This window comes from Beta vulgaris, chromosome 6 (genome assembly GCF_026745355.1).
Source record: "Beta vulgaris subsp. vulgaris cultivar EL10 chromosome 6, EL10.2, whole genome shotgun sequence".
NCBI lineage: Eukaryota > Viridiplantae > Streptophyta > Magnoliopsida > Caryophyllales > Amaranthaceae > Beta > Beta vulgaris.
The window spans coordinates 3,707,593-3,778,510 of NC_079207.1; the positions used below are offsets into that span (position 1 = coordinate 3,707,593).

General features: G+C 34.3%; 8 protein-coding genes and 1 pseudogene across 11 annotated transcripts in view; 7 read left to right on the plus strand and 2 right to left on the minus strand.

Annotated features, from left to right (window-relative positions):
• Positions 1-5,718: 5,718 nt before the first annotated feature.
• Positions 5,719-7,056, plus strand: LOC104895065 (heavy metal-associated isoprenylated plant protein 2). The gene is made up of 2 exons (XM_010681470.4): positions 5,719-6,131; positions 6,639-7,056. The coding sequence occupies exons 1-2, from the start codon at positions 6,047-6,049 to the stop codon at positions 6,923-6,925; spliced, it is 372 nt and encodes a 123-aa protein (XP_010679772.2). The 5' UTR covers positions 5,719-6,046; the 3' UTR covers positions 6,926-7,056.
• Positions 7,057-9,782: 2,726 nt separating this feature from the next.
• On the plus strand, positions 9,783-16,875 carry LOC104895066 (toMV susceptible protein tm-1(GCR26)). 2 transcript variants are annotated; one of them, XM_010681473.4, is made up of 9 exons: positions 9,783-10,132; positions 11,820-12,473; positions 12,784-12,990; positions 13,375-13,590; positions 13,708-13,930; positions 14,113-14,360; positions 14,758-14,936; positions 15,221-15,474; positions 16,305-16,875. In XM_010681473.4, the coding sequence occupies exons 1-9, from the start codon at positions 9,854-9,856 to the stop codon at positions 16,454-16,456; spliced, it is 2,412 nt and encodes an 803-aa protein (XP_010679775.2). In that variant the 5' UTR covers positions 9,783-9,853; the 3' UTR covers positions 16,457-16,875. The 2 variants fall into 2 exon arrangements, with proteins under 2 accessions (XP_010679775.2, XP_019105617.2); XM_019250072.3 differs by having other exon boundaries at positions 9,924-10,132; positions 11,809-12,473.
• Positions 16,876-17,024: 149 nt separating this feature from the next.
• On the plus strand, positions 17,025-19,629 carry LOC104895299 (protein HYPER-SENSITIVITY-RELATED 4-like; annotated as a pseudogene).
• A 1,389-nt stretch (positions 19,630-21,018) lies between these two features.
• Positions 21,019-26,623, minus strand: LOC104895067 (AAA-ATPase At3g50940). Its single transcript, XM_010681474.3, has 3 exons — positions 26,459-26,623; positions 22,610-23,662; positions 21,019-21,544 (listed from the first exon to the last, which is right to left on the minus strand). The coding sequence occupies exons 1-3, from the start codon at positions 26,621-26,623 to the stop codon at positions 21,146-21,148; spliced, it is 1,617 nt and encodes a 538-aa protein (XP_010679776.3). The 3' UTR covers positions 21,019-21,145.
• Positions 26,624-28,295: 1,672 nt separating this feature from the next.
• On the plus strand, positions 28,296-32,321 carry LOC104895300 (AAA-ATPase At3g50940). The gene is given in 3 exon segments (XM_048637833.2): positions 28,296-28,950; positions 28,952-29,417; positions 31,409-32,321. Coding segments are annotated over 3 exon segments (1,512 nt in total). The 5' UTR covers positions 28,296-28,405; the 3' UTR covers positions 31,910-32,321.
• Positions 32,322-38,147: 5,826 nt separating this feature from the next.
• LOC104895068 (AAA-ATPase At3g50940) lies at positions 38,148-43,303 on the plus strand. 2 transcript variants are annotated; one of them, XM_010681475.4, is made up of 3 exons: positions 38,148-39,394; positions 41,509-41,553; positions 42,638-43,303. In XM_010681475.4, the coding sequence occupies exons 1-3, from the start codon at positions 38,360-38,362 to the stop codon at positions 43,055-43,057; spliced, it is 1,500 nt and encodes a 499-aa protein (XP_010679777.1). In that variant the 5' UTR covers positions 38,148-38,359; the 3' UTR covers positions 43,058-43,303. The 2 variants fall into 2 exon arrangements, with proteins under 2 accessions (XP_010679777.1, XP_010679778.1); XM_010681476.4 differs by lacking the exon at positions 41,509-41,553 and having other exon boundaries at positions 38,151-39,394.
• A 10,366-nt stretch (positions 43,304-53,669) lies between these two features.
• LOC104895069 (AAA-ATPase At3g50940) lies at positions 53,670-56,840 on the plus strand. 2 transcript variants are annotated; one of them, XM_010681477.4, is made up of 3 exons: positions 53,670-53,842; positions 55,067-56,151; positions 56,252-56,840. In XM_010681477.4, the coding sequence occupies exons 2-3, from the start codon at positions 55,069-55,071 to the stop codon at positions 56,708-56,710; spliced, it is 1,542 nt and encodes a 513-aa protein (XP_010679779.1). In that variant the 5' UTR covers positions 53,670-53,842; positions 55,067-55,068; the 3' UTR covers positions 56,711-56,840. The 2 variants fall into 2 exon arrangements, with proteins under 2 accessions (XP_010679779.1, XP_048493760.1); XM_048637803.2 differs by lacking the exon at positions 53,670-53,842 and adding an exon at positions 53,939-54,014.
• A 2,482-nt stretch (positions 56,841-59,322) lies between these two features.
• LOC104895070 (phosphatidylinositol/phosphatidylcholine transfer protein SFH12) lies at positions 59,323-65,208 on the plus strand. Its single transcript, XM_057395381.1, has 13 exons — positions 59,323-59,463; positions 59,838-59,965; positions 60,901-61,150; positions 61,718-61,817; positions 61,922-62,188; positions 62,330-62,407; positions 62,533-62,688; positions 62,806-62,901; positions 62,978-63,070; positions 63,155-63,223; positions 63,579-63,687; positions 63,980-64,356; positions 64,611-65,208. The coding sequence occupies exons 2-13, from the start codon at positions 59,938-59,940 to the stop codon at positions 64,695-64,697; spliced, it is 1,710 nt and encodes a 569-aa protein (XP_057251364.1). The 5' UTR covers positions 59,323-59,463; positions 59,838-59,937; the 3' UTR covers positions 64,698-65,208.
• A 526-nt stretch (positions 65,209-65,734) lies between these two features.
• Positions 65,735-70,918, minus strand: part of LOC104895071 (bifunctional nuclease 2) — a 6,149-nt gene continuing 965 nt past the window's right edge. Inside the window, exons 2-10 of the mRNA XM_010681481.4 lie at positions 69,112-69,282; positions 68,984-69,033; positions 68,789-68,845; positions 68,604-68,669; positions 68,442-68,516; positions 67,962-68,080; positions 67,184-67,275; positions 66,213-66,284; positions 65,735-66,059 (exon numbers count right to left, since the gene is read on the minus strand). Coding sequence (XP_010679783.1) covers positions 66,229-66,284; positions 67,184-67,275; positions 67,962-68,080; positions 68,442-68,516; positions 68,604-68,669; positions 68,789-68,845; positions 68,984-69,033; positions 69,112-69,282 — 686 coding nt within the window. The 3' untranslated portion in view covers positions 65,735-66,059; positions 66,213-66,228. The remainder of the gene's footprint in view (positions 66,060-66,212; positions 66,285-67,183; positions 67,276-67,961; positions 68,081-68,441; positions 68,517-68,603; positions 68,670-68,788; positions 68,846-68,983; positions 69,034-69,111; positions 69,283-70,918) is intronic.

Consider the following 70,918-nt stretch of genomic DNA (forward strand, 5'->3'; position numbering starts at 1 on the left):
TTGATGATGATTATATAATAACAATAGTATATAAGAAGTAAATTAATATTACTATTTTAGTAATTAAATTTAATAATATAATAATATTTAGTAATAAAAATAATGATTGGGTTGGACCGCGCAAAATTATCATAAATCGTTTTGACGCGATTTGATTGATTTATGGGCTAAAAAACATGGGTTTATTTGTGCTTTTGACCTAAATCATGTTTCTTCTAATATTAATAATAATAATAATATAATAATAATAATAATAATAATAATAATGAGTTCAGCTATAATAAACAAAATAATATATATATATATATATATAATAATAGTAATAATACTTAATAATTATGATACAAAAATAAATAATAATAATAATAAGAGTAATTAGTAAAATAAATTAAACCAACATAATAATAATATTTAACAAAATGGTTCTAAAAGAATGGAGGCGAACTGAACTGAATTGAACCGAACTGAGGTGAAAATAAGTTTGGGGGAACAGACCCTTACAGTAATTGTGAATTGGACTTGTGGATCGTCCTTATGGTTATGACTAAGTGTTACTTGAACTTATGGATCATCACATCAATGTATTTGAACTTATTTGATATGATTTAAACTCAATTAAACTAATTTGGTCCTAAAAACTAGTAAAAATTAGGTGCATGAGGATTGAGGAGTATTAGTAAACTCAATTAAACTAGTAAAAATTTATAAGCTCACTCTAGTCCTATATTTCAATTGTTGAATAGAAGTAAAATCATAAAAATAAAACTAAAAGAGTGTCAACAAATAGAAAAGTCAACTGAAAGGTAGTTAATTTTAAAAGCCATATCTCATACTTCCTCCGTTTCGTTTTAAATACAATATATGGGTATTATTTGCAAGATAAAAAATATTCACTTGTTGCATTTTAAACGAAATGGAGGAAGTAATAAAATTAAAAGTGTATATCAAATTAAAAAGTTTGATTAGTTAGCTTAGCGCTTAGCTATGGTCCCATTTGGCATTACTATCCGTTTTTAGTTTTTGATTTTATGATTATAAGGAGTATACTAAACTTAAAATTAGTTATACTTATAATAAATATCAAATTTGAAATATGACAACAGATAACTGAAAATTACTTTTTCAAGTTTTCATATTTTTAGTTTTGGTTTTCAATAAAAACTGAAAACTAGAAATAAAAAAGGACAACGAATGAGCCCCAATATGTTAAGATGTTAACTTAGTTGAATAAAAGTATAACTTTAACGGTCCGTTTGGTTAGTGGTTATAAATGATGGTAATGGTAAAATAATTTGGTGTAAATTTGTAACTAAGTTCTCATGTCAATGACCATGGTAATGAAACTTCATCATAAATTTCTATTACCAATCAATACTACATTCTCAAGTAGTAATGACTAGTAATGAGATTTTAGGAAGTAAATGGATGTTCTGGGATCAAGTAGCAATACCATGACTAATGATGTGAGATTTCTTTTAGAAATTTATACTTAATACATTAACATTACCATCATTTATGACATCTAATCAAACGGACCGTAAATAATTTGTTAATAGTTTCTTTTTATGTTTCTTTAACTAAGTAATATGCTGCTAAAACTCACATTATTATCACATTAGTAAGTCATTATCACATCAAAAGGTAAAGGACTGTATGTTTTTGTACCCAAAGAAAGGACTTTTGTATTTAGTATTTACTTAGTATTTACTTGGAGAATTATTTGGGCTTGGGCTTGGGATTGGGCTTGACGAGATTTGGTTACACTGCTCTCCCTCGTAAATTATGCTCCACCCTTCATAAACTCGATCGTTTAATTGGGCCGGACTCATTTGGTCTACTTAATCGAACCTTTCGATACGTTTTCAATTCCCATATACTTTCATGAATTTTCTATTATTATTTTAACACCAAAATATTTGGAAAAATTGAAAATCTATAATTTTTTGTAATTAGTACCATTCTTTTCCAAATATGTCAAACAAATTCTTTTGGTGATTGTAATACCAACTTTTTTATTGCTTGTGACGGGTAAAATGACTTATAATTATCAATATGCCTTATATCGTAAAAGAAAATAAAGCATCGTCTTGTTAGAATGATTCAGAGGAGACTCTATAATGGTCATAAGACAATTAATTTATGTGATAAAATTAAATAGAATTAAACTGATAGATGTTTTGGTTTACAATGATAGATGTATAAGTTAAAAATGATATTATGTTATGAGTTTAACTGATATATAGATGTTTGGATCATACAGACATGTCTGATTTAAACTGATAGGTGTATGTATTAGACTCAAATTGATAGATATTATATTTAAACTAATACCTGTCTCAAACATGTCTTAAAATGAGACCATCTAATTACACAGAGTTCTCTAACGGAAAAAAAAACCTAACCATATGTCAATGAGTAAAGTATTTCTAGGACTAATAATGTTAATCCCAATTGATATGTCAATATAGTATCTATGGTAGGTCTTGACCCCTTCAATACTTCAATTATGACCTGAAAATCATAATTCATGACAAAGAAGCTTTACCACTTGATACGTCTAAGATTGATTTTGTTTTTTTTATAAACTCCTACACCTATCCATAGGCCAAAGACTTTGTCAATATGACAACTATAATAGTCGTCGGTAAGAAATAACGTACGTATTTATAGTTTCTACATCATGCATGCATATAGATTTCGCCCTTGATCCCTACGTCTCAACTACAAACCAATAAACAATTCCATTATAGCTTTCGAACATACCTACTTCACACTACTATTCCTAGTAGAGAAGTATTCCCTCCGTCCCAAAATATAAAAATACCGTCGCAAAAATGTCCGCGTCCATCCGACAATATCTTCAGTGGTCGCGACCACAAAAGATGCTGGGGGGCTAGTTGTATGGGTATAACCCAAGTTCATTAGCGGCCTTCTCATCTATGGCCGCGAATAAGATTATGAACGCGAGTACGATAAAACCATTAAAAGCACCGTTCGAGCCAGTTCATCCCCTAGGACCGACAGTGTTGGCGGACGCCTAACCAGACAAAATAGAGGGAATCTTCCCACCTGTCAAATGCGTCATAGCCCTACACGTGTCAAAGGATTATACGTCCTGTCAGAGGAATAGTACTTCTATAAATACCCCAATGGTACTATTCTGCAGGTACATTCTCTTACATACTAAAAATAGCTTATCTCTCTCTCTCTTGTTTCTCTCTCTATATCCTAGTGGTCCAAATATCTGACTTGAGCGTCGGAGGGGGTTTCCTCAGAACCACCCCGAGCGAGGGTAGTTTACGTTTGCATCCTGTGCAGCTTTCCAGCAAGGACGTGAGCTCTCGAGACTTGGCGGACTCTTGCGAGGACGCTAACTGTTTCAAACCGAAACAGTTTCCATTTCATTTTGTACTGTCTCCAAGACATACCTTTGACCTACGATATATTATATTTCTTATTAGTAAAAAAATAAAAAAGTTGATATTACGAATTTATACATTGAGACGGATCTAACAAAACCCCTCATGAATATGTTTTTCTGTATACATTAGTAAGAATATTTGGTCAAAGTTTTTAGAATTTGACTCCCAAATTAAAAATGGGAACTATATTTTGAGACGGAGGGAGTAAACTACAATATGAGAGATTAGTTAAGCAAATGACTTATTAATATCACAGTTTTCTTGCTATTACTTGTGTTCATCCTTAACAAACACGTAAAGTTTTTTTTTTTTTTCCTAATAATCGCTATCGTAAGTAGTCACAACCTTATTTTTTGCTCACCGGTTTGGTAGTCTGTAGATTTGACCAATTTTTTTAATTACACAATTAGGATAATAGCAATAGCTTAGTCCTCACTATGAAAGGAACTCTATAATCATACATTGATCAAATTGACACCCCAAATTTTAATAATACATCTACGGACTACTATTAAATAGATAGACCTAAAATGTTATTGATGAAGATATTGTAAATCATTTATACAAATGTGTTAAAATACATTTTTAAGAAAGCATACGTATATGTCACGTGGTGTCTGCTCAAACTTATGATGCAAGTGCTTTATGTCAATGTGATATACACTATCTCTGTTTTTTTGTAGTTACAACGATTAGGCATAAAGTGTGAGTAGAAAATGTTTAATCGTTGCAACTAAAAAAAACAGAGGTAGTATATATGAGAAGTTCACATTGATATAAAGTACTTTAACTTTATTGGCAAACTGCATGTTATATCGAACACTTACTTTTTAAATGAAAAGTGAGAATTTAGCCATCAACACACTTTAACTTTAGTGAAAGTATTGGGTCAGACCGTCTGACCCAAACATTTGGTCAGACGGGCTGGCCCAAGTTCATTATAGAGCAACCGATATAAGATGCGTTATTTCTTCTCCATCACAACTTAACACCTTCAGCTACCTCCCTCTCCTTAACGACCTACGATCCACACCTTCTGCAACTGGTCGGTGTCGTCAAAGTTCATCAAATTCTCTTAGCACGAGAAAAAGCATCTAACAGAAAATGTCGTCGAGAAGGGAGGAGAAGATAAAAATCTTCAGCATCAATAATGAACTTTGATTTTTACAGAAAATGTCCTCCCTTCTCGAATATAATAAAACTTTGATTCTAACAGAAAATGTCGTCGACGACGACTAATGACCTTCAGCATCAATAATGAACTAAGAGGTTGCAGTAGCCTTGCTATTGTAGTAGGTTTTGGAGGAGGATGGGGAGGGGTATGGTTGTGGAGCTCCAACGAAGATGGACATGGAGGAGAGTTTAGTGTTGAATCTCCGATCAAGACTACCTGAAAAACACAAATCCAGAGACACAAGGAATGAAGAAGAAGGAGAGAGTGAGAGAAAGCAGAGGTTAGTGTTTTCTTTCAGTTGGACTTTGTTTTCTTTTAGTTGGACTTTGTTTTCTTTCAGTTGGACTTTGTGTTTCTTTCAGTTGGACTTTGTTTTGTTTCAGTTGGACTTTCTTTTCTTTCAGTTAGACTTTCTTTTCTTTCAGTTGGACCAACTGAAAGAAATAATGGGTCAACTGAAAGAAATAATGAACTAACTGAAACAAAATGAAGACTACATGAAGAAAAATGTAGACTACCTGAAAAAAAATAAAGACCAACTGAAACCCAAGTAAGTCTAACTGAAGCACAAAATCCACTGAAAAACAAAGAAGACTAACTGAAAACAAAATGAAGACTACCTGAAAAAAAATTGGAACCACCTGAAAAAAAATGAAGACTACCTGAAAAAAAATTGGAACCACCTGAAAGTCGTCCGACCAAGATTATGGTCGGACGAGTCCGACACAATACGTTCTCTTAACTTTATTGTCTAATATTTCAAATAAAATATGATAAGGTCTTATAATAATTATACTTAACTAAAAAGACTTAAATAAATATTTACATTTCTAGCTCTCTTATTATGTTAGTAACAAGAGGCTATTAATGACATATTTTTTTACCTTAATTCCTTTTAAATTATTATTTTCAAACTCAAACTTTCGAAAAAATTTCTTACGGGACAAATTATACAAAAAGTAGCAAAATAAATTATAAAGATTATGAATTATAACACATTTGTTTAAAATACTACGTATAAAATATAAAAATTTATCGATAGCCATTGTGATTGTTTTTTTCGTTGATGGTATTTGACTTGCCAACTATAATATTTCATATAGGAATTAGTAGAGATATCTGTAATTATAATGTAAACATACTAAATTTAAATCTTAAATCCGCCCTATTGTAATAGTACGGACATTAATTATTAGCTAATAAATAAGAATCCCAAATCTCTAGTAGAAGATTGTGTTAGAGACAGATGACTAAGAAAAAAAAAAAAAAAGAAAGACGACTTGCAAGTTGCAAATAAAAAAGACTTTGGAAGTTGTTACTTGTTAGTTGGGGCTTTGACTATAAAAATATAAATGACAAGATAGACTATTTAAAGTTGAGCTAAGTAAGATCTGTTATCAGTCAATATATAGTTTGGGAGAACATTATATTGAAGGAAGTGTTTCAAAAAATGGTGCAAAAAACAGTGTTGAAGGTGGATGTATCTTGTGAAAGGTGCAAGCAAGAGGTTTTCGAAGTAGTGTCCAAGGTAGAAGGTACCAATACTTGCCTTTTACTAAATAATATTTTTGTTGTATCTTTTTGTTTTTTTCCGACAATTAATAAAAGTAGTATTTATGAAATTAATTCACTGTTCAGTTACTCTATTTCGTCATTTTTGTGGTACTAATCGAGACCATTTTATCTAAGGTAAATCGTATTGATAATTATTTTTCAATTTTAACCAGTTTTTCCATTGATTTATTTCAAAATTCGTAAGTTTTTTTAGTTTTTAGCTTGAAATGAGCTATTCCTTGAGTTCCAAATTGTCGGATAGTAAACACCTCTAATAATCTTTCTAAGACTATCCAAACATTTATTAAATTTGTTTACTAGAAGAAAAAAGGAAGAAAGAATCCTTCTAATTCACTTCCCTTTTCATTCTCCATTGCATATCCAAAGAAGAAAATATAAATCTCTTTGGTATAAAATTTGTTCTAATCACTTGTCTGTGTGTTTTTTTTAAAAAAATTAGTCCTAATCACAATTATCATGTGTATTAGGAGTGAACAAGATCGAAGCTGACATAGAGAAAGGAACAATAGCAGTAATAGGAGATGCAGACCCATATGCTATCATTACACGTCTAAGAAAAGCAGGCAAATCGGCCCAGTTTGTGACTGTTGGGCCTCCTCCAAAGCCTGAAGAGAAGAAGCCCGATCCGAAATGCCCATATCCATACCCATACTCGTACTCATACCCATATCCGAATGGTTTTTGTGATGGCAGGCCCATAGCTATGATGAGTTTGGATTATCAAGATCCACCTCCACTTTGTTCTATTATGTGACCTCAATTATTTTCTGTCATATACTTTGCATATTAATATATTATGATTACTTTTTTGTAAAATTGTTTCAATTGATAAATTTTAGCAAAATGTATATGTACATACTTGTTAATGAAAGTTTGTTTGAAGTACTGGTTTTGTGAATTCTAAGAGTATTGATGGGTGCCCCGCTAAGAAATTTTCCATGTAGTAATCATACATTTTCCATCATATATTCATATGTATTCCAAAGTTTAGGACCACATTTTCCGAGCAATATAAATAATTATTGTCATAACATTTTTTTGGTTGTCATAAAATCAAGATAAATTAAGGGTATATATGTTGACGTGATAATTTATGATTGAATTTGGCTTTTCTATTACTAGACTAATATGAAACTAGTTATTACTTATTAGGTCCGGGTTATACCCCGGATAAGAAAAAAATTGCATTTATTAATATAATACTTTATGATAATGACACTAAATACAACTTAGCCTAGTGGTTAAGACTTTAGTATATGTATTTGAGGTCTCGGGATCAAATCCTATCCGACACAATTTCTAACTTTTTTTATTGTACATGGATTACATGAACTAAAACGCTCTAGAAAGAGCGTCACATGGCACCATTTCTTATTTATACACGCCTTTTAATATATTTGTATAAAGTTATAGACAAATATATTAGAACATTAACACATGATATATAAGTATATTACTAACGTAGAACCGATGTTCAATTTATATGCTTCTTCAGTTCCTCCTATGACCAAGTTTTGTACACAAGACCAAAACTCCACGCACCATGCCCAAGTAATTGGCATATGTTAACCTATTAGACTACTAGTCTTACACACGTTTTGCGTGCGAAAACATATAAAATTGTTCCTACATATTCCCTCCGGTTCTTAAAGATCTTCCTACAAAATCCTATCCGACACAATTTCTAACTTTTTTTATTGTACATGGATTACATGAACTAAAACGCTCTAGAAAGAGCGTCACATGGCACCATTTCTTATTTATACACGCCTTTTAATATATTTGTATAAAGTTATAGACAAATATATTAGAACATTAACACATGATATATAAGTATATTACTAACGTAGAACCGATGTTCAATTTATATGCTTCTTCAGTTCCTCCTATGACCAAGTTTTGTACACAAGACCAAAACTCCACGCACCATGCCCAAATAATTGGCATATGTTAACCTATTAGACTACTAGTCTTACACACGTTTTACGTGCGAAAACATATAAAATTGTTCCTACATATTCCCTCCGGTTCTTAAAGATCTTCCTTGTTAGGCTCCGTTTGGTAGGGTGTAAAATATTTTCCCAGAAAACTGTTTTCCTCTATTTTCAGTTTTACATTGTTTGGTTGGCAAAAGAGTGTAAAACCATTTTCCCTTGGGGTAAAATTACTCTCCCAAGGATGGAAAACCATTTTCCTTTCAAAATGAAGGGAAAACTATTTTCCTTCTTTCTCTTGTACACTCCTCTTACTACCTCCTTACTTTCCCTTTCATTTTCCTTTCATTTCATCATTTTTTTACATCAAACCAAACAACGGAAAACTAAATTTGGAATTGTGTTTTCCATTGTAAATTGTTTTCCATGAAAATCATTTTACACTGAAAATATTTTACGCCCTACCAAACGGAGCCTTACTGTTTCTACAAATACCAAGGAGAATCCATTTGTGTGAGGTGTGGGGTGGGTAAAGTAGGAGAGAGAAAAAGGTTAAATAAATAAACAAATAAAAAGAGGTTAAAGTAGGAGAGAGAAATGGACTAAAATTGAATTAATAATGTAATAGTGGACCATATAATAGGGACATGAGAGGGTAGAAAGGGGAAAACCAATTCCAAATAAGGAATAAAGTAAAAGAGGGAATATCTTTTGGAAACACACTTAAATGGAAAGAGGGCAGATTTTTAGGAAACGGAGGGAGTAATAGATATAAAGCTATTTTTTTTACAAAGAATATAGATACATATACGTCTGACTTGTAATGGGTCTTTGGGTGAGGAATCTGTACGAGGGCAATCCAGAGAAATTCTTCTTACCATTTTTTTTTTAAATTGATATAATTCCAAAATTAAAAAAATACCCGAGACATCGTCTAAATTCCAAAATTATAATTACATCCGTTTCAGAACATATATAAACATTTGTTTTTTCTAAACTCCAACCGTTTCTTCAAACATTAATATCTCTCATTACGTCTAAATAAAAAAAATGATAAAAAATATTAAAATCCTAACATTGAAGAATTTAACCAGTTTAACATAATTGTCAGAAAAAATCGTCAAAATTAATTGATAAATAATGCGTAAATAAGAAATATTGCCTATATTGTGAATTTGTCACACGAAGTATAGTGTGATTTATGTGAATATATCATATATGAAACAGAGCTGGCCATGGGCCGTGCTGGGCCTGACCACGGGCCAGGCCCGCGGGCTGAAGTGGAATACGGGCCGGGCCAGGCCCGTGGCCCATGAAACTCGTGCCGTGCCGGGCCGGGCTGAAATTATGGAAACTTGTCCATGGCCCGGCCCGCGCCCACGGGCCTGGCGGGCCGGGCTCGTGCTCACGCGGGCTTGGTCCAAAAATCACAGTTTTTGAAAAAAAAAAAATTTGCAAGGCCCACGGGCTCGTGCCGGGCCCGGGCCGGAATCTAAAATCCCCAACGTGCAAGGCCCACGGCCCATGTTAGGCTAGCGGGCCGGGCCGGGCCCATAGCGGGCTCGGGCCGGGCCGGGCCGAAAACGGGCCGGGCTCGGGCAGCCCACGGGCCAGCCCGGCCCATGGCCACCTTTAAATGAAACGTGGCTCGCTGTCCTGGACATCCAACCAATTAGCAACTGAACAGTTAATACTGAACACGACCTGGGAAATCCTGGAATGATCTTCAAATCCAAAATAATAATTGAATGGAATCCCAAATCAAAGAAATCCCTTCAAGTGCTAAAAAGTTGAAAGAAGCAATCAGAGCTCTTCTTAATCAAAATTATGGAGTAGAAGAAGATGAAGAAAATGGAGAGAGATTGAGTTCTGAAAAGAAAGTGAGAGAAAACAAAAAAATGGTGAAACACAAAAATCAAATCTTTTGTGTTGGCACTGCTGATACAAAGCTTCAAGAGCTTCTCTTCTTATGTCAATCTCTTCGCTCCCATTTCAATTCCTTTTCTCCCAATTCCTCGCAATCTCAAGTATGTTTTTTTTTTTTTTTTTTTTTTTTTTCCTTTTTTCAGCAATGTGAAGTAATGGAGTATTATATAAATGATGGTTGTTATTTTATTTTATGTTAGTTTTATTAGATTAATTGATTTTGTGGTAGATTGACATTCATTTTTTGAGTAATTTCGGTGGATTAGACATGTTTGGTATAAATTAGGTTTAACTATTTGAAGATTGTGATGTTACATTATCTTGAAAGACATAATTTTGGGTAAGAGAAAAATCAAGAAGTTTTAACATTTAAGCTAGTTGCAACCAATTGAGCTTTGCCCAATTCATCGGTTGGAGGGATGTAAAATTGTTTATACAATGGCCAAACTTATACTCCCCCGGTTTCCGAAAGTTCTTCCTACTTTAACCAATTCTCACAAAGAGATTGGAACAACAAAAGAAAATGGAGGGACTACCATTTTATACTATCCTCTGTTTTTTAGTTGATCCGTTTCCCTTGGACACACATGCCAATGCACTATTTTAAACCTATATCTCTAATTATCAATAAGCAAAAATTACAAAAAAGTTGATAGTATGAATATATATAGTGAGACGAATCTAATAAGGTCCCACCTGACTATATTTTTTCCAAAGTATAAAATCAGAAAAGATAGTCAAAGTTATACATGTGAATAGTGTCAAAAGTCAAAATGAGTTATCGAGAAAAACGGAAGAAGTACAATTTTAACGATTTTTTTATAGAATATTTATCATTTGTTATGCAAATTTTATAGTTTTGTATACAACATTACTATTTATGGAGAACAACATAAATTTTTAGCTCTTTTAATTTTTTTTGAAGAAAAACTTCTATTTACAAAAATGTCATGGGAGGACCATCGTTGTTTCCAATCTGGGAGGATTTAGACATTTTTCCGGTTTATAGTACTTCAAGCTAGTGGAATTAGCTCACTTTTAAGTGAGTGGTTGCCAGCCCCGTAGGGTAAAGTTTTGTGAAGGTAGTACCTAGATCGAATTTCGTCTACAACACTGACTTTTTTGGAATCTCTTTACACCAAAGAAAAATTCATTTATGTTAAATGGAAAGTTTTGCGGCACACCATGTCAAATAATTCTTAGTAATGTGGCTGAAATAACATGCTAATCACTGTAAGACTTCATCTGTTCACCTGCAAATTCTTGTTGGAATCAATGTCAAAATACTTTTTGTTGTGAATCAGCCTTGGTAGCCTTAAACTGAACCGATGCTTAGCTTTATGAGGTGAAAGACCTAATTTGTAAGTCATTATATGGATATGTCACTAGTCACTAGAGTTCAAGTATATTTTGGATATTAATGAAGCTAAGGCTTTTGAAGAACTGGATTGTAAGAGATATTAGCAGCGATAGTTCCTCTTGTAATTATGAGCTCAATTATACGTGCTATTGGTAGAACTTTCAGAAAATGGCCTTATTTTCACCTTGAACTGAAATGTTCGTAGACTGTATGATATTTTTCAATCTGTATTATCCTCTCTGTCCTAAACAAAATATTATATTCCTTGATTTTTTATCAACCAGGTTCTTATGTAAGAAATGGGAGTGAATGGTTTGGTTGATCCACAAATTTCCATATTTGATTGCTCACATCGCTAAAAGAGAAATATGATTTAAATTGGTTATAAAATCATTTCCTAATACTAGTTCATGTAAGCTTCAATTCAGGTTCAGGTTACTCTAGTTGATGTCTCTACGGGTCAAGACGTGATCCACAGTTTGGAGGACTTCCACTTTGTTCCTAGAAAGGATGTGTTATCTTCCTATCTTGGTCATGGAAAGCAAGATTATTTGCTTCCAGAAGATAGAGGCAGAGCGGTTTCGATAATGAGTAAAGCTCTTGAGCATTTTATAAAGAAAGCTTATGACGATCATGTAGTTGTGGGAGCTATTGGTCTTGGAGGCAGCGGAGGAACCTCTTTATTATCCTCCGCTTTTAAAATTCTTCCATTTGGGGTGCCAAAATTCATTGTTTCTACTGTGGCTAGCGGTCAAACTCAGCCTTACGTTGGCACATCAGATTTGGTATTGATTCCATCAGTCGTTGATATATGTGGAATCAATCGTGTGAGCAGAGTCGTCTTATCGAATGCTGGAGCTGCATTCGCAGGAATGGTTCTTGGAAGCCTAGAGCGATCATTGAACTCTGCTAGTGTTGAGGAAAAACCTACTCTTGGCATTACTATGTTTGGTGTCACAACTCAATGTGTGGATGATGTTAAGAATAGGTTGCTTGAGCAAGGTTATGAATCTTTGGTGTTCCATGCCACTGGGGTAGGGGGCCGTGCGATGGAGGATCTCGTCAAGGGTGGTCTAATACAGGTATTATAATCTTACTGTACAATTTTAAAATAATATGTTTGTTGCAAAGATATCCTAATCGTGTCTCTTTTGCTATATATTTTGTTCATTCAAGTGTACTGTTGATACAAACTATGATCCAGGTTTTAGGTATAAGTGACTTATGTGCACTATTGTTTGTTGGCAAGCGGAGGCCATTAGATTAATCCATCTTCGTCCATTATTTACATGTCATTTTTACTTTGGTTGCAAGATCAAACAATTTCATTATCAAGTCAACCTTTTCTTAGCTGGAAAGACGGCTAATTTGGTTTCATTTTTCACTTGCCAGGGTGTGTTGGATATCACGACAACCGAAGTTGCCGATTATGTGGTCGGAGGTGTCATGGCTTGTGACAGTTCTCGCTTTGATGCTATAATAGAGAAGAAGGTACCCTTTGTCCTAAGTGTTGGAGCCTTGGATATGGTAAATTTTGGAGCAAAAGACAGTATACCTTCCAAGTTTCAGGATAGAAAGATTCATGTACACAATGACCAGGTGATCCTCAAACTTTTCAGGTTTTGTGCGACAGTGATCAACCAGAAGGTCCTATCATATGACCCATTTATTTTATAGCATAGGTGTTCCTCCAAAACAACATACACAAATGAAAAAAAGAAAAAGAAAAAGAACCATGTCTTTCAGAATCTTTTAATCTTTAGGCGTAAGTTGTGTACATATATACCTCCTAAACCCTACTTCAGCGGATTAGGATTGGGTTTTTGGTGTAATACAACTGTGTTCTGCAGTTGCGCACACTTGATGCTCATCTTTACTTGTTCAGTTGTTTGTCTGGTGCTGAATCTCTTACCATTCGATTGTTCTTTTTATAGGACATTCAAGGCTTAAACACAAGTAACATTATACTCTAATCATGCACAGGTGTCACTTATGCGGACGACACGGGATGAGAACAAGAAGTTTGCTGAGTTTATTGCCCACAAACTGAACAAAGCATCATCAAAGGTTCACGTCTGCTTGCCAGAAAAAGGTATCTCTGCTCTGGATGCACCAGATAAACCTTTTCATGACCCTGAAGCAACTGGCACCCTACTAAGTGAACTTCAGAGGTTGATTCAAACAAATGAAGATCGGAAGGTTCAGTAGTTGAACAACTTATCTCATGGTTCTTATATTGTTGGAACTTGTGAATTTTAATTAAACCTGTATTCCAAGTAACTTTTTAATGGAATTTTAATTTCTTTTAAACAATAGGTAACAGTTTATCCTCATCATATCAATGATCCTGAGTTTGCAAAAGCACTAGTTGATGCTTTTTTAGAGATCAGCAACAAGGTTATACCAGATCCAAGCAGTGAGAAACTTTTGGCTACTGAACGCAATCAAGATCTTCATGTAGATTTCAAACCCGAAGCAAAGTCATCTAGGAATCTATCCATGCATTATAGCCTGAGTGAATTCCCCGATGCAAACAAAGGTTTCTTTTCGTCAATCTTTACCTAATGTGTTATCAATTGTTGAGTTCAAGTAGGAATAGTTGGATTTTTTTGTTTCTTTTATATTGGAATGCTCCATGATTCACTTCATTATAGAATGCTTATTAATTCCGTGGAATAGATTTGCACTTAGAATAGCATTAACTGCTGCACTCCTTGCTAGAGACACTGCGGCAAAGGCTTACTACTCTGCAGAAGCTCAATGATCAAATAAGCAAAGGAATTCCAGTAATAGGGGCTGGTGCTGGGACAGGGATATCAGCTAAGTTTGAGGAAGCAGGAGGTGTTGATTTGATTGTCATATACAACTCTGGAAGATTTCGGATGGCTGGAAGGGGCTCTTTAGCTGGGCTATTGCCTTTTGCTGATGCAAATGCAGTAGTTCTTGAAATGGCTAATGAAGTTTTACCAGTAAGTCTCAGACATCGATTGGAGATCCCCCTCGTCCCATTCTCTTTGGCCTAAATTTTACTGAACTTATTGCTATGAACTTATGAAAACATGTTGAAACTTATTATATTGAAACTTATTGGAACTTATATTAACTTATATTTATAGGTGAAGAGAACACATCCTTAGATGGTTGTTCGTCTAGACTGGTGTAATGATTTGTGGGTGAACCATGATAAGACTGCTCTAGGAAAATTGAGATCAGTCTTTGGAGTCTTTATTAAAGGGGAAGAGATCTATAGTCATTATTAAATACTCCTATGCTACTGTTAGATGCCTCTACATTCTTATTGCCATATTCTAAACTTTAACTACTTGCAATATCCTTTAAAGAAAGCTGAAAGAAGACACTATACAGGTGGTGAAAAATGTACCAGTTCTTGCTGGAGTATGTGGCACTGACCCTTTCCGCAGGATGGACTACTTTCTGAAGCAGTTAGAGGCAATTGGATTCTATGGGGTGCAGAATTTTCCAACTGTTGGTCTCTTCGATGGTAATTTCAGGAAGAATTTGGAGGAAACAGGAATGGGATATGGGTAAGTGCACACTTTTTCTTGTTCGTTTGTTATGTTCCTTGGATCCTTCATTTCATTTCAGAACCCCGTATCAAATCCTCGAGAGTCCTATATATGGACACTTCATTTTGGCCTTGAAACATGGAAACTTTCATAAAATAGCCGAATTGGATATTTGGACACATAATCATGTCTGACACAAGTACCCAAGTCTGAGTAGGGTAGTCTGTATGACCTCTCCTTGTGTATATATCTTTGTGCCCACTAATTAGAGGTTCTCTTTTCCTCTTACTATACATAATCAGCTTGGAAATCGAGATGATTGGGAAGGCACACAAAATGGGACTTTTGACAACTCCATATGCTTTCAATGAAGATGAAGCCATAGGAATGGCTAAAGCTGGTGCTGATATTATAGTGGCCCATATGGGACTTACAACTTCAGGGTCAATAGGTGCAACAACTGCTGTTTCACTGGATGAAAGTTTGATGCGTGTTCAAGCTATTGCAGATGCTGCACACAAGATCAGGCCAGATGTTATTGTGCTCTGTCATGGAGGTACATTATGATAACCTTCTGAGGAATATTAACTTTGTGCTTTACCTTTTACTGCTACGTGCTTATGATAATTGGGTCACTAAAATAGTGTGGGGTGAACTGCTCTTTTGACCATAAGTAGTATTATAGTTGAAGGCTGAAGCATCAGGGTAATAGCTTATTATGAAGAACAAATAGAATAAGTGCAAATTGATCTGTCAAGCTAATGTTTGAATGATATTGATTATGAATATTCATCTTTTGGCCGCATCTGTCTATGGTCATAGACTGATAGTTTACTGTTCTGAAACTGTTCTTGCCCTAACTTTTAAAGGAAATAGATAGTAGTAAAAATCTTGCATTTAGTTGTAAAATCTGCTTGGACTATGCCTCAAAGATCCTGTGGAAGTTGATACATTGCTAATTGTTTTATTGGGGATTTTCCAGAAGCAGCCTCTGTATATCTGTAAGGGCAAAGCTGATAAATTGTCAAGAATCTAGATTCTAGATTTTAGAATTGTTTTGCATTCAAGTTCCTCTGAAAAGGATTTTGTAGTTTGTCTTGTAAGCTACTTTGCTACTTGGATTCTTCCATTTATCTCAAGTGCTTTTGTTGGGCACTCGGCTCATTGACACTCTAACCTAGCTATGGACAGTTCATCTTAGGCCTAAATCATGGAATTTCTTCATAAAATAGTCGAGTCTATTTAAACATGTATCCGTAGCCACGAGTATCCGTGTCCAAGTAACACAGATTTAAAGAGTTTATTATCTTGAAAGAAAGACTTACACATTCTAATGAGGCTATGAGAAGACCAAGCTAGCTAACACAAGCATTTTAAACATTGCAGGTCCCATATCTGGCCCCAAAGAAGCAGAATTCATACTGAAGAGAACCAAGGGAGTTCACGGTTTTTATGGGGCATCTAGCATGGAAAGATTACCCGTTGAGCAGGCTATAACGAGCACAGTTCAACAATATAAGTTAATTTCGCTCAACTGAAATCAACTTGTGTTTCAGAATTGTTTCCTTCTATATGCTCTCCATCACGATTGACGACTCCAACGATTTATACTAACAGCATCATCGATTTCCGTACAATGCCAATTATTGCAGCCAGATGAGCGTGAAGTGTGGAAGTGGAAAACAAATGTTAGGCAACTAGAGAAAATACTTGCGTTATACAAAGGAATGCTAGAGAAATTTCATGCTCTGTACAAGTTGAACAGTTATGAGGTTTTTGGACATTGGACTAAATTCCACCTCAAATGAACTTTTCTTGGGATACATCATACATACTTACATTTTGGGTCTTTAGGCGTGTCTTTAGTCATCGTGGACCACTCAAGTCATAAAAGTCGACGATTTGGGATTTGAGTATTCTTCAGGGGACCAGTGATTATGTATCAGCTTGTTTTTAAGTCATGAAACTTCAATCAAGACTTGAATAATCAGGTCCATTCAACGAAACATGTATAGGTCTAAACCTCGTCATCTTCGTAGAATCTTCTTCATAAAAACAATATGCATGAATTTTGATAATACAATGGAGTAGTACTATAAAATTTCTGCTCAAGCTCACACAATCATATACAAATACATACACTGATACACATATATAATTAACACTGATCACCCTTCTAATCAAGCTCACTTAGCTTTAAAGAGCTATTACCACTTTAACGGCCATAGAGTCGAAGAAGATGGTGGCAGCAAAATCATTCCTCTCGACACTAGGCTCGGTGGCGGCGGCGGCAATGGTAGCGCGCTCCATCTACAACTACTTCCCTTACGAAGTTCGTGACTATCTCTTCTCCTCCCTTCACACCTACTTCACTCGTACATTGCCATCGGATATGACCATGATCATCGAGGAGTTCGACGACGGCCCCAATCACTTCGGCACTAACGAAGTGTTCGAGGCCGCCGAACTCTACATTGGGGCTTGCACCAGCATCACCTCCTCCTCATCCACGAGACCCACCCGGCTCAAGGTCCATAAGCCCGGACCCGGACCTAAGAAAAAAATCCTGGTGAATGTTAGACAAAAACGAAGAGATAGTAGATGAATTCCAAGGGATAAAATTTCGGTGGATGTTACACTGCCAACACGTAAAATCCAGGAACTACGTAAACGATAGAGACATGAATGCTACTTTGAGGTCAGAAGTTCGATCCTTTCACTTAACATTTCACAAGAAGTATAAAAACATTGTAATAGAAAACTACTTCCCACATATCTTAAAAGAGGTCGAGTTTCTCAAAGAAGAGATAAATACAGTGAAGCTATTTTCACTAGATCCAGAAGAGTTAGAAGAGAGTCCTTGGTGTGCATGGAGATCAATTAGTCTAAACCACCCGGCTACCTTCGAGACGGTTGCGATGGATTCTAGGTTAAAAGATATGATACTAGAGGATCTAGGGATGTTTGTAACGAGGAAGGATTATTATCGACGTGTAGGGAAAGCGTGGAAGAGAGGTTACTTGCTTTATGGGCCTCCAGGGACAGGAAAATCGAGCTTGATTGCGGCTATGGCGAATTACTTGAAGTTTAATGTATATGATTTGCAGTTGGATGGGTTGAAGTTTGATTGGGAGCTTCGGTCAGCTTTGTTGGGGATGGGGAACAAGTCAATTGTGGTGGTGGAGGATATTGACTGTTCTATCCAGTTCAACAATAGGGATGATGATACTAGTGATGATGATGTCAATGCCAATGCCAATACCAATACCGATACCGACGCCGACGGTGGTCCTCCGATAAGGTACCATAAAAATAAGGTTAGTGGTTCTGGCCTGGTTCCTCCCTTGATTGTGCTAAGCCCTTTTTTCTTCTTATATACTTTCGCTATTTTTTAATTTATTAGCTGTCACGGTTTGATTTTTACTGTATTTGTTAACATATAAATTTGACCATAAAATAGTTAGTTACTCCTTTTTTCCCTCTTATATATCGTCATGATTGTTTTTTCATCATCAATCCAATTAAATATATTAAAACTAATTTAGATAAACATATATAAGAAGTATAAAAATATCCACTAGTACTGCCTAATCTATAATAATTAGTTAGATTTATACTAGCTAGGTTTACTATATAGAATCTTTTTTACACATATGATATAACGAAAATGATATTAATTTCAATCAATTGTATTTGTTTATTAGAAGGTAACACTATCTGGAATACTGAACTTCATTGATGGATTATGGTCAAGTTGTGGTGATGAGTGAATCATAATATTTACCACAAACCACAAAGACAAGTTAGACCCTGCATTGCTACGTCCAGGACGTATGGACTTGCACATTCATATGTCTTATTGCACCCCTTGTGGCTTCAAAGTCCTTGCTAAGAACTACCTCGACGTAAGTCATCATGAAATCTTCTTGATTGTTGAGAGCTTGATCGAGGAAGCCCAAGTCACTCCGGCAGAAGTTGCTGAACAATTGATGAGGCATGACGAGGCTGATCTTGCACTTCATGCTCTAGTTGAGTTTCTCAAGTTGAAGATAGTAGAAAATGCAAAAGAAAAGGCCAAGAAATTGGAGGATAGTTCCGAGTCCGAATTCGAAGATTCTGAATCCAAAGATAATTAGAATGATGATGGAACTCATGAGAATAAAGGAAGATATAGAAGATTGCAACGACGGAAAGGAGTTATAGACTTTTAGTTGTCTCGTATGAGCCCCAAAGGGAAGTATGTAGATATATATCACCAGCTACTCCCATTTGTATTTTGTCCAAAAAAAAAAGCTATTTGTAACTTAGGCTTAGAAAATGTGTCATGCATGCTAGAAGCCCTTTTATGAGGGAGTTGCTGCCTAACCGGAGCCTCTTATTTTTGTAAAAAAAATCCTTGGATACCAAGAAGCCAAAGGAAAGGCCCGAAGGGCATTTTGTAAATATGTCATCCACAAAACCCATTTGTATGTTGTAAAAAAAAAATACCATTGTCCTTATCTTGGGCTTGGAAAATGTGACATGTATGCTAAAATCTATTTTATGAAGACGTTGATGTAAGGTGTGTTGAAGATGAATCATGAAGCGAGTAGTTAAAGGAATGAGGTATTGATGTGCCACGTGTGTGTGTGGTGACATGACGCACCAAGCAAGAAGTAGAGTGCAAACCAAAAGCCACAGGTAGGTCGTGGTGTTGCTAGCAAAGCCACGGGCAAGTCGTGGTGCTCAGTGACTATGCATTTAATGGGGGCTTTGTACAACTCAAGGCCACGAGCACGGCTTGGCTCAAGAGGAAGACTACGACCTGGCTGTGGTGTTCTCTGACTACAAGAATTAACTTGTTTTCCTACTCGGATTATACAATTTCCTATTACATTAGGTTTTCGTTTTACGCCTAGTATAAATATGATTGGGGTAGTATATTCATAAGCCCAGACTCATCATTATGCTTATCTTTAGATTCATATGAAACAGATAAATGGCAGAATGTTCACCAGTGAACATTCACTTTTTTGTTTTCTGAAAATCATCTCTGGTAGCCCTTAACTGTTTTTTTTTTCTCTTTGGTAGCTTTTCTTATGGGTTAATATCATTGGCAACCCTAAGTTAATGCACCTTTTAATTTCGTCGGCTTAATTGCAATTCAACCGTTAAATTGCTGTTAGTGAGTGGTTATCCTAACCCTAAACCCTAAACCTAACCCTCTCCCACCACCACCCCCTCCCCCGGCCACCCCAACAGCCCCTCTCCCACCATTGCCCAGCAGCTCCCCTCCCCAACCCCGCGCAGCCCCAACCCCTCCCCCACCCTAGCACTCGCATAGTTTTCCCCACCCCTGCAGCACCCTATTGATTTCCCTATCCCTCTCCCCACCATCGTCGATTTTCGCACCCTCCCCCACCCCAGTCAATTTTCCCACCCAAACCCCCCACCCCCGTCGATATTCATGAAGTGGAACAACCCAGAAGCCCACGCGAGCCTAGAAAGCGACGGGGTGGGGGGTTTGGGTGCGAAAATCGACTGGGGTGGGGGAGGGTGCGAAAATCGACGGGGCTGCTGGAACGGGGTGGTGGAAACATGGGTCAAACTAATGGGTGGGTAACTCACTAACATTTTTAACTGTATATAAACGTTTTTCATTAAATAATCCTATTTTACTAACATTTTACTTAATTTAGGGCTACCAGGGACATTAACTCATAAAAAAAGCTACCAAAGAGAAAAAAAAAAGAGTTAAGAGCTACCATAAAGTATCTCCCTTTGCTTTTTTTTTACCTATTTTAATTTTTTTATGTTCCCTGCTAAAAATTGTAGTGCATCTATACCATATTTTGTACATTCCGAAAAAAATAGTTGTGCATGCGTAGTGGTTTTGTATTACATGCATGCATAGTTTTCTTGTACATCTAAAGATTATATTTGTACTTGGTGTATTTATATTTTTATTTTGTACATCCAAAAATTAAGTTTTCCAATACATCCAAAAATTATGTCAGTACATCCAAAATCTATTTTGTACATCCAAAAACTATATTTATCCATTCATTATGCATTGTTTTTGCATCTTACATCCATTAGTTTATTGTACATTAAAAAAAAATGTTTGCACATTCGTAATTTTGTTGTTGAACATCCAAAAATATATGTTTGTACAAGCATCCATTTTTAAGTACATGACAGCAATGTTCATTTGTGATTATTTAGCCGGCTTCTATTCGAATGAATTTTTATTCAGACTCATCCTCTAATTTCTTAGCCTTTTCTCTTGCATTATTTACTTCTTTCTTTTGCATGATAAATTTAATTAATCCTTTTAGCTTAGGATCAACAGCGTTGTGCTTCATCAATTGTTGGGCAACTTCTGCTGGAGTGACATTGGTTTCCCTGATCAAGTTCTCAACATCCGAGAAGAGTTCATGATGATTTATGCCGAGGTAGTTCTTAGCAAGGACTTTGAAGCCACAAGGAGTGCAGTAAGACATGTGACTGTGTAGGTCCATGCGTCCTGGACGTAGTAAGGCTGGGTCTAACTTGTCTTTGTGGTTTGTGGTAAATATAAAGATTCGCTCGTCCCCACAACTTGACCATAAACCATCGATGAAGTTGAGTAATCCAGACAGTGTTACCTGATATGGAAAAATATACATTCATCATCATCATGTCAATATACATGTTATATATACTCTCAATATACGAGTTACTTTGAAGTCACACGTTCGAACCCCACTACTTACTACCTACCAATAATATTGGTCTAGTGGGGTCCTTGTTACCAAAGGTTTCCCAGTGGTGATCCAAAAAAAAAAACTCCTGTTGGGCACTGAAATTTACCGATACAATAGTATACCAAAATTTTTAAAAATCCACAATCATAAATAACCCTCTAAAAGTAGCGTAACTTCTATAACTGAATTCTTTGTAAAATCTAATTATCTTTGGTAAACCTATGACTTGTTGCGTGCTTTAAAAGGTGTAAGAAAACTCATGTTTTTCAAATTCACAAATTTAGTTATATTATAGATATCATCGGTAATCGAATTAATGTATTAACAATTCTATGATAAGAATATTCAACTTACAATTGATTTTCTTTTCTCTCTATAGTCAGACTTAAAGAAGTATTTTTTAGATTTTTTCTTACAAAACAATACTTTTTGGATTTTTAGTCTAAGAAATTGTGTTTATTTTCTCTTAATCTAAGTAAGAGAAAGAGGGAAGGTTAAATAGATGAGCGTTGCACATATGCACCTTATACTTTTCTATTTAATTTTTGTTTTTTTTTTCTCCTAAAAAGTACTCAATTTTTTTAAAAAATTGGCGAGGCATGTTGACCCCCTGTGCAACCTCTGTCCCTTATTGTTTGCCTATAATTTGCGTTAAAGCGGTCTACAACACATAACTTTAGTAATTAATATCTTTAATTTTCTACACGTAATAATTATAAAAAAATTGATATTCTAAAAGTACATATGAAGACGTATATAATAAGATTTCACATGACTATGTTTTTTTTCCTTATGCAAAAATAACAAAATACAGTCAAAGGCGAGTATGTGAATAGTAAAACCGTATCATTTATCTTGAAATGGAAGAAGTCTCTATTAAAAGACGAGGGAGTAAAAATCAATTGTTGTTGGAAGGAGTTATAGCCTAAAAATAAGGCGAGCACAATTAAGAGTAAAAACACTAACCTTTTTTATCGGACCACCATCACCATCACCATCACCAACACCATCATCATCCGTGTCGTTGAACTCTATACAACAGTCGATATCCTCCACCACCGTTATTGACTTATTTGCCGTGCTCAACAACGCTTTCCGGAGGTCGAAATCATACTTGATCCCGTTCAACTGCAAATCATATACATCAAAATTCAAGTAATTCGCCATTGCTGCAATCAAGCTAGACTTCCCCGTTCCTGGAGGCCCATAAAGCAAGTAGCCCCTCTTCCATGCTTTGCCGACACACCGATAAAACTCCTTTCTTCTTAAGAACTTCTCTAGATCCTCTAAGATCATCTCTTTTAACCCGGAATCCATCGCAAGTGTCTCGAAGGTGGCCGGGTGATTTAAACTAATAGACTCCCACACTTCCGGCAAGTCGCAGTACGATAAGTTTTCTGGATTATTTATCGTACAAAGCTTGATTGTTTTTGTCTCTTGTTTGTGAAGCTCCAACTCCTTTATAATATGTGGGAGATACTTTTCTATTACAATGTCTATATATTTCTTGTTAAATGTTAAGTGGAAGAAATATGCGTGGCTACGAGAGGTCATTCGCTTAAATCTATATCTAAAACCCCTCAAGAAGCTCTCATCAACGTGTTGATAGTGTAACATCCACCGAAATTCTATCCCTTGGAATTCGTCGACAAACTCTTCATTTTGATGAACGCTGAGCAAAAGTTGTTTGTCGGGCTTACGGACCTTGAGGCGGGTTGGTATTGTGGACGAAGAGGAGGTGATTTTGGTGCGGGCTCCGATGTAGAGTTGTGCGGCCTCGAAGATTTCATTCGTCTTAGGGCCAACGATGTCCTCGATGATCATTGTGATCTCCAAGGAGAATCTACGGCTGAAAATGGAGTGAAGGTAGGATAAAAGATAGTCACGGATTTCGTAGGGGAGGAAGTCGTCGATAATGGACCGCATCACCACTGCCGCCGCCGCCACTGCGCCTATTGTTGAGAGGACGGATTTTGTTTCCACCATTTTGTTGGACTGTATGGCTGTTAAAGTAGTTAACTAGAAATTAAAACATGTAAGGTGAGCTTTGCTTGATTAGAACTTGGAAGGGTGATTAATTATGTGTGAGTGTTTGTACAGTGTTTGATCGCGAGGTGATGAGAATCTGATTGTGTGAATTTGAGAACTATTTATAAAACTAGTCCCCTATGAAGATTAATGCATTACATGAGAAAATTCTCCGAAGATGACGTTTAGGAAATGATGATCTTCTAATTGGTAAAATTTCGAATATATACTTCATATTAGTGCTCAAGTTTTATTTACGTTGCCTATACTAGAAAACCGAGGCACAGAATCGTCCTTGACCTTGTCTATCAAACAATTACTGCCACGGTTCCACCTGACCTGGACGAGAGGCATGAGATTTGTGAAAGACGAAACCCTAGCCCCCCTTGTTAGATTTGTGAGAGAGAAGAGGAAATGAGATAACTTCGATGGTTTTGTTGGGGTTAGGAGCGCAAGCGGAGGCAAATTTAGAGATTGAGAAAATTGGATAAAAGATGGACAAGAAAATAGAAATAAATAACACACAATTTAACGTGGGAAAAATCCTCAAACGATGTAAACAACCCACCAACGACGAGCAATTATTATCCAATATATGAAAAAGGGTACGAGAGTACAATCCCGAAGGGTAAAAAGATAATGGTATGACTTTCTAAATTATATTGGATCTAATTCTCATAGAGAACATATAAACTCACTAATGAGCTATAAATTGCATTCTCTCTATGAGCTTATAGTATGTGTTTGATGTGTATTTTTTGTGTGTGTGGTACTCTTGGTACACTTGCTTGGTACACTTGGTACACTTGGTATAAATGTAAGTCTATGCTAAGTGGGAAATTTATAGTACAAGCAAGCTTGGAGGCCAAGCATATTAGTACAAGCCTTGGAGCCCAAGGATATTATGACCCTTGGAGGCCAAGGATAATCTTTCAAAGACTTGGAGGCCAAGTATATGGTATGTGTGAACACAATTTGAGGCTTACAAAGCAAGCTTGAATTGATTAATGTGGGATTTGTGACACAAGAAATCCAACAGGTTTGAGTCTTTAAAAGCCGAACCATGCTTAACTAGTCCGGGCATGGGAGACCACCACGACCACCAGTTCAGTTGAGTTTAACTATGGTGAACCGGATCAGTTGAGTGTGTTATTATTTGACGATTTTTCCACTAGTGTAAAGATTTAATAGTTGGAATTAGAGTATGCATGGTTATATCTAACAGATGTAGCTTGCTTGTAGATCATGAAATTATTTAAATAAGATCACGAGATCAAAACTTCTTACGCTAATTAATCTTTTACTCATTTTAGGGAGGAATGTCATGTTAATGACAAAGTGGTATATTACGTCAGCAACTTATGAGGTGAGGTGATATGTGTTGGCCTACAATGATTACCCACTCGTTTAATAATACATATAGCATAGATGCATCATAATTTTAATGGTTCTTAGAGCAACTTCAATGGTTAGCTAAAACAATACTTGGCTAAAGATGCAACATCATTTTCCTTAGCTAACTCTATCTTTAGCCAACTTCCCCTTTAGTGGTTTAGCTAAACTATTTTGTTGCTTAGGTAGGTCCCACAATCACTTTTTCCTTTTTTTAATACATAAAATATCACTTATTGAGAAGCTATTTGTGGGGTGGACCCAACATTTTGGCTAAGCCAATTTGCTCTATAGAGCCAATTTGCTTAGTAAAGCAAAACTCCAATTTGTACTCCAATGGTTAAGCAACTAGCTAAGTATTTTGCAAAATTGCTAGCAAGTCCTTTTTTTGCACCATTGGAGTTGCTCTTAGTGTTGCTCGATCTTATTTAATATTGATAAGCGTTATTCCCCTTGTTCTATTTGTTTTTCTTCCTTTTAAGAATAGCTAAAATTTCTACAGTGAAATGTCGATCACTGTTAATCACCACTATCATGAAGTGTAGACCATTGATTTTGTGTATCCAAATGATACTTGTAGGAGATTCATTAATATTTAAGATTCTATTTATATCTTCAAATATAATAATATATACTTATTCAATAAAACACCTTCTTCAACATACCATTATTATTTACTTTTTTATTTTTCTATCCCTTAGATTAAAGTATAGGATTGAATTAATATCGTAAGGTTGAAATGGCATATATAACATCAAAGGCGTATAATTTGCTAATACTGGTGATAAGGGTGGTCGATACTCACCGAAGACCCATAGCTAAAATAGATCACACCTAGGAAAAAAGCTAAAAGGAACGGAGGGTATATTAGATTTATAATGAAGTTAATACCGATTATTAATAAAGTAACTAATATATATTTTAAATTTGATACCACTAATGAATCATCATACTAAATCCCTCCTTTTTTATACTTCATGTGTTGTGAAATAAATGAAACGCTTATTTCAGAAAGCTCTCATATAAAAGAGAGAAGTGTTTCATTTCTTTCACAACAGAGGAAGTATTTAAAATTCCTCCTTTTCAAGACATTGAGAGGATACACATGTATGTATTATAAGTTTGTAATAATATCATAATTTGCTGAAGGACTTATTAGCTAAACTTCTATTCATCGTCCTGAAGTCTTAGAATCTCCCCAACTATCATGTAAAAATGTACCATGCATTATTCCCTTGGCTGCTTTTACAACTCTCTCTACACCACCACCTAAAATTACTAACTATCAATCGCTACCTCCAATCCACCGATGATCACCACCGATGACAACAATGTCTTCCGACGAATTTTTTTCTGGCAAGGTAAAAAAAATTTAAACGGTTTCCATGGGCTAACGTGTGGCCTGGACGTTGCATCCAAAACTTCTTGGACAAACGTTGTGTCCATGGACACAACGTGTGTCATGGAAGTTGAGTCCATGGACACAACGTTTGTCCAAGAAGTTGTGTCCATAGACACAACATCCAGGACACAATGTTCAAGCCACAAGTTGTGCTCCATTGACATAGAGCACAACGTCCAGGCCACACGTTGTGTCCCATGGAATTCATTAGAAAAATTTACCTCGGCGGAATTTTGTGTTCGTCGGTGGTCATGGCGAATATAAGAGAAAATATGAATTAGATGAGGAGTTAAGTTGCAGCAAAAAATCAAAAAAAATATCATAAGGATATAATAGTACTTTTAGAGAGATGTTGACACGATTTTAAGTAATTGGGGCGATGTTTAACAATTTCCATCATAATCATATAAACCACGAATAATTTACTTAACCTTAGGGACATTAATTACAAATTACTTTATAGCTATTAGCTAGAATATGTTGAGTATTTCCCTTCAAAAAAAGAATATTTTGGAGTATTGCTTCAAAATAGGAGCGTTTAGTGATTAGTCAAAATCAGTTACTAGTGTTTAGTAAAATGTAGGCTTATAGTAAAGTGTTAGTGGGTTGTTAGTTAAATGTTAGTGATTAGGTATTCTAGCCAGATACGTGGGATGTTACTCCTCTTTCTTAGCATTTAGTTATGTTTTTTTTGTATTTAAAGGATTGATTTACTTTGTTTTGATTAGTGGAAAAAACAATTTGCAATATCATTTCTTCCACCACCGTTTTTTTTTTTTTTTTATCTCCTCTTTATATATTCCATAGAATAGTTATTAGGTGAAAAGTTACGTGCCTTTTTTTTGGGCTAAGGCTCAGGTGCCTTATACAGCTGTACACTACTACTACTACTACACATGTTACATGTATATGAACGTATGTGGTTATCAAAGTTTAATAATCAACTTTCAGGTCCACTGAAAGAATACTCAAAGCACAAAGCCCAAATGGTCAACATTTATGACTTTATTGGGTCCTCGATGACCTTTAAACACACGCCTAAAGGCCAAACATGTAAGTTAAGAAAAGTTCAATTCACGTAAAATTTTGGTCCACCAAAGTCCAAAAACCTCGTCTTAACTATTCAAACTTGTACATAGCGGAATCCTAGCTGGTCACCCAAATGCAGAGGGACCCCACTTGAACTCAAGTCGGAAACAAGGGATGGCTAGATACGGTTCAACCAAGCAAGACCCAATTGCTAGCTTTAAATGGGATGGGTCGCTTGATAGAGAGAGTCAATGATTCTATGCCTTGGCTTCCAAGTATAGGAAAAAATAATACTCTCTCCCTTTTAGAAAAATATGAACAACGCCTGAGACACGTAGTTTAAGGTGATAATTATAGTGTGGTTATTATCAAATATTACTTTTATTAAAAAGTAAATGTGATAGGATTTAGTAAGATATTTTGTACTAAATGAGATATAAAGTTAGGTAGTTTTTTATTGACAAAGTTAGAGTGTGGACCACAAGTTTGGTTGAAAGAAAGATACTATAATAGTAATAGAGTCATGCCAAAAATAAAAATGTTATTCAAACTAATTCAAAAAAATATTTATAATACTATTTAAGAATGGAAGGAGTAGTTTCATCTGACGTGCTTCTTTTTTTTTTTTTTTTTTTGTTTCTTTTACAATTCTACCGATTAGGCGGTGTACCATCATTCCTAAACCTCATATTCCTAGAATGTTCATCATAAATACGCATGAATCTTCAAATTCAGATACATGGGATAGGTACTATATATAGTGCTCAAACTCACACAATAAAATTCCCATCACCCCACGATCAAACACTATAAAACACATAACTAAACATTTTACCACCCTACTTTCTTTTTAAGGGGCACCCTTCTAATAAAACTCACTCTATATATAGATCACTTAACTACGTACTTCAATGGCCATGCAGTCGCAGAAAATAGAGGCCGTAAAATCACTCCTCTCGACAATGGGCTCAGTGGCAGCAGCAGCGATGGTAGCGCGCTCCATTGTGAACGACTTCCTCCCTCACGAAATTCACGAGTATATTTTCTCCTCCATACACTCCATCTTCGGCCGTCGATTCTCCTCGGAGATCACCATGATCATCGAGGAGTTCAGCGGCCTCGAAACCAACCTAATCTTCGAAGCCGCCGAACTCTACATTGGAGCTCGCACCGTCATCAACTCATCCTCTTCCAAGTCCACGTTACCCACCCGCCTCAAGGTCTATATGCCCGAATCAGAAAAACAAATCATGATCAACGTTGATCGAAACGAAGAGATAATTGACGAATTCCAAGGGATGCAATTCCGGTGGATGTTACACTGCGATCACATGGAATCCGAGAACTGCGACAACCCTAGAGATATGAATGCGACCTTGAGGGCAGAGGTTCAATCCTTCCACTTAACATTTAACAAGAAATATTTAGACATTGTAATATCAAAGTATATAACATATTATAAAAGAGATGGAGGATCTCAAACAACAGAGAAAAACAATAAAGATTTTCTCAATGGACGGATATAGAAGAAGCTGCTGGGAGTCTGTTAGTCTAAACCACCCGGCTACCTTCGAGACATTGGCGATGGATTCCGGGTTGAAAGATATGATCATAGAGGATCTAGGGAGGTTTTTAAGGAGGAAGGAGTATTTTCGGCGTGTCGGAAAGGCATGGAAGAGGGGTTACTTGCTTTATGGACCTCCAGGGACTGGGAAATCAAGCTTAATAGCAGCAATGGCGAATTACTTGAATTTTGATATATATGATTTGCAGTTGAGTGGGATGAAGTCTGATACCGAACTGCGGGAAGCTTTGTTGGGGACGGCGAATAAGTCAATAGTTGTGGCGGAAGATATTGATTGTTCTGTAGAGTTCAAGGATAGGGAGGATGATGGTAAGGCTGTAGGGTACTCGGAAAAACAGGTTAGTGCTTACGCTATTCTCTCCTTATTGTTTTCTAGTTAATTTCTTTGCTACTTTATGTTTGACAATTGCGATATATGCGTTTAATTGTGTCTCTAAGAAAGGAATGTTTTTCTTCCTATTAGAAGTATATATTGATAAATTGTTATGGTCGACTAAAGTTGATGAATCTTGACTAAATAAATGGAGCAAACAATCAACGAGAAACTAAGAGTCTGTTCGGTATTATTGTGGTTTCCTGTTTTTTGGTTTTTTGATTTTCAAAGTCATATGATATATGTCCTATAATGGATAAAAAATTAGTCAAAATTATTGGGAACATGATGATTTTGAAAACTGACAACTAAAAAGTGAAAACTATTTTTTTTTTGGTTTTCTGCTTTTGGTTTTTAGTTTTCAAAAAAATTGAAAACATAAAACAAAAAACGATAACGAACGGGCCCTAGTGGTTATCGAGGGAAATTATCTTTAGCCATTATGGGGTTATATACTCATTTGATCTAAATGAATTTGAAATTATTGTTTATAGAGATTTTCGAAAATAATTCACTTAAGAGTTCGGTTTACCAAATGGCATCAATACAAGTATACGACTCGTAATTTACTCAAGAGTATCCAGGCCATTTGTTCTATAATACATTTTTTACACTCTTACTAAAATTAGTCAAGGACATACCGTACGTCAGTATTGATTTTGGTCAAAAATATTTGTGTTGGAACACAAGGTGACACTCAAGAAGGGGGGGTTGAATTGAGTGACGAAATTTGATCGATTTTCGCAAAACTTTTGTTATCGCACAGTGCCAGACACTGTGTAAAACACTCGAAAATTTATGTTTTGAGTTTTTGCGAAAATTAAAACTAAAACTATATTAATCAATACTCAAACTCAAGATATAACGTGGTTCAATCTCACCTCTGAGATCTACATCCACAAGAAACAAAAACTCTTTTATTTCTTTAAATCCTAAAATATCAACCTCTTGATACAATAAGATTTCCCTCACTACTAACTCTAGTAGCGACCCCCAACACTTAACTCTAAGTGTTGACACTCTCTATAATGGTGAAATTACAGAAAGAAAACGACCCTCAATTGTGTGCTTCTTAGTCAAGCAATTTAGAGGACAATTACACTCGTATATTCGTTACTTGAATCTGACTCAAACAGTGCTATACTCTGTGCGAAGGAAATAGTTTTCAGCTCTTAATATCTCCGATTTTTCTCTCTGAAAACGTGAGATCTAAAAGTGAATTATAAATCCCTTTTATAAGACTTGGTTTGGACGAAAATCCTTCAAAAATATCTTTATCTTTTAATCCTTATTTTAAGGGATAAAACTCTCTTTTTAGAAAAACAAACTTTATCTTTTTCTATCTTTATCTTTAATCTCAAAAAGATAAGTTTTTCTTATTAGATTTTCTTTTCAACTAAAATTCTGTTTTTATCAAAAAATATTTTCCAAATCCTTTTTGAAAACCAAATTACGTTGTTTACTAAAATTCTTTTCTAAAACTTGTTTTCATAAATTATTTTCATAAAACACGTTTGTAAAAATATTTTTCTAAAACCACGTTTTTATAAAATTCTTTTTCTAAAACATTTTTTATGAAAATCTTTTATCTTATTTTATAAACTAATTCCCTTTTTATATAGACATATAATATTAATACAATTATTTATTTTCTTAACTCTAAGAAAATAATAATTATACTAATTTTATATTTCTATATTTAGCACATAGTATATCACCTAATTCAAGCCTATTACATTTTTACACAAAGTAACTATTCTAAGGAACATATAAACTTGACTTCAATCTTGATTCTTCTTTTCTTCAAAGTCTTCATTTATTAATTCCTTTCTTCATGCATCTGTTTCAACTGTTACATACTTTCATACTAAAATATATTATATTAATTTTCATCATCAAAACATAATATGTGCATAAACCATAACATGTACATGCACAACAATTTGTTTTTAACAGGTAACATTGTCTGGACTGCTGAACTTTATTGACGGATTATGGTCAAGTTGCGGGGAGGAGCGAATAATAATATTTACCACAAACCACAAAGACAAGCTAGACCCAGCATTACTACGTCCAGGACGCATGGACCTGCACATTCACATGTCTTACTGCACTTCTTGTGGTTTCAAAGTTCTAGCTAAGAACTACCTAGGCATACAACATCACGAACTCTTCTTGGATGTTGAGAGCTTGATCGAGGAAGCTGAAGTCACTCCAGCAGAAGTTGCCGAGCAATTGATGAGGCACGATGATGTTAGTTATGCACTTAAAGAATTAGTTGAGTTTCTCAAGTTGAAGATAGTTAAGAATGCCGAAGAAAAGGTTAGAAAGTTGGAGGATAAGTCCGAGTCTGAACATGAACCCGAACATGAAAGCAATGCTGCTTATCAAGATCAGGATGATGATGAAAATACCAATGTAAATGAGTTAGTCGAAAAACAAGAAGATAAAAATTGAGAGCAATAAAATCAAATGTATTGTATATATATGAATTTGGAATTATAATGAGAGAGGGGAAAGAATGACATATGTCATTTCAAATTGTAAAGTACATCGAAAGTCTTTAAATAGGCTAAAGCATCCAACAACACTAGTTTAATAACAAGGAACATGACTAGATAGTGAAGGACATAACGTCATAACTCAGTACTATTTTCAGAGATAAGAAACTAATTAACACGTGTTTTTTTAAAATTTAAAATCCACTTTGTAACTTAATGCTAACAATTAGGAACTAATTAACTACAATAATATTTGAAGCATCTTCCAACATATTGTATGGTTAGTAACTCAAATCACATAATTAAAAGTCAACTTCGTATACAACATACTGAATCCAATCCCTATACTATGATGTGTATAACTTTTTTTATAGTTGTGTGAAATACGACATATCTCACTATTTTGCTCATGATTTTTGTAAAAAAAATGATAATGAAATAATTTCAAATGGATTGGGAACTAGAATTCTAGAGGTTTCCAACGATATATTACATGTGCCAAAGAAAGTTCCTGATCAAAAGTTAAAAGCTGGGATATGTGTCATTATGACACGATTGTGTTGCCTTGATTTCTTCGAGGAAGTTGCATGTTAATGTACTAGCAGGTCAGCACGAGCGGTTGTCTCATTATTAACACAACTATGTTGGTTTGCTCTATAAAACTACTTATTTTGTCGATTTTGTTATTTTAGGAAACTATAAGTGCTCTTTATTTTAATTAATTTATTCGTTTTATGACAGACTTAAATTTTTTCTAACAATTTTTAGAGTTTTTTTAGTGAGAAGTTGGAGAGAGAATATAATATTTTCTTTGTTTTCAAGACTCTATATTTCTTCTATTAATTCAAGTATTTCTTTTTTTTTTCCTTTGTTTTCTATTATGAAGTTTAATCTTTCTTCTATTATTTATTATTATCCAATTATGCTTGAGTAGTTTTTAATTAATGATTAGGTTGAAACCCTAATATGAATTAATATATGATTATTTCTTTAAATTTCTAAATTAATTATTTAACAATTCTTGCTTAAATAATTGATTGTGCATATTCCAATATATACTATATCATGGACAATATGAGTTGGATTTTTTTTTTTGACATCAAAACAATGTACAAAGCAATTAATCTAAATGTAATTGATCCACATGACATCAATGAGCTAAAATATGAGCCTGTTGGATCGATCTCATTCTTGCTGACTTTCATTAGACGACACCAGTTTAACGTCTTCGTTGCTCCTTGAATGGCATCTAATGTATGATGGATTGGGATGTCAGCTTTTTTCCTAGAGTAGTCCAAATACCTTACCAGTAATAGTGAATCTGTAGTGAGTAAAATATTAGAATATCCATTCTCCCGAGCCCAATTAAGGGCATGAAGGCAAGCTGCATCTTCGGTATATAGAGGGAGGAAGCATAGAATGATGTTCCTTGTTGTTGTAGGCATTGCATTTGTTGGTTTACGACCACCCAAGCGGCTCCGCCGAGACCTGTAGCCACGTCCCAAGAGCCATCAAGTTGAATTATGATGACCGGAGTACCCTGCTCTCTTTAATTTGTTCTAGGTTAGTGAGAATGAAACCCGAGGGGAGGGGGAAGGTAGTATGGGTCTGGCGCTAGGGGGGTTGGTTGAGGCACAACATGCATTGTTGTACCTTTGGCGGTGTTGCAAGTCACTTTCTCGCATATGAGCAGTTAGCGTTGGTAAGGTAGCTTGAATCTGCCTGAAGATTTGATCATTCCTCGTCTTCCAAATGGCCCAGAGAGTACCAATAAACAAAGGCAATTTGGTGCCATGAAAACCATCATCCTTTATAAATTTTTCGATCCAATATTCAAGCCAAGAAGAAAATGAGAGTAGAGGTGTATATTTTGTTCATTTTGTTCGAACTTCTCGTTCGAACATACAAAATAAATATATTTAAACATACAACTATCTCATTTTGTTCGAAAAGATTGTGTCAATGAATTGTCATCTGGTCCTCTCTCTCCTGATTTCTGCAAAGAAGCAGACAATCTTAAGTCACTCATAATCAAAGAATTTTCATGTAAATGGAGCTCTTATCACCGGCTAAAATGGCAATTTAGTACAAATTGCGAAGCAGGCGATTGATGATGCGTGTAAATTGAGGAAAATTTTGTATACTGGAGATAAAATGAGAAATTTTGATGTAATTGGTGGTGTTTTGGGTTCGAGAAGTGGTGAGATGAAGTTTTTTTGTGCGAACTTGGGGGATTTGAAGAATGTTGAGGATGTAGAGGGTATTTGTATGAGGAGAAACCAGAGGATTATAACCGGGAGAGAGAGGGGGGGACTTAATGACGGTTGTGAATGATTTGAGTTCGTGGTAGGGTTTGAAAAGTAAGTGGGCCTTAATGAACATGAAATGTTATGTGCGTCGCATGGAACATAAGGTCCAACGCACATCGTATTCAAAGCGGGACTCATGTTATGTGCGTCGCATGGACCCTAAGGTCCGACATACATCGTATTACAAAAACTAAGCCCTAAATCATGATTTGCATCGAACATTGATTGGTGTCCGACGCATATGAATTTTTTGTGTCGAATGTGGGATACATCCGACGCATATAAATCATGATTTGCGCCGGACGCCTTGAATTTCCAACGCCAATGATGCGCTCCTACAATTCTTCATCGTTTTACCTGTTGTGTTACGCAATTCAGGAGACGCAAATAAACTTTTTTTTACTAGTGTTATCGTGTTGGATTCGAGTTAGAAAGCTCAACCCTAACCTAACCTGTTTAATAAATGGGTCGTGCCAAGTCAAATCGCTATCTTAAATGGGTTCAAAAATTTGTGTCAGTCGAATTCAGATCGAGTTAGCAAATTGTTTAATTTTTATCACCTCTAGGTTCAACATTGGTTATAATAAGTACATGCGAAGCGAGGCAAGGGATCAGGTGGTGGTGCAATAGTGGTGTTGAAAGTTGTGTTTATAGGTGGATAGTCACGAAAAGAGAATCCAAGTTGAGGTAAAGAAAGCTAAGGAACTTATACTTCATATATTCTAAAATAAATAAAACGCTTCTTGATGAGTGATATTTATATCACTCTAAACCTCTTATTTATCCCTATATTTAACCTTTATTGTGTATTTTACCCTCTTTTATTTTTGTTTGTTTTGCTTAAAATGCACCTTTTTTTGTTTTACTAGTTCTTTTTAGATATGTCTTTGTTTTACTTTTCAAGTTATTTTTTACATTATTTTCTTGATTCTTTAATTTATAGGTCCAATTAAAATATACTTTTAATTTCATCTATAAAAGCCAAAGGAATGCACAAATGTGGAGTAAACCATGAATGATGAAGGGACGGAGGGAAATGGAAGTTGAAGAAGCAAGGTTCACAAGATGGTCCACTTTGAACGACCATATCTTCCATACTACAAATCATTTTTCAGTGATTCAAATTGGAGAGTAAAATTTGGCTCGTTATCTTTTCAAAGATAGGTCACATGCTTGATTTGCATTAAAAACAAGAAAGTTATGATCATTTGAAGTTGAGCTGTTTGTGCAGTTTTCTTAGGAGCGCCCGCTCCTTGTTTTTGGAGCTCCCGCTCCCAAGTCGCTATCTGATCGCTCCAACTTTCTGTTTTGCCCAGTTACCATAGGAGCGCCCGCTCCTTTCAAATTTTCCGGACAACTCTGTTTTTTTCGCGACTCTTTAATGATGTAATAATTGGACCTATAAATAGGAATCATCCCTATTCATGAAGGGGAACCTAATTTTGAAGGAGGATTAGCCTCCATTAGTCTTAGATTAGGATTTTAAGTGAGAGAAATCTCAAAACCTAGAGAGAGAAAAGGGAGAAAACTCAAAGAGAGGTTGAAGATTGTAGATTCAAGGGTGACACTTGTATTGGAACTTTCAACCATTAATCAATGAGCATTTCTTACTCTATCTCCTCTTTTGTTGTTTTATTTTAATTGTTTTTCTTAGATTAGTTGTTCATGATTAGTTTAATTATTTATGATTTATTATATTTAGTTTAATGTTAGATTAATGATTATTATCATGTTATTAAAGTTTAATTTCTCTAAAGTCCTCATTTTTGTATTTATGGAGTAGTTTGTTGGTTAGGGTTTGGGTGAAAACCCAACCATGATTGAATTGGGCATTTGAGATTGGATTTAGAGATTTGTGATTAAATATTGCTTGTTTAGCTCTTCTAATCTATGTTGCATTCTCTTTGAACTTGAATGTCGTATTAGATGGAGTTGATTGATTTAGGTTGGCATGAGAGTGTGACCTATTGATTTCTATTATTGACTTGGGTTACTTTGAACCTCGGGATATGTTAGTAATGGATGAGAGTCCTTATTTGATGTCTTTGAGGATTTCTCCGCCTATGAGAGTAGGATGAAGTTGTGTGTTGGTCAATAGCTAATTCAAGTAGTGTTCATGTATTATCTCTATGTTTGATATTCTTATGCCTATTTCATGATTAGTTGGTGTTTAACCCATCTCCTAACTTTAGTTATCTTTGATATTTAGCTTTTTCGTAGTTCTTAGTTGGTTATTGACAATTTCCACTTGATTCCGGCCTACCTTATTGTTTTATCAATACATTTTGGTGTTCCTTAGTCCCTATGAATTTCGGCCCTTACTTACCACTTTACCTAGTTTAGTGATTTAGTTAGGTTTTGTTTGACTTTAGGAGATTAGTAACGACCTAGTTTTTCCTCTATTACTTCTCTCTTTTATGTAAGAGTTTTTGAGAAAAGAATTTTACTTATTTTAGAATAATAGAGGAAGTATTAGAATATATAATAGTTATGTGAGCTGGAATGCTTTTGCAATCTGGAATATGTAATAAGCTTCTGGATGTGCACATGTAACTTCTTTTTTTCTTATGAAAAATTAAGGAGAAAACATTAAGAGCAATCCTTACTACATACTCTCAAGTATCGCAATTGAGAGGATTGTACCTTATAACCTTAAGATTACAAAGTGAATTTCCATTTGTCAACCAATTATACTAACATAGGGTGGTGTATAGTGATTTTATATAGTCATAGCTACATCTTCATTATGTTAATTGAGTGGCCTATTAGTCAGTTACCACTCATTGTATTAGGCCGGTGTATGTGTATCACAACTCCACGCCATCCCCTGCTTTCCAAAAGTTGCCCCTTTTATTCTTCTCAAAACTCCACACTTTCCGACTTCTTCACGAATCACAAGGTGCCAATAATTTGGGCAGTTTCTCGGAAGCTTAAGAACATGCATGGTACCAAATGCTAAGTAACAAACAATCTCTTCAAGTTGAAAAAAAAAACATATACTAACAAAATTAGGGAAGTAGGTACACAGCTGAACATTTGGACCTTATGATTTTGTTAGTATTTGCAGGCCAGACCTTAAGAAAAGTGGGCTTTTCTTTTCTCTCAATAATCCATAATAAGTTTGTATGACTTGTTGTGGTATATTTACCATTCCATGTCATTGTCCACCAAGTTTGGTGTACATAAGATGTGTTCTTTTTAAAACCTACATGTAATTATAAAGTGTCTTCTAACTGTGTCTACCAAGTTTCATAAATTTTCTTTGTCTTTGTATTCTGATATATTTGTGAAAAAATGACTCTAAAAGCATGAAAATAACCTAATGGCTTTGTCATTTTCTTTGACTTATTCTGCAAGGTATGATTATATTTACTTAATTAGAATAATCTTTTTATGTTCATAACGATAAGATCGATATTGTTAAATTATATATTCCTTGTTCTCCAAGCAGTAAACTTTTGTCAAAAGTTAATCAACTACCACAATGATAGGTGGTTGTTGATACACGTATAATAATGTGTAGTATGATGCTTTCTCAATGTAAAGTACTTTACATTCATCATATGGTGGCATTAACATCACAAATTATGTACTAATCCCTCTATATTTTTAATACTTCTTCCGTTTTTTTAGATGTTACACTTTCTATTTTGGGAAATTTTAAATTAGATGTTACACTTTTATTTTGGGTAATAACTTCTCTCTATCTCTCTCCTATCACATGTTCACATGGGGTCCTTTTGTTTTTCATTCTCTCTATCTCTCTCCTCTTCAAAAATTACCTAGGAGTCCGTGATTTGAAAAGTGTAACATCTAATAAAAAACGGAGGAAGTATAATATTTCGGCCCTATTAATTAGTCAATTTGTTTTCCATCACTTGCATCATTATTGCATGGATGATGACTCTAATGTGGTGCATGCTATTGTATAAATCAATTTTTTTTTTCTTTTCCCTCAAAACTTTCCCTTACTTTTTAATCCACCATAAATAGTAAGCAAACCCTACCAAATATGACATCTTTTAGTCCTAATTGAACCCAAAAACTTGTTGTACCTTAAAAACAAAACTAAACAAAATTCAAGCCATCAACAAACCATGTATTTCTCCAAATCACATATGCCAACAGCAACCTCTATATTCTCAGCTTACGCCTCTCTTTCAACCTTGTTAATGCTCTTACGCTCAATCTTCCATGACTTCATACCTAACCCCATCCGTATTTACATGTTCTCCCTTCTCAATCATCTCTTCAACCGTCGTTCGAACAACCTCACACTCGTCATCGAAGAAGTTAACTCCACCGGTATTGGCCGCAACCAAGTCTACGACGCCGCCGAAGTCTACCTCTCCGCCAAAGTCACCACTCCCTCCACTGATCGCCTCAAGATAAGCAAATCACCGCAAGACAAATCCCTCACTATTCGCTTCGAAAAGGGCGAAGAAATCGACGATTTCTTCGACAACATCCACCTTCGATGGTGTTTCATCTCGATAGAACCAGAAAACCTACGCTCATCTTCGAGTGGACCCGACAACGATGGACTCCCTACATCGATACCCGAAACCCGGTTTTTCGAGCTCTCCTTCGACAAAAAATTCAAGGAGAAAGTCATAAACTCCTACATACCTTACATGTTGGCCAAATCAAAATCAATGATTGATAAAGAAAGAACCTTAAAGTTATGTACACTTGCTAGTAGGTTTAATGGTGTGAATGTTTATTGGGATACTATAAACTTGGAACATCCATCGACATTCGATACATTGGCGATGGATCCGAGTTCGAAAACGTCGATAATGGAGGATTTGGATCGTTTTGTTAGGCGTCGAGAGTTTTATAGGAAAGTTGGACGAGCGTGGAAACGAGGGTATTTGTTGTATGGACCTCCAGGAACAGGAAAATCCAGTTTAATAGCTGCCATGGCTAATTACTTAAGGTTTGATATTTATGATTTACAACTGGGAAATTTGATTAAGGATTCTGATTTAAGAAGGTTATTACTTGCTACGGCTAATCGTTCTATTTTGGTCATTGAAGATATTGATTGTACTATCGACATTAAAAACCGATGTACTCAGAGTTTTAATGACACTGGATTATCTTCTCCTCATAAACCTCCAGAAGTTCAGGTTAGTTACTCCTTTAATTTACTTCTTTCTCTATGTACAATCGTTAAGTTAATAATTTGTTTTATTTTTTGATTTCACGTGAATTGGTATGCTTTAATTTCTTGCCTACAATAAACCTATTTAGAAATGATATGTTATACATATAGATTTATATTCGGTTGAACTTGAACTGAAAAATATTAGACTGAATTAAAGTACTACTTTCATGTGTATTATGCTTCTTTGATCGCAATTATAATTACTCTGCATAATTTGGCTTTTCACCTCGATATTTAATTACAAACTTTAGCCCCGTGTTTTTAGCAATATTACCACTTAAATATTGTAATGAAATTTTGTTAGATTCGTCACAATATATATTTACCAATGATTAAAGTATTTATAATCTGAAGTCATGTATGATCAAAGAGATAAACTGTCAAATATGTGTTTCGGAGATAATATAAGTTAAATATGGAATATCAAGGGGAAGTTTACTACAAATTAAAAAGTCTTAGGTAAAAGATAAATATTTTTTGAAAGTCTCATGCATTAAAGTGGGCACATGCTTTGGTTGAATTGAGAGTAGTGAACTTGAAAAATAAGCCTATCTTCAAGACTTTGGGCTTCACATGGGATCCATTGTAACATCCAACAATTCTTTTTCTTGCCCTATAAAATTTTGCCACATCATCCCTAGTGTCATTCTTTCTTACGAAAGTTTGCAAAGAGTCTTGAGATCGGATAAAGTGCAAAATCGAAATAAGTCTTATATGAAACCGCACCATATAGAAATTAATGAAAAATTAATATGACAAAGTCTCTAAACTGAAAGAGAGAATGAGCGATAAACACATTTTTGTATTCGGACTGTGCTAGATGTGATTTTGAACATGCCACCTATCATAGATAAAGTCCTAGCTAATTAAGTTGCCCACCTACCCCCACCTTAAGCCACCGCCCTCCTACAAACTACCTCCCCTAGATTCAAACATGGGTCTCTCCTCTAGGCTTTAGGCACCATGTTACCTTTCATCATTATCGTTTATGGAGTTAGGAAAATATAAGTTGGGTAATGTGTATTTATTTTTTCTTGGTTTAAAATTATCAGTTGGTCTTGTAAAAGACCGTTTAATTTTAACTAAAAATTCAGCACGGTCTAAGTCTAAATAAAGAGGAGAAAATGTCACCTTTTTTTTTTTTTAATATAGTGACTAGTTTAATCTATTTGAAGACCAGGTTAATTTATTTTGTAACCAATTTAATCTATTTAGTAATGACATTCTTTAATCCATTCAGTGACTAGTTTAATCCGTTCGATAATACTACCGAGTTATTTTTTTTGAAATAATTTATTGTAGTTCGATAATCAAGAAAAAAAAAAAGAAGAGAAGAGATGACTAGGATAGTATTGGATTAGAGTGAAATTGAATGGGCTTATTAGAAAAGTTTAGTCTTAAGTTCGTCTAATAATTTTATATTAAAATTAAATTGCTTATTTTAATAATTTGTGTAAAATTAAATACTTAATTCAATTTTACTAAAACCATTTTCAAAAGGTATAGGTATTCAAATTCTAAAAGTAATCTGTGTGAACTCGAGGATAGAAGAAATAGTACTATCTGATATTGTACATTCATGCATGATAGTCAATAGGTAGGGTCTTGAACATGATTGTTATTTTATTTGTTGGTTTTCACAAAGATTTTCCACTCTTACTTAGGTTGATGTATTTGACGATGATTCCATCTTTTAGCTAAACTGATGTTAATCTAATCGAGTAATGATGTTGAATAGACTTCCACAGACATTTCATGTGTCAAAACACCTTTTCTTTTGCTACTTTTAACTAAAAATACTTGGTTCACGGCAAACCAAAAAGGTGATGAGTCGGATCACAATTATGGCAAACAAGATGTATGATTCTTTTTTGTTCTATGGTCAAATAATGGAGCAATAATGTGGGTATGAGCTGTGCTTTTCGTTTTGGCTTTGAGTGATGTAAGACTGTTTATTTTAATCCATGATAATTCGTTCTCTATTTACTATTTTGGTGATGAAACCGAATGCTCGAGCGTACGGTCTAGCTCACTTCATTTATTTTATGACGATGTTTGTCTCTGTGCTCATATTAGCGGACGATCATGGATACTATAACTCAATTATTAGCTCGATGGATGGTGCGTTCTCTTCACTTGTTACTTATCTGACCTCTTAACTCTTTCTATATCAATAATAATTTGTTACTTGTCAGAATTTATTGAAGCTTTTTTACTCTTATACTAACGAAACAAAAAAAATATGAGTTACCGAGGTCGTTTTAAATTTTTTGACGCTCTTGTGCTAGTTATAAATTTGAGTCCAAAATATAAAAAGATTATGCATAAATTGTAAAATTATAAATAATGTATTCGACAAAATATATATTGTTGTTAAACTACTTTTGACAAAACAAAGAAGGGCTTCAATGATATACTAAAAAACAATTAATTTATGACTTTTGGGTCCTTTATAAACTGGAACCCTGTATTATATGTCGCTTTACACGTCTCATTAGATGAGACTATGATAATAATGTTATTAATAATTATAATAAACTAAAAGAAACAGAATTATAATTGTAATGAATCAACATCAGAAAATAAATATAACTACACTATTTATTTTATGATTATCAATAATAATACTTTTACCATTAATTATTCCAACATTTATTTAAATTTATTTTGTATAAGAACTATTACTAATAATATAATAACTATTGTAATATATATATATATATATATATATATATATATATATATATATATATAAGAAATTATATTACTTAAATTTTTTGAAAAGCTTATTATTTCTGAAATAAATATAATGGGGTAAGTGAAACAAAGTCCAAGTCCCCAAGCAAGATAGGGAGATGAATAGGAACTTATATTAGTATTAGGTTCTATCTCAATGCAAGGGTTAGATCTTGGGTGGAAGCAAATACTCCATATCATGTATATGCATTCCCAACCCCCTCCTCCCTTAGAAAATAAAGATTTAACCTCATTTTTTACGTAGCACATGATAAGTAGGACTATTAATCTTATTATATATGATGAATGTTTTTTCCTAATTTTAAAACTTCAATATTGCACTTCCATAATAGTGAACAGACACAAAAAGAAAGACATATAATTTTCAAATATATATACTAACATGGGTAGAATTAAAGTACGTATTAATTTGCATCCCCAATATTAATAATTGGTGGGATGGTTGCAGTTGACACTATCTGGGTTACTTAATTTCATAGATGGCTTATGGTCAAGCTGCGGTGATGAAAGAATCATAGTCTTCACAACAAACCACAAGGAGAAGCTTGATCCTGCATTACTACGTCCAGGACGAATGGACATGCACATTCACATGTCGTATTTAACATTTCCAAGTTTCAAGATCTTAGCTTCCAACTATCTCGATATCGATGGCGAACATCGGCTTTTCGAGGAGATCGAAAGGATGATCGACATCGTTAATGTGACTCCTGCTCAAGTCGCGGAAGAGTTGATGAGATCGGAAGATAATGTCGATGAAGCTCTTCAAGCAGTTCTTACGCTTCTTAGGAGGAAGAAGGAGGATATGAGGGATAATGAAGATCATTTTATTGTCAAGGGTGAAGGAATGGATGATATTGTTGATTAAATTTGTGTAGCGAAGAAGAAAAAAGATTCATGAAGATTTATTAATGGGTATGTAACAGGAAGTAATAAATAATGCAAACATCTCTAGTTTAATTACTAAGTTTAATATTGATATCACATGCGATCTCAGAGATCTTGGAATCGAATATCACCCCTTACAAGGAGGGATCCCCAAATTATCCCTTTCCTTACAAGTGACTTTATTTTACCTCAAAAAAATACTAAGCTTAATAAGTATTTCGGGGTTTGCTTTGATGTTGACAAGGATATATATGGTTTGTATATTCATAATGATACCATGAGCATGTTAGGGCGTCCGCGAGATATGTTTTCAAATACCGCTATATAATTACAAACCGTCTTCGCTCAATGGATACAAAACACACATGCTTTAGCGCCTAGTGCAACGGCTCCGGGTGCAACAACAAGCACTAGTTTAACTTGGGACGGGGGTGATTTAGTAGCAGTGGGTGGAAAAGTAGCTTTGTTTCCCGTTCCATTAGGGACCGCATACTTTAACATGTATGGTACGTACGGTTATGGACTTATGGTATGTATAATGTATTATAATAGTTCTATAACATACATTAACATTACCCCTAAAAAACATTGTCTTGCTTATGTAAATTATTTCTACCTTGCAAGTGGTAATACAATAGTTTAATTTGCTTTTTCTAGTTATTATTGAAAATTAGTATCTTGACGTGGGGCGATATCTCATGTCTATTACAATAAATAAATATATTATTATTTATAAATTTCATAATTCATTTTGTTACCTTTTGTATTTCTTGTCTAGTGAGAAACTAATCGACGTTATTATGTGATAAGTAAAAAAGTACCCTTAAAGGTTTGAGTTTGAAAAGAATAACTTAAAATGAATTGAGATAAGTGAATATGTTATCAATAGTCTATTGTTAGTACCATAAGTCTGTACTCTGTAATAAGAGTGTTAGGGATGTAAATACTTGTTTAAATTTTTTTAGTTAAATGTAATTAGTATAAGACTTTATCCTATTTTATTTGAAACAATTCAACAATAAAGTTACAGGGTATCGATGACTAAACTTTCACTTTTCATTTCAAAAGTCACGTATTCGTTACCTTTGCAGTTACACAATATGTATATTTTTCAATTGAGGAGTTCACATGTACATAAAGCATTTGCATCAGAAGTTTGAGGAGAGTGTCACATGGCATAGGCTTTCTTATGAACGCCTTGTAACATATTGCACTAGTCGTATATGCACGCGATGCGTGCGTCGACAATCTTTTGTAAGTAGGCATATTTTTTTTTAATCTAAAATTATTTTGGTAGTAATTTAAATTATTGATTTTTTTGTATATGTTATTATCTTTTTGAACTAAAGGTGACCGATTTTTACTTGTAAGAAAATTTTGGTCGAGATTAAATAATTCTTTGTCAACGGTTTTAGTATAGTTCTTTAACGATTGTAAAGGTTAATAAACCATATTGTTTGAACTTTGTAAATACGAATTATTTTGTAAATCACTAACTTTTTTTAAATTGAAGATTTTAATTAATTTCGTGATGATTGTGTTAATCTAGTCAAGTTATTAATGGTGATTGCATAATCCAATTTTGACTTATTCCATATGACAAGTTGCATTGATTCTCATTTTTAGATATATTATAAAAAAAACATTATTTGATTTATCATAGGGTATTCTAGTCATTTTAAATGAGGATACCACACCTCCTCCCTTGACTTATATAATAGAGATAGATAAAGTAAAAGGAGTACATGAATTAAAGTTGGCATGCTAGTTGGTTGGAAGTCATGGTTGATTCTTGCCCCTTGCAAAGTGGGATCTCTAATCCCCCACCCCCGGCAAGAGATACTCTTAATACCTTAAAAAAAGGGTTAAAAGAAGTACTACTTATAAAATTGCTTTTTTTTCTTAGAAATGTATACTTAATGAGTAGCTTGTTAGGAATGAAATAAACTTTGATTGATTCTAATCATCTAATTATACATGAGTACATGACAATAACAGGAAAATAGTTCTAAATCTCGTTATAGTAGAAAACTATTTTAAAATGGACTTGACTAGCATATGGGCCCAAAATTGATTAGCCTCAAACTTCGTTTACCCAATCAAAATATAAAGTTGATTTACTTGTTTGATATTTAATATGTTTTTCCCTGATGTATAAAGAGCTAGACAAGATTAAATTTACCATGTAAGCTAAAATTCACAAGTTTTTGTAAGCAATGTTTTATACCAAAATTAATTAACATAGTTGCTCAACACAATCCCTTGTATATGATGTAACGCTTCTAAATGTTCAAAAGAGGTTTAGTTTTAGCAAAAAGGGATGTTTATCATGAAAGTTAGTTGTACGTTTAGTTGTAGGAACCGATAGAAGAACAAGAAATATGCAAGAAAAGGGCAAATTTTCCATGATATAAAATACGACCACTAAATTTTAAACTTTCCTTTTGTAGTGCAGTATTGGTCACAAAAATCTAACTTTCCGAGTCATGGTCGATGCCTTTATATGGGTCTAATCCCTTCATCATTACATTAGTTTATTGATTACAGAAGTAGGTAATGATATTAAAAAGGCCTACACATGTCAATTCTAACACCTTAATTTACTCAAAGTAAAGACGGTAGATTCATGCCATTCATGGCAAACAAATGAACAATAATGGTGTCGATGACTCGGATCACACAAAAGTTTATTGATTGTAAGGGCAAATAATTGAGCAACAACTTGCGTGAGCTGTTAAGTGTGAGCCTAAAAACAAAGAAGAGCTGCAAGTGATTTGCGTCTTTCCTTTTTTTTTTTTTTTTTTTTTTTTTTTTTTTTTTTTTTTTTTTTGAGGGGTGCGTCTTTCCTTTTTAGCTACATGCGAATGGCTTATTCACCAAAATCATATTTATTACTCCCTTTTTGTGGGAATACTTTTTTAATAATAATTATTATTATTTGGATTTTTTGATTGTGATAGTGCAACCTTTTAGCTATTCGTAACAAATAACTAAATAAGCCAACATTTTAATTATTTCTACTGAGCCAAACTCTATTAAACTGAAATAACGGCATGCGGGATTTATTTATTATATTGTTTTTTTGGTTTTTTTTTTTCAGATTTTTCTTTCTTTTTTTAAAAAAAATTATGGGTTCAGTTGAACCCACGCTAGATCCGCCCATGCAAATAAGCCAATATTTTAATTATTTCTGAATAATGCAACTTTTATACTCAAAGTTCTAAGAGTAAGCTAAATGACTGGTTACTTGAACAGTTGGTAATTTATGTTCCTTTTTACACTTTTACATGTACAGAACATTTGACCACTCAATTAACCACCCAAAACACCAAAAGTCACTCACCACATCCCTAAAACCACTGAAACTCACACACCTGGCCCTTAAATCACCGAAACCCCACTCCACCACCCAAACCACACACCAACACCAACACCACCACCACCACCACCATATCAGATGAGGAAGAAACTCATGGGAAATAATTATAAAGGAGGAGGGGTCGGTCGTGGGTCCAGTGGACCAGCAGCACCATCTAGCATTGCATCAGAGGCAGCAGCTCTGGTGAGCATAGAAGTTGCGTCGGTGAAAAAGCCTATCATAACTAACAAATAAATTAAGCGAGAAAGAATCTAGGGTCTGGGTCCTAATAACTTTTGTTAGAAGTTGGGAACTCATGCACGCATTAGTTGCAACCACAACCCACCAACGGCAGGTCAACGTTGATTCCTAAGCGTCATCGAGTCCATCGAGCTGGCAACTCCAGTAGAGCAAACAATTAGTGGAAGCAATCAGCAGGCAACGAAACGCTTATATTCAGAGAAGGTGGGTGAGTTTCGGTGAAAGAGATAGAAAAAGGCGGTGATGGTGGTTCGTGAAAGAGGGAGAAGAAGGTGATGATGGTGGGGGTTATGGAGAAGGGTGCAACTGGGAAGAGGAGAGAGAATCGTGGCAAGGAGGAAGGGTTTAATTTTTTTATTTTTTTGGTCAGTTAAGAATCAATTATTATTTGACTCGTGTCCTCTTTTACCTGTTGCATAAGTTGCATTCGGTTTTTACCCATTCAAAGAATTTCTTGCTAAAAGTTGCATTATTTAGGAATAATTAAAAGGTTTACTTATTTATTGCTTGTGAGTGTTATTATTTTGAGATTGCTCGTTTTAATGTGTATCTTTCATAATTAATTTTCAAAAAATTAAATTTTTAAATATGTAATTAGAGATATTGATAGCTAAAGATATACATAATACACTATAAAATGCAAATTATATAGCACAAATACCTCATAAGTCATTACACTAGCTATTATACAATATATATATATATATATATATATATATATATATATATATATATATATATATATATATATATATATATATCCACAAAAGGAAAAACGCTTGCCATTCGTTGGTTATTAGAGGCAGTTCAAAAATGTCCGGGTCAAATATGGCTTTCAAATTAAGTTATGAATTAGTGGATGCTGCCAAAGGGAGTGCCGATGTCATACGCAAAAAGGAAGAGACTCATAGAATGGCAGAGACAAATAGAGCTTTTTTGCACATTTTCGTTAATCCATGAATAGAAAGCTAGGTCCATGGATCCATACATCTCGATCGGAAAAGAATCAATAGAAAAAGAATAAACAATCGGAGTTGATCGATATATATTTTTTTTCTCGAAACAAATGAAAGATAACCATAGATCAACTAAGCCCTCTCGGGACCAGACTTAAGAATAAGTACGAGAAATCTCATATAAATACCATGCTATTCATGGCGATTCTGTAAATATTCCATTTCAAAAATAAAACAATTAGGAATTTTTTTTGAGACTGGATGCAGTTACTAATTCATGATCGATCTAGCATGTACAGAATGAGAACTTCATTCTCGATTCTACGAGAATTTTTATGAAAGCCTTTCATTTGCTTTTCTTCGATATATATATATATATATATATATATATATATATATATATATATATATTACCAAAATTATCTTCCTTGATACTCCCTCTGTTTTTTTTTATCTTTCTCACTTAGAATCTTGACACTATTCATGCATAGAGAGAATCTTCTCAGATGTTCTCAATTTATAAGAAAAAACATAGTCATGTGGGGTCTTGTTTGATTCGTCTCAATTAGTACTTTATTAAAATTCAATCGTTATAATTTTTACTAATATATAATAAAAGATATTTAAGTTTTAAAACGTGCATTGGCAAACGTGCAAAGTCAAAGTAGGAATGATAAAAAAAAACAGAGGGAGTATTGTGCATAAATAATAATAATAATAAAAATATTACATTCATTTTCTTTTATTCTTCCTATTTCAAATCTTCTTAAAATACAAAACAGTCAAGCTAGAAATAGTAAAAGTGAAAAAAGGATATTAAACAAAAGAAATGACGCGCTCCTATGCAATAAGAAAGTGAACATAGTGATTTTGTTACCAATTAAATTGCATATTCAACAAGAAATTCCAACTACATAATTTAACTAAAAGAGAAAAATAAATCAATAAAGTAATTGAGACTCTCTTATTTCAGGATTTTGTCTTGGAAGAGACCACCTACTTCTAAATTAAAATTAGGCAATAGTAAGCTCAATATTAAAAAAAAACAATTAGCCCAACAATAATTATGTTAATTTCTTTCGGTGACTAGTTTAATCTATTTAGTAACTAGGTCTACTTTTATATTAAAATTAAACAGTCTCTTTTAATAATTTTTGTATTTCAGAGCGTATGCTAATAATTAAACTCAGGTTCTGAATAGTCGTAACATGAAAATTTTACCTTTAGAAAGTATAATGAGATAAGTTTCTTAACATAATAGTATTATAATTGTTCTTTTTGCAACTATTTTTTTCACTCGATGGCACCAAATGTTCTTTAACCTGAAATATTGATTTTGTTAAAAACATCTTAAATTAACTTTAAAATTATATAATTAAAAAATTATAACCAGTTATGAAAAATAATTTTCTTCCAGTTTGGAGACCCTGTTTAGTAGAACCACTTGAACTTGTAATTAGACAGTCTTGTCTTATACATCAAATATTTTATTATCTGCTGAATCCACTTTATTGATATTTACTGGAAAATTCACAGGTAAGGCTAGAAAATATATAGGGGGCCAATAATTAGTTAAACGTGGAATAATATTATGCCAAGGATTATACTATAATGTACTAGCCTTCATATGCACGCGATGCGTGCGTTAATTTTAAAATTTGTTATTCTATTAGATACTTCATTCGTACTTTATTTATGATTAAACTTAAATATGAAAAATTCAACAGTTAGATGAATTTAGATATATTAATTCGCTAATGTAAAAAAATAAAAAAGGTTGTGAGTGATTGTTAACATTAATTTTTTGTGAATGAATATTGAACATAAAGAACAAAAATAATGAGTTGGTTTAACTGAATTAAAGAGTATCAAAGGTAGTGAATGTTCAGACTTTTCATATGCACGTTATGTATGCCATCTTTTTTTATAAGGTATAATTATTTTGTCCATTTAATTTTTGATTGAAGTATTTGATGCATATACCATTTTAAACTTGCTTTAAATGACAAGTTGGAATGAGAATTTTTAAATGATTTGCTTTTGTAATTTTTTTCATTCCAGCATTAATTAGATCATTAAGGGTATTTTAGTCACTTCAAAAGAGGACACCACACCTCCTCCCTTAGCTTATATAATAGAGATTTAGAAATCATACATTTAGTAACATTGTTTGAAATTTAGAAGCATTATGATACCATTACTATGAGTTATTCCCTACTATTGCTTATTAATCTTTTAGTGTCTTTTTAATTTGTACACTTTTTACAGTAAAATTACTATGTGCTCCGATCCATTTTAACTATTATTTGTAATTTATATACAAGAAAGAAAATTAGTTATGGTAGATTTTATTAGATTTTCTTTACCATATAATTTCAAAATATGAACATTTTATAATTTTTTAACTATTCATAATCCAATATATTAATAATTAAAATCCTACCTCAGCAAACTTGAGATTATTTAGACTTTGTAAATAGAAAAGAAATAGAGACACAAGTAAAATCTTTCTCACTTTGTCCACCATATAAAAACCCCATACAAAATGATTCCAGCATTAATTAGATCATTAAGGGTATTTTAGTCACTTCAAAAGAGGACACCACACCTCCTCCCTTGACTTATATAATAGAGATTTAGAAATCATACATTTAGTAACATTGTTTGAAATTTAGAAGCATTATGATACCATTACTATGAGTTATTCCCTACTATTGCTTATTAATCTTTTAGTGTCTTTTTAATTTATACACTTTTTACAGTAAAATTACTATGTGCTCCGATCCATTTTAACTATTATTTGTAATTTATATACAAGAAAGAAAATTAGTTATGGTAGATTTTATTAGATTTTCTTTACCATATAATTTCAAAATATGAACATTTTATAATTTTTTAACTATTCATAATCCAATATATTAATAATTAAAATCCTACCTCAGCAAACTTGAGATTATTTAGACTTTGTAAATAGAAAAGAAATAGAGACACAAGTAAAATCTTTCTCACTTTGTCCACCATATAAAAACCCCATACAAAATGATGACTATATTTCTCCATCTTAATTCATACATGAATGTAAGACACGAAATAATCAAGTATGATTAGATATCAAATTATTCTTTAAAAAGTAAAATGTATTACCAAAAAAAAGTGTATCTCAAGATTCAAGGAGCCACTTTATTTATTTTAAGAAAATTGTGTTAAAAAAAGCATATTCTTAATACTCCATCTATTTCAATATATGAAGCACTTAAAATATTCAAAATCAAATTTTGACAATTTATTATTCTCAGTTCATATTCATAACACTTATAAGAAAATAATTTTATTGTAATATTCTTCAAGAAGAATATATATTAATTTAATAGTATAATTTTTATTATTTTTATTTTTTATATTAAAAGAGATATTTATAGTCAAACCAAATTCTCGTAAATCGTGAATGTTGTATATTTTAAAATGCAAGGGAGTGTTTTTTTATTTGTTTAGCACGAGTATACTAAACAGAAATGTAATTAAAAAATATTTTTGATGGCTAATCTCTAGTGTAGTTGTATAAAACATGGCTACATATATCATAGCCCAATTCAGTATAGCAATTAGGGCCTGTTCTCTTCGGCATAAAACAGCTGAACTGAACTGAACTGAACTTATTCGAGCTGAACTGAACTGAACTTATCAGAGCTGAACTGAACTGAACTGAACTTATCGGAGCTGAACTGAACTGGACTGAATTGAATTGAATTGAATTAAATTAAATTTAAACAAACTGAATGTAATAAATATATAAATAATATTTTAAACAATAATAATATGAATATTAAAGAATAATTATAATGATAATTAATAATAATGACTAATAATAATAATAGTATTTTGGATATTTTTAAATGATAGTTATAAATAAATAATATAATCATAAATTATTAATAATAATAATAATTAATGATAATTAATAATAATTATTTTATATTATTTGTATTAATATATTAATACTTGATGATGATATATAATAACAATAATATCTAAGAAGTAAATTAATATTACTATTTTAATAATTAGATTTAATAATATAAAAATATTTAGTAATAAAAATAATGATTGTGTTGGACCGCAAAAATTACATCATAAACCGTCTTGACGCGATTTAATTGGTTTATGGGCTAAAAAAAGTGGGTTTACTTGTGCTTTGACCTAAATCATGTTCCTCCTAATAATAATAGTAATAATAATGAATAAAGCTATAATAAACAAAATAATATATAGAAACAACAATAATAATAATACTTAATAGTAATGATATGTATTTAAATAATAATAATAATAATAATAATGATAATAATAATAATAATAATAATAATAAGAGTAATTAGTAAAATAAATTATACCAACATAATAATAATATTTAACAAAATAGTTATAAAAGAATGGAGCTGAACTGAACTGATTGGAGCTCAACTGAACTGAACTGAACTGAAAATAAGCTGAAGAGAACAGGCCCTTAGTTTGAATATTGTATTATTGTGTAACTCAACTTTACTTGTCTGCCAAGCTCACTAAACATGGAAATAATAATAGTACTACAAAATACAAATCTATAGTCAACTATGGCAGCCTTAAAGGCTTAAACACTACTGCCCACTGCCTGTGAGTTTCCATGAATTTATGGTTCGGTTTCCCCGTCTTGCTCATGCATCTTCTATGCACTCACACATAGTATCTACTTAGATGAATCTTTTTCTTAGTTTTTTTTAGTCTATGGGACGTTTAATCTAATGTTGGCACATTATTCACAAATAGTAAATGATTAACTTACTCACGCACAAAGGAAATAAATAATTGATTGACCATAACTAAAACGAATAGGTCGAAAGTAGTAAATGTGGGAGCTTATACAAATGGTTAAGGAAGCTAAGGAGAAATAGTTATTGCTCGCCCCGACAATGCCTCAAATCATTTACCAAATTGAATATGAAGTCTTAAATTAGATACTTGAGAGATGTGGGAAAAAAAAAGTTATATACATTGAATTGTGCTTAAGAAATGATTTTTGTCAGTTCCTTTTAAATTTTCTATATAGTAAATTATAATATGAATTATTCATCAATATAAACTTCAATTAAAATGATTTGTATTCTAACTTAGTACAACTTATGCCTTGAGGACGGTATTGCTGACATCGAATTTCAAGGCATTGCGTGCAAAAGGCAAACTTTTATTTATATATGAATTATGGTCATATTTGACAAATAGAGTTTAGAGTTCATCAACTGTTAGAATTTAGGTAACAAAATAAGATAAGACAAAATAAATTGAGATAAACGGGCCTTTAAAAGAACAATGCTACATTTACCCGGTGGGTAGTTAACCCATTAGAACACTATTGAGGATCCCCGTTGTTCGATAGAAAAAGGTGCTTATTTAGAAATAATTCATCAAAGTTACTCTTGCCATCATCATCATCAATCATCATTCATAGTAAGAGTTAGGAGTAAAAGCATTACTGAAACACACAGCCTATCAATTAAGAATAAGAAACCAAATTCAAGAGCATGAGTGGCCTTAGGTTGCCACGTTGACGTTAACATTGAGATTTTAATAGTCATCTAACTTTAACTTTTGTGAAGTAATTGTCAGTCTTTCTTTTTTCGAATCTTTTGTTGTGACATAAAAATTCACATCCCCTAGTCCCTACCTAATTAATCAAATATACTTCCTCCGTTTCTTTTTACTTGCAACGGTTTGACTTTTATACTATTCATCAACTCTACTTAGTTTATGTATGGTGATTTATAGTTAAGGAAAAACATATTCATGTGGGATCTTGTTAGATTCGTCTGAATGTATATTTTCCGAATATATATTTTTTATAATTTTTATTTATCGATAATTAAACTTATTGATGGTTGAAATTATGCATTGGCAAGCGTGAAAGTCAAACTGTTGCAAGTAAAAAGAAACAGAGGAAGTATATACTACACTTAAATACTTGTCACCTCGTTATTTGATGAAGTCAAGTTCAAAAGCAATTCGTTCAGTCTAAAAATAAATCATCCATTGTATTCTCTCTCTTCTACTACTTTTAAATAACCAAACTTCTCCCTCTCTCGCTTTCCCAAACTAGTATAGTAGGGCATCAACACATACATGGTGGTGAACTCAACTCAATAACCAAACTTCCGAAGAGGTGAGTTTTCTATTTCTTTAAAAGATATCAACTTTTAAGTATTGTTTTTTTTTTTGGGGTTTTTGATTATCTATGTTACATGTTCTTAATCATAATGAGCAGTAAAAGGAGAGGGAATTCGAATCCGTGACCTATCGTTCACAGCACTTCAATCTTTGATAATAATTTTCGGGTGAATAAATGACTTTATTTTCTTATTTACTTGATTGCTAGTAATGTGCATTTCACTTCTATTTTCGGCGAAGTATGTTAAGCGTATATTAATTAGGGACATGACTCGAGTTTTCTTTCCTTATACGAAAAGACTTGAAGAGGAAATTTATTGATTTTGGGAGTGGAGTACAAAAGTCTAGTAATAAGATTTTCAAAAAAGTATCCTTTTTTCTTTGATTTAGGAGGTAGGTTGGACTTATATTAGGTACCTAACTCGTGTTTTGTTTCCTTATCAAAAAATACTACAAAAAGAAAACCAAGAAAGTAGAATAAATTTATTAAACTAGTTTCTTTGTAGTATATCTTAAAGAAGAGTGAGTTTCTCTTTCTCTTCTCATCTCGTTTGAAGCTGGCTAATAATCTGTTAAGGACATGACTCGAGTTTTCTTTCATTATCATAATTAAGGAAGGGATGGAATCTATTAATATGGGAAGGAGATTCTTCAAAAATCTTTCTTTAATCTACAGTCGCAAATCACAATGTATCTTGTTTATAGCTAGTAAGGATAAGACTGGTAATAGGTTGTTTGGCCAGACTATTTAATTTTTTTATGCATCTTTAGTGTTTTTTCTCTCCGACATAAAACAGCTCAATATAACTGATCTGAAATGAATAGTGATATGTGAGAGTAGAAGTATTAATAAGATAAAACTGGGGATGTGTGTGTATATTTATATATCAATGAACCTTTTCGGACAGAGATATGTAACAATAGATAGATAAACTGGTTTGCTAAACGACGCCCTATAATTTCCTACTAACGCCCTAAATACGTATATTATACGGTATTTTTAATTTTCGTATTTTCTCCCCTTCTTCATTCCCCTTCCCTCCAATCTTCTTCCACATACCCACTGGGCGCAAAAGCTTTCGCCTCTTTTGTAAGATATCTAACTGGTACTCTGTAGTAGATAACAAAAATTCTGCTAGCATACAATTGATAATTAGGCTATTGCTGTTAGATGAAGTGTGAATGAAATCTGATTATTGATCCAAAAATAATTTGACAGTGATGATGAAGACCTTAGCAGGAGGAGGATTATCATTAGGAAGAATGTCAATGTTCTCTGCATCCTCATTGTTTTCAACCTACGCCTCATTAACAGCATTAGTGACATTAATCCAGCAATTCTACCATCAATTTATACCAAAACAAGTACGCCATTATATTAGCCTAAAACTAGAAGAGTGGTTCACCAGATCAAGCTCTTCCAACACTTTATTCACTTTAGTAATTGAGCAATTTGAAGATGGAGATTATGACTCATTCAACCAAGTTTATAACGCTTGTGAAGCATATCTCACTAGCAAGCTAAGATCAACTTCAACTCGGCTCAAGGTTAGTAGACCGAGCAAGAAGGATCATGTATCCTTCAAGTTAGCACAGGGGGAGAAGTATTTTGAAGTGTTCGAGGAGATTCAACTCCAATGGAGTTTTATTTGCAACAATAATGACACTAACTATGATACACATCACGATGATGATAGTAGTAGGTCATACAAAGCGCGTCTAGGGAACAAGCACTACTTTGAGCTTTCATTTGATCCAGAACAAAAGGATAAAGTGTTTGATTCATACTTACCTTATATACTTAGATTTTATGATGATATGGTGGAGAGGAAAAAAGAGTTGAAACTATACACTCTTGATTGTGGAGGTGGAAAACCGGGTTGTTGGAGATCAGTCAAGTTCAAACACCCTTTCACATTTGATGCACTTGCTATGGAACCAGAGGTGAAAAAGATGGTGATTGATGATTTAGACAGGTTTCTAGGAAGGAGAGAGTTTTATAGAAAGGTTGGGAGAGCTTGGAAAAGAGGATATTTGTTATATGGTCCTCCAGGAACAGGGAAATCTAGCTTAATAGCAGCTATGGCTAATCACCTCAAATTTGATATATATGATCTTCAGCTCTCGTCTGTGCATAATGACTCGGTTTTGAGAAGATTGTTGCTTTCAACATCTAACAAATCGATACTTGTCATCGAGGACATTGATTGCAGCTTGGGGCTTGCAGATCGCCAATTGCAGCATGCTGGTGAAGCCAAGGACAAATACATGAATGACAATGTTGACATGGATTCACAATCACAGGTTCGTAGTTTTCAGACTTTTTGTTGTCAGTTTTCTCATTTTCCTGAAGTTTTTAAAACCAACTATTGCTTATGAGTACTAATGTACAAATTAAATACAGATATCATTGTCAGGATTGCTAAACTTCATTGATGGTCTATGGTCTAGTTGTGGGGATGAACGAATATTTGTTTTCACAACAAACCATAAGGAGAAACTTGATCCTGCGTTATTGAGGCCAGGACGGATGGACATGCACATTCACATGTCTTACTTAACCATGCCGGCTTTTAGAGTCCTCGCGCTCAATTACCTCAATGTTTCCGGGGATCATAACCTTTTTAAGGAGATTGAACAACTCATTCAGGCTACAAAAGTTAGCCCAGCTCAAGTTGCAGAGGAGCTCATAAGAAGTGATGATGCTGATATTGCCCTTTCTAGTCTTGTTAAAATGCTTAAACAACATAAACTAGAGCAAATTGAGAAGAAGAAAATCAATTTTCCAAAGTGGGTAAACGGAGATTTAACCAATGGTACTATACATGATTTATCAGATGAAATTTCCAGTGACGATGCTTAGAATAAGTTCTAGTACTTTCTAACAAGAAAATGTTAGCAGTAGAAAGGACTTTGATTTATCCTGCCTTATTTGCGTCAGGTTCTCATCATTGTTGGTTAGTTCATCCAAGAAATAAAGGAAATTTCTGTTATGTTGTTCTGATTTCTATTTGATGCTAAATTGTTCGTCTGCAAGATGAAATTTATTCGTACACTCGCAGTTGGCTGAACACTTCAACTTCAGCCATAAATGTCAAGAAATTGGTACATGTTTCTGCTTGATCTTTTATTAGATCATATCAGACTTTCTTACTTTGAGCTCTAATTTTCATCGTAGATTATTCTGCTTCAGCCTACATGCCTAGTTTGCATAGCATCAGGACTCCGCCATCTAGATCGTATAGATACTTTTGATGATGAATGAGAACACAACACAACTTGACCAAATCTTAACAATGTAGCGTATTTCCGAGTTCAGGATAATAAGAATCAGTTCACTTACACTGACTTGGGTCATATAGAGGAAGCAATGTACGTAACAAAAACTAGTTTTGTTTAGTAAAAATCAATAATTACATATGACAAAAACAAGGGTGAAGCAACAAGTATCAATTTTGATATATAATCTTGAGCAATAACATATAGCTACTTACACCTCTACCTTGCCAAACACTCTTATTTTTTCTAATTAGTGTTCTGACCGAGTCAAGACACTAAAAGCTACTTGAAAACCTTGTGCCGAACACGCCCTAACTCGACGAAAACAAAAATCTTAGTCCAGGAAAAAGTAGGTGAAGAGACAACGAATCAAGCGAATTTAAGCACCTAATGTCCAGGTCTATACTCGTTGGTGAGAACATTGATTGTAGTGTTGGGTTGCCAGGCTGCAGAAAGTATGTGGATGACTCTATTAGAAATGAAGACAAAATAGGTGATGAACATTAGATATGTCAAAGATATGTACTGTTTTTAGTTCAAGGAACAAGGAGTATTAGACAGGTAGAATAAAGGCGCTGATTTTTCAATTATAAAGAATCACTTTGGTAAAATCAGGTGTATTGTCAATTATAATCACTTTTAATTACTAAAAAATTGATAAATGCATTATTTACAAAATTATTAGTGAATCCTATCAACAAAACAAAAGTACTTAATCAGCAAAACAAAAAAAAAATGAGTTTAAGATATCACTTTTGATCGGATACAGATTGATTTTACAAATGAATAAACTTTGCTTAATATACTGAAAACAAAAAACGATAACGAAAGGACTCACGATTTTATTTTTTTAGCGGTAGTACAGCTTAAGCCTTGATGCCAATGCTTTTTTCACCGAATTTCAGATCATTACAAAGACAATTCTTATGAAATTATGCCTAAAGAAAATATTCTAATAAGCCAGCAAGCTTTGCTATCAAACATGTTACATGTCATATTGTCATGACTCATGACACACATGTTGTGCTCCAAAGCTTTCGTTAAGTCACAATATATCTTGTAGCCCAATAAAAGTAAACTTCCAATAATAAACGCAAGCTTAACATAAAATCTCCTCCATAAATTAGAGATGGTCAACCCCGCGGATCAATCCAGCTCATTCGCTTCTTAGGCCGTGTGGGATGAGCTTACGAAAAGTCCGATTTAGTCGAGCTCGAACAGTGAAATTGGTGAGTGGATTGTGGGACAGATTTTTTGAGCCTGGCCCACGAAAACCCTCTACTAAAACCGCTCGGTCCGGTCCACGATAGTGGTCCAGCCCAAACCATGAACCTTATTCAACTAAATTGTGTATATTTTGATCAAATTGTTTATATTTGAATCAAATTGCATATATTATAATTCAATCAAATTCAAAAATAATGAAATTAGTCATTAATATTAATATTGTATATATTTTAATTAATATTAAAAGTTTTATGCAACAATAATAAATGACTATGGCTCTGTTTGGTAGTGCGTAAAATATTTTCAGTGTAAAATGATTTTCATGGAAAACAATTTACAATGAAAAACACAATTCCAAATTTAGTTTTCCGTTGTTTGGTTCGATGTAAAAAAAATGATGAAATGAAAGGAAAATGAAAGGGAAAGTAAGGAGGTAATGAGAGGAGTGTACAAGAGAAAGAAAGAAAATAGTTTTCCCTTCATTTTAAAAGGAAAATGGTTTTCCATCCTTGGGAGAGTAATTTTACCCCAAGGGAAAATGGTTTTACACTCTTTTGCCAACCAAACAATGTAAAACTGAAAATAGAGGAAAATAGTTTTCCGGAAAAACGTTTTACGCCCTACCAAACGGAGCTTATATAACTTTCAAAAAAAAAATTCTCATGTCCACCCGCTAGGCCCACGAACCGCTTCCCAAATCGTGAAACTCAGTAATAGATCGGTGTAGGCCAAGATTTTTTAGCCCGTGAACCAGCCCACCCAAAATGTGAATTTCATAGTCCGATCCTAGACTATAATCTCAGCTCGACTGACTAAACCCATAGACCAACCCGCCTAGCCCGCACGGGTGGCCATCTAAAGAACCGTAATTAGTTTGCCACTAGTGCAAGTAGACAGTAGCTTTGCGCGGTATAATGTTTTGAGTAGTTGAGCACTACCCAAAAAAATTGCACATTTCTCTCTATCTCTCTACAATATCTGTAACAATGGTGAGGAGAGGGGGAGCAAAGATTTCGTCAATCTTAATCTCTCTACGCCATTTTTGGACATTTATATTCTTCTCTCTTCTTTTCCTCCCAACTTTTGCAAAATTTAATCTTTTTGCCAGAGGTGATTCATTTTCTCTCTCCTCTTTCTCTATTATTCAACACCCAAATCTCCATGCTTTTATTATTGTATCTCCTATCATTTCCCTCTTTTTTTTTTGCTTTCAAATTTCACCTAGATTCTCAGAAGCCGTTCAATTTTTGTACATATAGCTAGTAATTATTATTATTCCATTTTCTCCCTTTATTCTGTTCAATAATTGAATTACGTTTTTTTGTTCAATTTACGTTCTTTTTGTTTCATTTGATGGGTAAATTAATAATGTTAGAGAGTAATTTATTTGATTTTTGGGGGTTTTATGATAGCTCAATAATGAAGATCATAATAATAATGTTGAATTATTATTGTTAATGTTATGTAACTTGTCTATATTATAGGAATTTTGTAGCGGCTTCTCAATCTACCTAAATTTCATAGCACCTGTGAAATTTCTTCCTCTTCTACTGTTCCTCCTGGATTATTCACCTTCTTAGCACCATGGCTGATGCTCCGGCTGTCGACCGAGGTTTTTTTCACCATTTCAATCACATTTCTTGTTTTGTTTGATCATATTTTTTTTTCAGAATACTATGTTATGTTAAAACCTTGTTGGATATCAATTTTGGGTATAGTTAATTTCATGTTGATATCAAATTTTTAGCACTAGAGGATCTATATGGACAACCATCGAAGATAAGTTATTTATGCAGCCGACTCCATCATATTGGGGTTGAGACTTTGGCATTGTTATTTGTTCTTGTTGTTGTATTTCCAAACTGTCCCCTTTATATGCAAATTTTAGTTCATATTCTAAACGAATTGGGAATCCTTGTTTAAGTTGATACAAGTATAATTATTGTTGAATTTACAAGAAAGTTCGGTACTCTTGGTAAGAGGGGGAAGGGTTAAGGATTTGCCTGATGTGAGATATCACATTGTTCGAGGAACCCTAGATGCTGTCGTAGTAAAGGATTGTCATCAAGGGTGTTCTACTGCGTTGTCAATTGTTTTGAGTTTTGGTATGGAGGTGAAATTTGGCAAGTTTTGAACAAATTAATTTTTGAGACCCAAAATTGTAATCCTGTTTAGCAAACAAGCTCCTACTCGCAACTCTTTGGAAATTAGAGAATTGTAAACAATTCGTTCTTCCATACAGCTAATTGCCAAAAACTAGTATTGAGGGTTTGACAAAAATATGTAACTCCAATCCTATATAGCCATGCCTCTTTAAAAGATGTGGCAACTTTTTTCAATTAGCCTGTTTGGCTGAGGAGGATGGTCATGGGAATGGGATTATTGCAGATCTTTTAGAAAATTTGTCATTTTTTTGATGGGACCAGTTCCAACTATAGGAATCAAGCCATTCATGTTAAATTTAACCGGTCAGTTGGTGGCAAGTGATGCAATGCAAATTAAGGTTGAATGGTTGTTTGCTGATATAGTGTTTTCATTTTTATGAAGCTGTTGACATGGACAACTTAGATGATGAGAAAAAAAACGCCGCGGGGTCTTTTAAAAAGAAGGCAATGAGTGCTTCTAACAAGTTCAAGAGCTCATTTTCAAGGAGGAGGAGGAGCAGTAAGGTCATGTCTGTTGAATTTGTAGATATTCATGATGCTGAGGAATCCCAAGCTGTTGATACTCTCCGCCAAACACTTATGTCAGAAGATCTATTGCCTCCAAAGTTTGATGATTATCATATAATGCTCAGGTAAATTATTCTTTCCTCTCCAATAACCACTACATGCCAATTATATGTTTCCCCGTTATTTGAACATTTAGCTGTATCATGACACTGTATAGTACATTCTTCACAATCATAGGTCTAGAAATTTTATTTGTGGTGTAGAGTATTTTATTTTATTAATTACCTAGGTTAATGTTAGGACTTAGGAGGCTGTGTGGAGCTTATGGTATAGCAGTAATTTATATAATATTATATAGGCTTTTCGGTGTTTTCCAATGTCTAATACACATTTTTGCTTGCTTGAATTTGCATATTCACCAGCCATACTACCTAGATGGAACCTCTATGGGAATTAAACTTCTTGCTTAAATTATGTTCTTTCCCTTAATTAAGCAACATGTTGGAAACTTAAGTCACTCCATGATTTTTTGGATCTAACTGCTCTTGGTAATAATTAACAAAGGATTCTCTGATTGCAATTTGAGCCTCTTCTTGGATAGCAGGGCATGCTTACCCCTGTTGCGAGTCTTTACATAAATTCTGAGGTGAATTTAGAAATAGTTCTAGCATGATCTTATCTTTGTTGTACAGATTTCTACGGGCAAGAAAATTTGATCCTGAGAAGACAAAGCAAATGTGGAGTGATATGCTGCAGTGGAGGAAGGAATTTGGTGCTGACACTATCATGGAGGTGCATTCTATAAGCTTGAGTGGCGATGATAATATCTTCTGTCTTCTGACACCATTATGAAATTTACCAATATTAAACATCATTTCTTGTTACTCTCCTTAAAGGAATTTGATTTCAAGGAGGTCAATGAAGTATTGGAGTATTATCCTCAAGGTCATCATGGAGTAGATAAGGATGGCCAACCTGTTTACATAGAGCTTCTCGGCAAAGTAGATGCTACCAAGCTGATGCAAGCCACAACCATAGATAGATATATTAGCTATCACGTAATGGAGTTCGAGAGGACCTTTGTAGTTAAATTTCCAGCTTGTTCACTTGCTGCCAAGAAGCACATAGATCAAAGTACAACCATATTGGATGTATCTGGAGTGGTATGTAAATTAATTCCTTTTTTGAGAAAGAAACCTCCAATCTTAATACTGGGGATTTCTTACTTATGGACTGTGCTTGCCGCAATCATTCTGAATTATGAAGAATCTGTTTAAATTGGTTCTACCCGAATCGTTATGTAGGGATTGAAACAATTCAACAAAGCTGCCAGGGACTTGATTGGTCGCCTACAGAAAATTGATGGTGACAATTATCCCGAGGTACAGACAATCATCATGCCTCTTAGTTGATTGTCTTAAGAGTTTCTTCTAGTAGTATTAATAATCGCCAAATACTCAAATGTCGGACTCTTAATGCTGTAAGCAAATTTGTCATTGTTTTGCAGACTCTGAACCGTATGTTCATCATAAATGCTGGTTCCGGATTTAGACTTCTGTGGAATACTGTCAAGAGTTTCCTTGACCCGAAGACCACAGCAAAGATTACAGTTCTTGGTAACAAGTATCAGAGCAAGTTACTTGAAATAATAGATGCTAGGCAAGTCTTTGATGTCTGCTTAGCAATATTTTTAATTTGAAAACATGTCACATTTTTCTGTCTTCTAAAATGGTTCTTGTGGAATATTTATGTTGCTTTTACTTGGTTTTGAAACAGTGAGCTGCCTGAATTTTTTGGAGGCACCTGCACATGCGATGACAAAGGAGGTTGTATGCGTTCTGACAAGGGGCCGTGGAAAGACCCAGATATATTGATGGTTCTAGAACTTAACTTCCTGCCTTGTGCATTTTTGACCTGAATTGCCACTAAGCATAATTCTTAATAATCTGCAGAGGGTACAGAATGGTGGAGCAATATGTAAGCAACTTGGAAACAGCCATCGGTGTGATGAGAAGACGATAACTGAGGATGAGGCATCCAAGAAGGTCAGATTTAGTTGTTAATTAAAATGCCCTTTTTTGTTCACCGGTTTCATTGTGACCTAATTATCTGTTGATGTTGCATATTAGGTGCAGAAGGATGAAGAGGCCCCAAAGACCAATGTTGAGCACCAACAACTTCCTTCTATTAGTGAAGAAGTACGTATCACCTGTTTCCATTAGAAAACTGAAACAAACAATAGCTCTTGATATCTAAATGAAGTATTTGAGCATTCTGTTGAGAACTATGTTACTCGGTTCAAGTACTCGTGTCAGACTGGGTAAGTATTTAAGTGTCCAACTCAGCTATTCTACGAAATAATGGATAATTTAGCCCAAAATGGAGTGTATAAGTACTTTTATCCATATCAAAGTGTTAAGGATCCGACACGGGTACTTGAGGCAAAATGAAGAATCCGAGTAACATTGGTTGAGAAGCACAAAGTGACCAGGAAACGCTTTGTTACTGGTGTTATACAATGCTTATTCATCTTGTTTTTAATGAACATGGCAGGAGTCTAACAAGGCAGTGAGCCCTAACAGCTTAGTGCCTGTGGCTACTAAAAAGCCTGATAATTCTTGGCATAAGATGGTGAATAGTGACAAATATGCCCTCGTGAAAGGTACATGATGTTACTACCTCCTAATTTTCCCAAATTTGATGTAGTACTGTCTTAGCACATGACTTGGGATTTCTAAGAAACAAGTAAATTGTCGTATGCTCAGAACTGTAAGCTAATGATTGTATTCTCTCAAGTAAAGAGATTACTGGTTACTTATAAATTTAGAGAGAAAGATACATCTGTACTCACATATCGTAGGAAACTGGGGATGACATGCACCTCTCATCCAGTAACAAACACATTATATTAAGGTGTCAATCTTATTTTTTATTTTTTTTGCATTGGAAAGCAGCTGACTGCTATGGCCTAAACAGTGGTTTCAAGCCACCAGAAGGGATTAGCAATCAGATTGTGGCTGGTTTGATGGCCTTTATTATGGGTATCGTCACAATGGTGAGGTTAACTCGTACAATGCCGAAGAAGATGACGGATGCTAATCTCTATTCTACACCAATGTACTGTTTCGACTCAATGGGTAAAGCTCAGGGCCAAGAGTTGGCGATCTCTAACGCTGAATTCATGACTGTCATGAAACGCATGGCAGCCATGGAAGAGAAACTATTGGCCATGGCTGTGAAACCTGATGCTATTACCGAGAAAGAGGAGATGCTCGAAGTTGCCTCAAATCGGGTTGATGCCCTCGAGCATGAGCTTACAGCAACTAAGAAGGTAACTTGGTTCTTTTGAAGCCTTACTATGAATTACTATCTTCGACATTTTTCTGTAATTTTGTTAAAATGGACCGACATTTTGAATTTTTGAGGAAAAACAGGGGATCTTCAGAAAGAATGTTAACTTATCCCCTGCTCTCCTCATTATAATCCAAAATATCATTGTAATATGCACTTCTGCCTACAGAGCGACGAATCCAAATTCGTCGTAACTCTGCTAATCTTTCTTTTCCTTCCCTGAATACACTCTAGGCACTGGAAGATGCCTTGTCAAAGCAAGAGGAACTCTTAGCCTTCATGGAGAAGAAAAAGAAGAAGAAGAAGCTATTTGCGTGGTGAAGAAAGACCTCAAAAGAGGAGAGAAAGATGCTCAGAAAAGATTGGTGTTATGTGATTTCTACACCAGACACCAAATGTTAATAGTATTACTTACCCCCAAAAAAGTATTTATCAATTCTTCTTTTGCATCCCATCTCTGATTTCTGAATAGCATCATCCTGGTGGAATTCTTAGGAGAAATATACTGTATGTTGTAAAAAGCTTGTCCAATATATTAGGAGCCTCAGATTTTTCTGTTTGACTGTGACTGGAAATACGGTCACAAAGGCTTCCCTTAGTAATTTTGCTAATTAGAGAGATTAGTAAACAAATCATTTCCTCCTTCTCCCACATAATTGGTTTGTCTTTGTTGGGCTCTTTTTATATTTTGGACACATGGGAATACATTGTAAATTAACTAGTTCACCAGAAAGTCGTTTCTGCTATTAATTCCCAAAGAAGTATGATTGATGGAAAACAATTGTTGTGCATCCCTTCACATTGAATTATATAATGTATACCTTGGTGTTAATTTCATGTCTGATAGTCGATGGCCTTGTTTAATGATTAGCAAATAGTTCTTTTTTACTTATATAAGTAATTTTTTTTTAGATAGGTAAGACGAAGTGTTGTACAGGGTAGAAACTTTTCTCACAAGTCAGCTTGATTCGGATTAACGGGCTAGACACTTAGGGAGTAAGGGTAAAGGGTAAGAAAACAGATGAAGTATAAGGATATCAACATTAACTCCATATAGTTTTGTTTCAAAAATGACACTCAACAGTAACATGATTCTGTTTCTTGTATTTCTAAAGTAAAATCTGACAAGATTTGGATAGATTAAAATTTCAATGTCGACATAACAAATCTTTGTCAAGAAGCTACTATTCCAACTTTTTATGGCTTTCACGGATTAAAACCAAGCAGCCTACTTTCCAACCAGCTAATTAATGCAATTTTCTAATATTTGGTCAAACAGGGGTTCTTGCAACATCAAGCAGATTTATTGTTATACACAAAGATTGAGCAAACGCCCAATAAATTTAAGACCATCGAAGTTTGAAAAAATATATCATTGCTGTAATTGTACATGTAAATTATTCATGGGGGTCGAGGGAGATATACAATTTAAGTACAAATAATTTTAGCCATTAGGGGGATATACAAGCAACCATCACCAAGCTAGAGATCTTTACAGTTTACATTATACAGTTTACATTTATCCAGTTATATATTCTAATTTTTGCTACGTACATCTATCTAGTAATATACAAATCTATACACATTATTGTATTACAACTTGACACGACAGTTCCATAGGCCATATAATTTGCCTACGAACCAGACAAGTTGAACCAGCTACAGCTTCAGGTCCATATATTCCTGCAAAGAACCGTTTATGTACAATTCGGATCAACTTTTTTTTTTGAAGATCACTATGAGAAGTTGAGAACCAGAAATTGTCTATGCAGTTCTTGAATATGTACACAAATGAAAAGGTGGTGGGGTAGGGATGAAAAGGGAGAAGAAACTGACGTGAGACACAAAGGTGTCATGTCCACTTTTGTTGTCTGGACCTGAACTGCTTAAGCATATCCTTCCATTGAGCTGCATTGAGAGGAAATTAAGTCATGAATTATTGCATGTTCGAGATATAACTAATGGAAGCGAAATGGATTGCATCTCCCCAACACACACACACACACAAACATGAACAAAGAGCAAAAGTCTAGGACAAAATGCTTGGGATCTGATGCAAGATTTTGTCAGCTTCATGCTTACAATATGCAAGATGCAAGTCATCTTTTCATGATTTGCTCTATTATCTATGGAAATTCCAAAAGAAGCATTGCCAACGTCAGGAGCATAATAAACCTGATAGATAAAGGTTCTACATATATTTTGTCAATCTTGCAACCTACTAGGCTGCTTCGAACTTCCATTTGAAAAGTGAAAACAGCTGTTAAACAAGAACATCCACTTAGAAAATATACTAGCTTTATTTGGTATATGGCTTTCACCCTGTGTCTTTTAGCTTTTAGCTCACTTAATGTGGTCAAACAGTGTTGCAGCCAAAATGAAAATTTTCACTGAAACAGCTCTTCCACACGGGATTTTGGTTGTTTTGCCCAAAAGCGGTTACACCAAGCATCTTTACAAGTAGCTTACACTGTCAGCTAACTAAAATAAGCCAGCAGTACCACCTGGACCTCGTCAAAAAACTCAAATGAACGATATATTTCCAACCAACGTTGCAATGTAGCCATAAAATTAGATTAGAAACTATGACAGTGGGTCTTTGCAGGTTCTGCAAGAGTGTTTTACTAGAAAACCATCATCCACATTCTTAGCAATTATTCACTTGTTGCAAATTTGTGCACAATAAGAGGATCCTGACCGCACAACAATCTGAAGGATGAGACCTGGATCCATCTTAACACAACGCTACAGAGAAAGGGAGGACAATTGACATCATACAAGTTATCAGAGAGAGATATGCAGCCTACCTGCATCATGATAACGTTCCTCAACAGCAGCAATCAACATGTTACGTAGAAGGACAAATTCTTCACTCTCAGGACAGGGCTGCCCATTCGGTCTGCATAAGATATTTGTTGCAATCAGAAAACAGCTAAATTTTACAATGAATAGACAACCTCTTAGTACAAACTACAAAGTTCATGACAGTCTCAGCAACTTAAACCAACAAGAGGCATTTCAAGCCTAATAAGTAATAACAGAAATGAAACGAATAAGATTCCACTCGTAAAAATTTATAACATTCTGAAACACAAAATAGAGTCCTCAACAGTAAAATGTACTATTTCCTTTGTTTTAATTGCACCATTTCGTTTTTGGTACTATTCATCAACCAACTTTGTTAAGCTATCTCGCATCATTATCGTCATATAAGAATAAACATAGTCAAACAGGGTCTTGTTAGATTCGACTTAATGCAAGGATTCCAAAATCAAACTTTTATAAATTTTTTTACTTATATGCAATTAGAGATATCAAAGAAGCGTCTTGGCAAACGTGAAAAAAGAAATGGTGCAATTAAAAAAAAAACAGAGGAAATATAATTGTCCCTGCCTATCTTGTGAAGCAAAGAGCAACCAAATATTATTCATTATAAACACGCTAAAAAAGTGATGTGTTTTTTACACGTAATGAAAAATAAACCTTGATTTGTAAAGAAGTTATCTCAAGTAGAGCGAAGTAAATAGCTGATTAGATGGGTAAGAATATCTACTAGAAAGTTGATGCAGAAACTTGTCTATTTACCTATCCATTTCCGACAGCAAAGATCCATCAGAGTGTGGAGGTCTGAAACCAGGATGTGTAGGTTCAATAATCTTCAGTCCATCTCTGAGTGCTAAGGACTTATTGACTTGTACAGGGGCCTAACGGAAAGGAAAATTTGTAATTAATATATTAAACAGTGGAAAATAGCACAGCTAGAATATATCAACATACAGTTATCCTCTAGTCATACACATGTCATGACTCAAAAAGTCCAGCAGACAGGCTGCCAGAAAAACTGTCTCAACAACTACGACTATTTCTATAACATATACAAATTGCCAAGTTAGTTACAAAGAAAAAGATCCTGAAATTGCATTCTCCTCTACAAAGACAAACATAGATAGAGATTCCACCACCGGCAAGCATTAGCACCACCACTGCACCACATACAGGTCCAAATTCCAGGTAGATATATTGCACCATTCCTCAAAGTAAATCTAAACAAAATTAAGCATATACCTTGCATCTCACAGCGATGTTAATGGCATCAGAGGGCCGAAGATCAAAACAAAGAGACTCTGTCTCACAATCCATCTATAAGGCAGTCAACAATGTTTATCAGCCCAATAAGACAACGAAAAATAAAAGATGGGGAAAGAGAGGGAGGCTGAAGTATATTACTTTCATGACACAAAGTTCTGCAAAATAAGCTTCCTGCATCCTCTTCGTAACTCGAACATATTTCACCTTCAATAGATAACGAGATGAAGTTCAAAAATAAAATTCTGGAAATCAATGAAATGACAGATACATAAAATCCCAAAAAAAAACCTTAAAAAATAGCAAGCAACAGGAGGAGACGTTACCACATATCCCATTCTTTCTATCATTTCCTTCACTATTTGATAGACAGTTGGCCTAGCCTAGCAGGTTAATCCACCACAAGAAAACATTGACATAAAAGTTAATAAATACAGCATCTGCATAACCAAGATTTAAATCAAATTTAGAGGAGAAACGAAATGGATAGCAAACTCATCAAACAAAGAGGTACAATGTACCATTTCAACTTTGCGAAGTGCAGCCATCAACAAAGCACTTGGCATGTCCACTGAAAACAGAGTTTAGCAGGTTCGGTTCAGTGTCAAGAATTCTCCAAGAGTAATATAGCTTAGACAAATTTACTTACAAACAATAATAGGGAGTAGGATATCGCTTCCATCTTCCAACTTTAACACAATAGCAGGGTGTGAAATATAGTCAGGTGGATATCCCCCTTTGGGATGATTATATACACATCTCAAGTATCTTCCATCCCGCATTTTAATCACAAAGCCCTCTGATCCATTCTTCACCTCAACTAATAACAAGAAACAGCAGATCAGTCATCAGTTTATGACAAATGCCATAAACCTAAGCTAGGCTCTAGAAGCTATTGAGTAGCAAAAATTATGGGTGAAGCACAAGCTTAAGAGATAGCAGCTCAAGGGCCTAGTATACCTAGAACATCATAACTTTGAGATGCCCCCGGCACACCCACAAAGATACTTGATAGAAACAGCAACATCATAAGAGCCAGCCTATGAGACACAAAATATTCTCAAAAATGACTTGTGACGACTAGCACATAACGATGACCAGTATGAGGTTAGGCATGATAGGCAAGCTTTTAGGCATTAGAATATATTGCAGTATCACAACTTCTTATATTTTTCTCAGGAAACAGAATTCAGTTATAACTTAAGAAGCTGGCCCAATATTACATTTTTACTACAAATAGCCCTCGGTAGAAGCATCAACTAATAGGGATCAATTAAAGTTCATTCTCAGGTCTGTTAACTTCTTAAGAACTATTCTGTATTACAAAGTTGGCTTGTTTAGAATTGAAATAAGACAGCTAAAATACATTGACTCACTTTACGCATTTGAGTTGCCCTTGTAAGCACCGTACAAGAATGTCAATGTGGAATTTTGCATAACAAAACTAAAAAAGTAGAGCTTGAGTTCGCTGGACTCTAGTAGAAAAGTTACATCTGAATCATTGCTTCGAGATCCATAACCCTTTGCTGCTTTGCATATAACAAATTAACAATTATGCTTCATTATCTAGTACTATTAATAGTACTCCTTGATATATGAGTGTTATAACGGATGTGAGAAAGAACAAATAATGAACCCAAGCAATAAACAACACACAAATTTACGTAATGTTGGCACGTCCACGGGCAGAGAGAGAATAGTTTTATTGAGATGAGGAAAAATCCAGAACACAGAGTAATTAATGACTAATTCGTAGTATATAGAAACTAGGTTTATGACCTATTTATACCCCGTTTAGGAAAACATGTTTCTGCGTCAAAACAGCCCAGCCTATTTCCCAAACCCAGAATTGCACTCAGGCCGGAGTGGGCGACCCTCGCCCGGTCGTAGTTCGGTACCTACGCCCGATCGGACCCCCTGTAATTAGCCCCGGTGAGCTTCTTCGACCCCGCCCAATCGGGCGGCCCTGCGAACAGCTCCCTTGACGAATATTACCAGATTCGAAGAATAATTCCTTCAATGAGCATATTGAATATCTCAATCCTTCCACCATCCCTCATGTCATCTATATATATACTACAACATGAAAGTCTAGATGAAGCTTAATTGTTTGCTTATGTTAACATATAGATTTTCTCCAGCTACGAGCCTAAGAGTGTATACCGCTATATGCACATGTTTACATGAACACCAATGCGTTTCTCAAGTGTATAAGACCTATGTTTATATGCTCATATCATCACTTTCTCTATTCTCTCTTATATAAGGGACAACGTGTCCAACAAAACATGGTAATCAATAGATGAATATATGCAAAACTTGAGATTGTTTACATTCACCACAAGCAGGTACTGTAGGAAACGAGTAATACATAACATATAAATCAACAAACTCCAAAACCTAATCGTAACACGATTTCAAACCGAAAACATCAAACAAAAACGCAACTATACGAG

Bases quoted from the DNA above. Each gene is read 5' to 3' on its own strand.
- LOC104895065 (XM_010681470.4), top strand. From the start codon at position 6,047: ATGGTGCAAAAAACAGTGTTGAAGGTGGATGTATCTTGTGAAAGGTGC. The intron at 6,132-6,638 runs GTACCAATACTT...CATGTGTATTAG, and splicing joins AGTAGTGTCCAAGGTAGAAG to GAGTGAACAAGATCGAAGCT.
- LOC104895066 (XM_010681473.4), top strand. From the start codon at position 9,854: ATGGAATCCCAAATCAAAGAAATCCCTTCAAGTGCTAAAAAGTTGAAA. The intron at 10,133-11,819 runs GTATGTTTTTTT...GCTTCAATTCAG, and splicing joins CCAATTCCTCGCAATCTCAA to GTTCAGGTTACTCTAGTTGA. The intron at 14,937-15,220 runs GTAAGTGCACAC...ATACATAATCAG, and splicing joins GAAACAGGAATGGGATATGG to CTTGGAAATCGAGATGATTG.
- LOC104895067 (XM_010681474.3), bottom strand. From the start codon at position 26,623: ATGGAGCACAACTTGTGGCTTGAACATTGTGTCCTGGATGTTGTGTCT. The intron at 23,663-26,458 runs GTTAGCCCATGG...TTTAATTTCTAG, and splicing joins ATGCAACGTCCAGGCCACAC to TTAACTACTTTAACAGCCAT. The intron at 21,545-22,609 runs GTTAGTGTTTTT...TTTCCATATCAG, and splicing joins ATGGTGGTCCGATAAAAAAG to GTAACACTGTCTGGATTACT.
- LOC104895068 (XM_010681475.4), top strand. From the start codon at position 38,360: ATGTATTTCTCCAAATCACATATGCCAACAGCAACCTCTATATTCTCA. The intron at 39,395-41,508 runs GTTAGTTACTCC...TGCTCATATTAG, and splicing joins ATAAACCTCCAGAAGTTCAG to CGGACGATCATGGATACTAT. The intron at 41,554-42,637 runs GTGCGTTCTCTT...GGATGGTTGCAG, and splicing joins AATTATTAGCTCGATGGATG to TTGACACTATCTGGGTTACT.
- LOC104895069 (XM_010681477.4), top strand. From the start codon at position 55,069: ATGATGAAGACCTTAGCAGGAGGAGGATTATCATTAGGAAGAATGTCA. The intron at 56,152-56,251 runs GTTCGTAGTTTT...AATTAAATACAG, and splicing joins ACATGGATTCACAATCACAG to ATATCATTGTCAGGATTGCT.
- LOC104895070 (XM_057395381.1), top strand. From the start codon at position 59,938: ATGGCTGATGCTCCGGCTGTCGACCGAG. The intron at 62,408-62,532 runs GTACAGACAATC...ATTGTTTTGCAG, and splicing joins ATGGTGACAATTATCCCGAG to ACTCTGAACCGTATGTTCAT. The intron at 63,071-63,154 runs GTCAGATTTAGT...GTTGCATATTAG, and splicing joins AGGATGAGGCATCCAAGAAG to GTGCAGAAGGATGAAGAGGC.